Source organism: Hylobates moloch, unplaced genomic scaffold (genome assembly GCF_009828535.3).
Source record: "Hylobates moloch isolate HMO894 unplaced genomic scaffold, HMol_V3 SCAFFOLD_9, whole genome shotgun sequence".
NCBI classification, from domain to species: Eukaryota; Metazoa; Chordata; class Mammalia; order Primates; family Hylobatidae; genus Hylobates; species Hylobates moloch.
The window spans coordinates 26180730-26251895 of NW_026652284.1; the positions used below are offsets into that span (position 1 = coordinate 26180730).

The following is a 71166-nucleotide window of genomic DNA, read 5'->3' on the forward strand; positions in this document are numbered from 1 at the left end:
AGAGCTGTCCTCAGAGTATGGGCAGAATAGGATAGGGGTTCAGAATCCCCATCCTGCCACTTACTATGTAACCAGAAGCAAGTGACTTAAGTCTCTCTATGCCCCAGTTTTCTAGTCTTTTTTTTTTTTTTTTTTTTTTTTTTTGAGACAGAGTCTTGCTCTGTCACCCAGGCTGGAGTGCAATGGCGCGATCTCGGCTCACTGCAACCTCCGCCTCCCAGGTTCAAGCAATCTCTGCCTCAGCCTCCCAAGTACCTGGGATTACAGGTGCCCGCTACTACGCCCAGCTAATTTTTTGTATTTTTAGTAGCGACAGAGTTTCACCATCTTGACCAGGCTGGTCTTGAACTCCTGACCTCATGATCCACCCTCCTCAGCCTCCCGAAGTGCTGGGATTACAGGTGTGAGCCACCGTGCCTGGCCTTTCTAGTCTTAAAATGGGATTATTAGTATTCCTAACCTCATAGAGTTAATAGAGGTAAAGCACTTAGAGTCGTGTCTGGCTTATTACTAAATGTTAGCAATCTTTCTTATTTAGCACTTTTCCATGGCAGGCACTGCAATAGCTACCTTATGCACTATAACTCATTGAATCTTCTCCAGGTCATGCAAGGCAAGTGGTATTACCCCATTTGCAGATTGGGACACTGAGACTCAGAGTGGTCAAGGCATTGTTTTGCTCAAGTTTCCACAACCAAGAAGTAGCTGACCTGGGATTTAAACCTGGGAAGGTGACGCTGAATATTTCCCCCTCCTTCCTCCACATTATTCTGCCTCCCCCCGAGACGAGTTTCACGCCTCCTTTCCCCAGCCTCTCTTGGTCTTGGGTGAATTCATCCTCCTTCCAAGACATATTTTGCCAGTCAAGCCCTCGTAGGTCCTTTCAGGTCCATGAAGCTGATTGCTTTTAATTGTAGACCCCTTAGGAGATGACCTCATCTCAATCTTCCGATCCTCTCATTTTATATATAGAGAGAAACTTAGTCTCACCATCTTTTATGATTTTTTACAGAAATTAAAGTTTCTCTTCTGAATTATAAAGTCATGATAAAACGTATCTTCCAAAGGACATAGAAATTGATCTGAAATTTCATCAAAAGTTTATCTCAAACGTTAAATCATGATCATTCTGGGGCACTTCCACATTCCAGATCTACAAGTGTCAAAGCGAAGGGAACTGAACGAAATATATAGAACTGTATATCTCAGAAAAGAGAAGTAGCAGCAGTTGACAGGAAAAGCAACATCCTCAATTTTCAAGATATTTTCAAAGTTTGTGTGTGTTTTTCTCTTCCTAAGTTCCCACTTCAAAGCAAATCATTCCTCCCCAGTTCCAATAAACTCTTGCTGACCAGCACGACCTGTCCACCTTTGCTATTAAAGGGACAAAAAGTAAGTCAACTATGAGGCACCTTGTATATTAGTAAAAACTAAAAATAATTATAACAGTCAGTGCTGGCAAGGATATGACAAAACCAGTATTTACATAATTTGCTGGTGGTGGTGCAACTGTCACAACCCTTCAAAAAGAACTTTGGCAATATATTTCACCGGGTGGTAATGCCTTTCCCAGAACTTTATTATAACTAAATTATAATCGGGGGAAACAAAGTAGCAAAAACCTGGAAATGACTTGTATGTCACAAGTGTTTTGAGCGCTTACTTTGTAGCAGTTTCTATGTTATATATACACTCAACACAAATAATCTCATTTAATCCTCAAAACAATTCTAGGAGGGATATGCTATTTTACTCCTTGTATTCTGAATGGGGAAACTGGAACTAGGAATAAAGTAACTTTCCCATGGCTCAACAGCTGTAGGGCAAGGGAGGGTTTAAATCATTGAGGAACAATGAAGATACAGAATTCTTCTTCCTTCTACAGTAGCGTATGGAGAAGGGGCATGGACGGCCACTTCTCAAGCCTCTACAATGTGCTAGTTACTGTAGATTGGTTGTCTCATTAAAGCCTCTCATCTTCAAGATAGGGGATCAATAGACTCTTTGACAAGTGTGGAAACTGATACTAAGAAAGGGGAAGTGGTCAACTCAAAGTCAGACAACAAGTGATCACTGACCCAGAATTCTAGCCCAACATGTCTGATTGTAGAGTCCATGCTCTTTCCCCAGGCTGTCTCTTTAAGAAAGATTCAAAATATAGTAACTGAAGTCAGTTCAGGCATGGGGAATGTTGGGCTGGTGGAGATGGGGAGGATGTTTGACTGCTGAGCCTAGAGGACACTGACCTAGCTCCAGAGGCACTTTCTAGGAAATCAGACAGGCCTAGGTTTGGGATCCAAGGAGAGGGAACATGGTAGAGCCTTAGCAGGTCTTTAACCAAGGCAGCTAAAAGGCAGGTAATATACAAAGTCTGAGGCTATGTTCAGTCACAACTGGAGAACTAAATAGGAAAACTGAGGCAGAATCTCAGTCAAGGACCATAGTAGCATGGGAGAAGAAGAAGGCGGCAGCATTGTGATTTGTGGGTTTCCAGAAGTACCCTCCAACACTCCATGGCCTTTGCCTTTTTTTTTTTTAATTCAACTTTAAGTTCTTGGGTACATGTGCAGGATGTGCAGGTTTGTTACACAGGTAAACATGTGCCATGGTGGTTTGCTGCATAGATCAAGCCATCACCTAGGTATGAAGCGCCCCCTCCATTAGCTATTCTTCCTGATGCTCTCCCTCCCTGCTCCATGGCCTTTTCTGTGTCCACAACTGCTTTCCCCACAGGAGAAAAGGGGCAAGATCACAGACCATGACAATATCTGGCCCCTTTCTAGGGATCACCCTTCTGTCCTCCAGACCAGAAGCAAATGGATACAGAAGGCAAAACTGGTCCTGGGGCTGGGCGCAGTGGCCCACGCCTGTAATCCCAGCACTTTGGGAGGCCGAGGCGGGCAGATCACGAGGTCAGGAATTCAAGACCAGCCTGACCAACATGGTGAAACCCCGTCTCTACTAAAAATACAAAAAAAAATTAGCTGGGTGTGGTGGCATGTGCCTGTAATCCCAGCTACTCGGGAGGCTGAGGCGGAAGAATCGCTTGAACCCGGGAGGCGGAGGTTGCAGTGAGCTGAGATCGCACCACTGCACTCCAGCCTGGGCGACAGAGTGAGACTCCATCTCAAAAAAAAAAAAAAAAAAAAGGTCCTGAAATCTCCCACCCCATCTAACCACACCCACGCCCTTGCTGGGCTTGGTCCAGGATATAAACTGGGTGGGCTGACAGGAGAGATCGCGAAGGAAGGGGCTGGGAAGGCTGAGAAAGCAGGCCCAGGGGAAGAAAATTCCTCATCACGGACTTGTTCTCTGCCCTGGGATGTTAGCACATGAAACAAGAGGCTCCATCCACATCTCCAAGACTCTTGCCCTCTGTTCCCTTAAGCCCATAACACACCTTTCCTTCCTTCCTGTGTAGATCACAAGGGGACCAGGGAAGGGATTGCACAGCAGGATACAAATGAGGAAAACTGGGCTCAGGCTTCTGTTCCACCCACAAGGGTCGCTGTGCCCTGAGTCATGTTCCCAGCAACGAGAAAACCTAGAGTGCATCCAGGGGTGAAATCCTCCTGGGGAAAGGCACTCAGGATGGATGATTCACTCTCCTGAGTGCAGAATGAGGTGTCAAGGTGTGTGGTTCTAAGAACCTTGTCAAACAGATCACACTCACCTTCGAAAGACGGTGCCTCCACCCCACAGACACCATCTCCCACACTCAGCCCCAGCCCAGCCAAGGTGGGTGAAGATGACCAGATTCTGGGGACCAGAGGGCAAGAAGAATGGGAAGCATGAAAATACCCAGTACCAGCTGGGCGCGTTGGCTCACACCTGTAATCCTAGAACTTTGGGAGGCCGAGGCGGGCAGATCACCTGGGTCAGGAGTTCGAGACCAGCCTGGCCAACATGGCAAACCCCGTCTCTACAAAAAATACAAAAATTAGCCAGACGTGGTAGCAGATGCCTGTAATCCCAGCTACTTGGGAGGCTGAGGCAGCATAATCCCTTGAACCCAGGAGGCAGAGGTTGCGGTGAGCTGAGATCGAGCCACTGCACTCCAGCCTGGGCAACAAGAGTGAAACTCCATTTCAAAAAAGAAAGGAAAAGAAAATGCCCAGTACCTACAGTGGTGTCAAGGGCTGTACTCATCTCATGTAACCCTCCCTGCCCCTCTAAGAACTTGAGATTCTTCACTTTCACCATTTCATAGGTGAAGAAAGGTATGAGTTCAGACTCTTTGAATTGGAATAAACAATTCTGTGAAGTGAGCTGTACCCAAAACATGGGGGAAAAGGGGTGTTAATTTTTTAAATCAGTGTAGCCTGGAATCCAGAGACATAGATAATAATAACAGATAATGTGGCTGGGCTCGTTGGCTCATGCCTGTAATCCCAGTACTTGGGAGGCCAAGGCGGGGGATCATTTGAGGTCAGGAGTTCAAGACCAGCCTGGCCAACATGGTGAAATCCCGTCTCTACTAAAAATACAAAAATCAGCTGGGCGTGATGGCGCATGCCTGTAATCCCAGCTACTCAGGAGGCTGAGGCAGGAGAATCGCTTGAACCCGAGGGGCAGAGGTTGCAGTGAGCCAAGATCCTGCTACTGCACTCCAGCCTAGGTGACAGAGCCAGACTCCATCTCACCAAAAAAAAAAAAAAAAAAAAAAAAGATGTGTACTTAGTACTCACGGTGTATCAGGTAGTACTCTATGCCTTTTACTTAATCCTTATGGCAACCCCATGAAGTAGATGATAACTTTACAGATGAGAACCAGGTCACAGAGAAGTTCAGTGACTCACCCAGGGTCACACAGCTACTAAGTGGCAAAGCCAGAATTTGAACCAAGGTAGTCTGGAGCCAGAGACTGTGCCCGTAACCATTTCACCAGTGATTACGTAGCTACATGTCTAGCTGTCTGAGAGGTGGCTGGGCCTAAGGAATAACCTGGAATGGGGGTTTTATCCTTCTCTCTTGCTGCATATCAGCACTCCGCGGCAGAAAATGGTCATAGGCAGCTCCTGAGTTCCTATCTCCTCTATTTAAGACTGAGCCTGGAATTCCAGATTCCCAGGAAAGGGACTCTGATGGGCCAATGCGAGTCAGATCCATACCCCTAATCCAATCCGTCGGGCAGGGTTGAGGGACACAGATTCACATGGTTATAGAAGCCCCATCGTATCAATCATGTGATGATGGCAGGGACGATTACCAGAAAGATGGGAAAGATGCACTGAAAAGTCACCGCAAAAGGTTTCCACTGTCAGAAACTGAGGCTCAGGGAGGTTGAACAGTTTGCTCAAGATCACCCAGAGCAAACGAAGCCCAGATTCTAACTCATTTTGTTTTTTTTCTCCAAATCTAGGTTCTTTCCTCCATACCACACAGCCTCCCCACAAAAAGGGAGATACCTTGGTTAGATGCCTAAGGTAAGTTCACAAGTTAATTTTCATTTAACCAGTGTTCTTTAAGCACCTGTTATGTATCAGGCACTGAGGTTACATAAACAGATAAAATCTTGTCTGAAATAAAGGCAAGGACAACAGAGAATGAAGGCCCCAGCTCTCACGGAGCTGACATTCTACTGAATCCCTTGAGTGAGGACAGACGCCTCTCCTCAAGAACTGCTCCTTCAGCTGGGTCCCAGGTGGTATAAAACATGGAGAGAACTTGGGTTTTGATGTCTGTTGTAGACACTGGCTCCTTTTATTGGCACGAACTATTCCCTTGTAGATTGCACAAGTGGCACCGATTCTTCACCTTTCTCTGTATCCACACCCTTTGTCACAAAACTTTGCCGTGCTCCATCACCCTGATTCTGGGCTTAGTCATGTGACTTGCAGTGGCTCATGCCTGTAATCCCAATACTTTAGAAGGCTGAGGTGGGAGAATCATTTCAGCCCAGGAGTTCAAGATCAACCTGAGCAACAAAATGAGACCCAGTCTCTACATATAATAAAGTTTAAAAAAAAATTAGCTGAGCCCGGCGCAGTGGCTCACGCCTGTAATCCCAGCACTTTGGGAGGCCAAGGCGGGCGGATCACGAGGTCAGGAGATCAAGACCATCCTGGCTAACACGGTGAAACCCTGACTCTACTAAAAATACCAAAAATTAGCCGGGTATGGTGGTGGGCGCCTGTAGTCCCAGCTACTCAAGAGGCTGAGGCAGGAGAATGGCGTGAACCGGGGAGGCGGAGGTTGCAGTGAGCCGAAATCGCGCCACTGCTCTCCAGCCTGGGCGACAGAGCGAGACTCCGTCTCAAAAAAAAAAAAAAAATTAGCTGAGCATGGTGGTGCATACCTGTAATCCTAGATACTTGGGAGGCTTTGCCAGGGATGATACCAGTGGGCTAAGGGAGGTCCCCAAATGTCAGTGGGACCTCTACCCCGGCCAGTGTCCAGGTTCTTGACCCCATCACAAGAAGGAATTCAAGGATGAATCAAAAAACAGTGAAAGCAGGCCAGACGTGGTGGCTCATGCCTGTAATCCCAGCACTTTGGGAGGCTGAGGTGGGCGGATCACTTGAGGCCAGGAGTTCAAGACCAGCCTGGGCCAGATGGCGAAACCTTGTCTCTACTAAAAATACAAAAATTAGTTGGGTGTGGTAGTGCACGCCTGTGGTCCCAGCTACTCAGGAGGCTGAGGTGGGAGAATTGCTTGAACACAGAAGGCGGAAATTGCAGTGAGCCAAGATAGCCCCACTGCCCTCCAGCCTGGGCAACCGAGGGAGACCCTATCTTAAAAAAACAGTGAGAGTAGGGCGATTTATTGTAAAGTGAAAAGTACACACCCAGGAGAGGGGAGTATGGGTGGACTCAAGAGAAAGTGCCACACAGTGGAGTTTGAGGTTTCTACCTTTATGGGTTTCTTTAACCAAGAGGTTGAATATTTATTAAGATTCCTGGAAAAAGGTAAAGATTTCTTGGAACTGTGGTGCCACTCATTTTTACACCAAATATGGGTGTTCTCAGAACTGTCACAGCGCTGGTGGGTGTGTAATTTGTATGTTAATAAGCATACAATGAGGTCCTGGGAGAAACCTAGGTCAAATCCAGTTTCACGTTGGGTCCAGTTGGTCTCAGCCAGCTTGGCCAACACCCTGGTTTTTCAGGGTCTTATCCCCTAGCTTCTGCAGCTATTTCAACAGTTTCATTTTGCTAGTCATGTGAAACTGCTGCCTGGAGTTTTCTATTCTCCTGTGACCACCGTGTATTATTCCTGTCTCAGGAGGATTGCTTGAGCCTGGGAGGTCAAGATTGCAGTGAGCTGCAATCGCACCACTGCACTCCAGTCTGGGCGACAGAGCAAGCAAGACCCTGTCTCAAAAAAAAAAAAAAGGCATGCAGTTCATGTAGCATTTTTATTTAGCAGCCTCCACCTAGTGAAACCATCTTCGCAAAAATTGTAACAGTGAAAGTGATCTGATCTCACCAATCCTCCCATCTTGCCTTTAACCTCCAAACTGCCCTTGGTCATTCCTGGACTTCGGCCAAGCTAACTTTGGGAGAAATTTAGTTTATACCTTAAATGATAATAGCCCTTCTCCCAGACAAAATCATCTCGGTAAAACTAATGAAAGAGCACCAGGTTAGGAGGATGAGAGAAGCCTGAATTCTGCTAAGATGTAGGCATAAATGATTACCAGCCATTACTCCAGAGGTCACAAGATTTGCAACTTCCTCAATTACTCCCACAGATAACATCATTATCGTAGAACCTAAGATTGGCTTTGAGTTGTCTTTTCAGGCCTTTGCATTTCTTTTCTCTCTCTCTCTCTTTTTTTTTTTTTTTTTTTGTTGTTGTTGAAACAGGGTCTTGCTCTGTTGTCCAGGCTGGAGTGCAGTGGCATGATCATAGTTCACAACAGCCTCAACCTCCTGGACTCAAAGGATCCTTCTGCCTTAGCCTCCCCAGCTGGGACTATAGGCATGCATCACCACACTCTGCTAACTTTTTTTTTATTTTTAGTAAATATAGGGTCTCACTATGTTGCCCAGGTATGTCTTGAACTTCTGAGCCCAAGCGATCCTCCCACCTTGACCTCCCGAAGTGCTGGGATTACAGGCATGAGCCACTGCATCCAGCTGGCTTTTGCATTCCTGATGACCCGATGGCCCCACTAGCCCCACGGACTGGACTTTGGCCCCCACCCAGAAGCAGACTCAGCATGCGAGGACCATTTTCCACACCTCTATAATTGCATCCCAGCCAATCAGCAGCACCCATTCCCTAGCCACCCACCTCCATGCCAAAGGTTATCTCTGAAAAACCTTAGCCTCCAATTTTTCAAGGATACTGCTTTGAGTAATGATAAAACTCTGGTGTCCTGTTTAGCCAGTTCTACATGTGTAAAACTCTTCCTCTATTGCAATTCCCCTATCTCGATAAATCAGCTCTATCTGGGCAGTGGGCAAGAAGAAACCACTGGGCAGTTAAACTAGCAACCTCCATTTAACCCAAAACAAAGGGCCTCCATCCCCCGCACAGTCTGCGTTCCAAGGGATGGGCCAGGGGTTTCGATGTCCTTCATAGATCAGGAGAGAATCTCTGGCTTGGCCACTCCCAGATCCCTCTTGGATCATAGGGTAATTCACAGGGTATGCTTATGTTATGACTGTCAGGTGTGTCTGCCATACAACCCTTCTCATGCCTCTGCCATCACCCATGAGAACATGCCAGACTTCCTACTGAAGGAACAGATCCAGATGCCCTTGTCTTCCCAGCCAAGGTCGGACTAAATCAATCAACAGCCAGCCAACCTCCAGATGTGTAGCATGTCCAAAGCAGATCAGCAGAGCTGTCTAGCTGATCACCAGATGTATGAGTGATCTGTGATGAGTGATGAATGTTTAAATGCTTCCAAAGTATGCGATTATTTGCTATTTACCACTGTTGTGGAAATATATAACTGAAATAACCTCCTCTATCCCAATAATGTATTAACTTCCTTTGTAGCCTTGATTGAAAAGTAACTCCAGATGACCCATTTCGTTAAATAATCCATGGAGGACTGGGCCAGAGTTGATTCCATCAGACACCCTCTCCTGAGAATCTGAATTTTGAAACAGTGCGGGCAGGACAGGAGCTCTTGTTGGGAGTCATTCATCATGGTGGTAGTGGCAGCACTCAGGTGAAAATGTGCCTGCAACCTGATCCTAGGCCCTTCCAACTCTCCTTTGGTTCCTGTGTATCCCCAAGCTTGCTTCTCCAGCTACCTACAACTTATTTGAGCCCCACCCACATCCTTCCAATAAATTCTATTTTGCTAAAAATAGGCAGAGGCAATGTCTGTTGCTTGCAACCAAGTATCCTAACTGCTACTCCACCATATAGACACTAATTCAAGTCCCAGGCCTGCTATTATACTTAGCAGCTGATCATTATCCAGGAATTGTACCCCGCCATTATCATGGGCCCAGGTTCCTTCTATCACTGTTCTACTATTGTGGCCCATAGCTTTCACCTTCAAAGTCACTTCAAGGCGTAAGATGGCTGCAGGAGCACCAAATTTCAGGCAAGGAAAAAAAAAGGAGGGAAGAGCAGAAGGGGATTATAGTGAGTAAGCTTCTTTGAAGCACTATTTCCAGATGACCTATCAACTCTTTCACTTTTAGGAGACCAGAATATTCTACCTCCCCACCTCCAAATGTGCCTCTTTTGCATAAGGACTATTTTGAGCTGAAAGCAATTGAGAAGAAGCAGATACAACTAAAGGTCTCTACCCTCCCCCATTAGCCTAAAAGCAGCACATAAGTTTACAAAGGTAAAGATGTCCTTCCTCCCCTCCCAACCACGAGAAACAGAAGTTGATCTCTGAAGACAACTTTAGACCCTCATTTGCCAGAAGAAGACGCCAAAGGAATCTATGTGACAACTTTACTAACTAGCCTTTACCTACTATTTATTTGCCTTCCCCAAATTTGCTTCCCCAGGGGACCCAAAAGTCCTTTTCTAGCCAGGCAGGATGGCTCACACCTGTAATCCCAGCACTTTGGGAGGCCGAGGTAGGTGGATCACCTGAGGTCAGGAGTTCGAGAGCAGCCTGGCCAACATGGCAAAACCTCGTCTCTATTAGAAATACAAAAAATTAGCCAGGCGTGGTGGCGGGTGCCTGTAATCCCAACTACTCAGGAAGCTGAGGCAGGAGAATCACTTGAACTCGGGAGGCGTAGGTTGCAGTGAACCAAGATTGCGCCACTGCACTCCGGCCTGGGCAACAAGAGCGAAACTCCGTCTCAAAAAAAAAAAAAAAAGTCCTTTTCCTTTGCCTTGTCACTTTTCCAAAACTTTACTGTTCTTTGTTGAAAATTCTCCATAAGCCTGAATTCAAAGCCACCTCTTTGAGACTTACTCAACTTGAAAACATGAGGAATACATGTTAATAGACGTGTGTGTGTTTTTCTTGTCTTCTGTTACCAGGATGTGTCCTAGCTAAGAACGATGAAGGATAAAGAGGAAGTTCTTTTTTCTCTCCTACAACTTACATCTCATTGACCGTAACTTAGTCACAGGGCTACGCCTAGCTATAAGGAATGTAATCTTTCCGTTAGGTGCATTGCCAGCACCTAGATTAAAAACAGGGTTCTTCTATTTAGGAAGAGGGAGACAATAGATATTAGGCAACACGCCTTCTTGCTGCAGCTAATTGCTCATGTTCGATGGTATGTGTAATAATCCTTAACAGATTATAAAATGATTTCCTCTCCATTACCTTCCCAAGTTGGGTGGTGGCTTGTGCCTGTAAATCCCAGCTACCCAGGAGGCTGAGGCAGGAGGATCATTTGAGGCCAGGAGTTTGAGTCCATTACCTCCCCAGAGCCTCCTAACATATCCGTGCAGTAGTTGCCATTATCTTCATTTTTACAACTGGGGAAACTGAGGTTCAGAGATAGACAATCAGTTACCTAAGGCCAAACAACTACTGACATCAGAACTAGGAGACAAATCCAGCTCTAACCCCAAGGTCCACGGTCTTCCCCATTGCCCCTCGTGCCCTCCTGACCTTCTTTCGGCTGCTGCTGTAGTTAAAGGTCGTTTATTGTGAAACATCCTTAATGTTAGGAGCCATTAACAGGCCACACATAAGATCAAGTGTAGGCCGGGCGCAGTGGCTCACGCTTGTAATCCCAGCACTTTGGGAGGCTGAGGCGGGCGGATCACGAGGTCAGGAGATCGAGACCAAGGCGAAACCCCGTCTCTACTAAAAATACAAAAAATTAGCCGGGCGTGGTGGCGGGCGCCTGTAGTCCCAGCTACTCGGAGAGTAGGCATGCTTCCTACCTATGCCTCCATTTTTTTTTTTTTTTTTTTTTTTGAGACAGAGTCTTGCTCTGTCGCCCAAGCTGGAGTGCAGTGGCACGATCTCGACTCAAGTGATTCTCCTGCCTCAGCTTCTCTAGTAGATGGGATTACAGGTGCCTGACACCACACCTGGCTAATTTTTGTATTTTTAGTAAAGACAGGGTTTTGTCATATTGGCCAGGCTGGCCTCGAACTCCAAACTTCAGGTGGTCCACCCATCTCGGCCTCCCAAAGTGCTGGGATTAAAGGTGTGAGCCACTGTGCCAGGCCCCAAGCCTACATTTTTAAGTGAGGTAGTCAAGCAGGCCTCACCGAGAAGGGGATATTTGAGCAAAGCCTTGAAGGAAGCAAGGGAGTGAGCCGTGTTGCTAACCTGGAAGAAAGCAACTCAGGCAGAGGGAAGAGGCAGTTCTACCCATAGGTGTTTGGGAGGACTAAATGACGTAAAGTTCCCCTTGCAGTAAGTGGTCAGCAAATATTGAGTGGCCACTTCTGTCCCTCCCCTTACAGAGCTGTCAGGATCCAGGTGACGTCTAAGAGCACCTTCTAGCTCCAGTGACAATGACCACTGTGGCTTCTGAGGGTCTCTGGAACACGGCCATCCACCCTCAGGAGTACCCTCCCTAGCTGTGCAGAGCAGCCTGAGCCCAGGGAACAGTCATTGCTGCTGGGGCTTCAACACGCATGGGGAGCACAGAGGCCTCAAAAACGAAGCCAGAAATTGCAAGGCAGAGGCCCTCACCTTCCACTGGAGTCCTCTTGTGTCATTCCCCCAAGACAGCCCTGTCCCAGTGCTTAAGAGACTGTGCCCAGAGAGAGGGGCTTGGGCAAGGGTACAGCCACATGGCGGAGTGGGAGGAGAGAAGGAAAGGGGTCCATGCTTACTAAGGCAGATCTGGCTTTGAATATTACTATGCCACTTAGTAGCTCTTTTACCTTTATAAATCTCTGAACTCTTCTGAGCCTCGATTTCCCTGTCTGTAAAATGGGCATGAAATGTTCTATTCTGTGAGGTGGTTGTGAGGACTCAATGACATAAGATAGGTGAAAGTGGCAAGCAAATAGCTGGGTCCCCCTTCCTTCTGTACCAGGTACCTGAGAGGCAGCCACTGTGTCTTATTCAGTCAGCTTGAGTCCTTATTTATTTTATTCATCTCTTTTTTTTCCTTCTTTTTTAAGGGGCTTTCTGGAAAAAACTGAAAAGCCTGCTAGACAAATTCTAAAAGAGCTGTAACACTTGTTTTATTCATTTCTGTCGGATAAAACCACCCATGTTTCAGGGAGAGTATGAGGTTTCAGTGAGATAAGAGATCAAAATTGTGCTTAGCATAGTTACTGGACCAAAATAGGCACTCCATAGGTGTTTGTTGGGTACCTAAAGGGATGGAGGGATGGAGGGATGGATGGATGGTTGGATGGATGGTTAGAGGGACAGATAGATGGATAGAGGGATGGTGGGATGGAGGGATGGATAGGTGGATAGACAGATGGGTATGTGGGAGGATGGCTTGCTGGCAGGATATCAAAGGGAATAGGATTTTTTATACAGAAATACCAAGTCCGCACAAAAAACAGGTGCTTTACAAGAAGGTCTTTGTGGTCTTAGGTCTTGAGCACAGATATAACACAGATGAGTAAAAACAGGCATAAACGTATCCAGGTCTAGTCAACTGTGACCTCCACTTACCACTCGGGTCTATGACTCATCTCAGCGAGGCCACATCTTACATAAGCCAGCATTCTCCAACTGAGATCACTGGGGGTTCCCTGAGGCGAAAGCTGAGATCAGGGGCAAATGCAAGGTGAGGCTTTCCTGATACACAGGATGCCTTGGAAATTCTAATCAGTGATGTTTCATCAAAAGAATTACAACTCAGCTTCTTCATAATTCCTGTCACCGTTGCAAGAATGGAGAGATGCAGGTGAACAGCCAGCCCTGCATCCGCCGCAGCCTCCACGCTGTGTAACTTCTGCAGTCACTTAGCCCCTCTGAGCCCCACGATCTCCTCAGTAAGATGAAGGGGTTGAACCTTCCCAGCTCCAAGATGTTCTGATTCTCTGAAAACTCCCTACATCTTCCTTTAAAATATGGACCTAGAACTTTGGAAGAACATGTATTACATTTCTTTTCTATCTATCTCTATAGGGTCTTCTCAAAACCTTTCAAAATATTTGCATGTATATGTCAACATGTCTGTTTATGCTAAAGCCTGGGGAAGCTTCCTGCCCCCCAGGATAGGAAAGACAGGCATTGAAATGAATTAATTTCAATGGTCACAGTAATTAAGGTATAAAAATGTTGGACCCTCCGAGTCCCAAAATGCTGCCTGGAGGAATTCAGAAGGCTACCTGTTGGAGTATTCTGGGATATGTCAAAAAGAAGAGGGGAGCTGCGGCGGCTCAGGCTGGTCGTCCTGGCCCTCAGGGAGGCGAGGCTACACGTTTGAGGCCAAGCCTGGTCAACATTGACAAAAAAAAAAATTGGCCGGGTGGCGAAACCCCGTCTCTACTAAAAATACAAAAAAAATTAGCCGGGCGTGGTGACGGGCCTGTAATCTTGGCTACTCAGGAGGCTGAGGCAGGAGAATGGCATGAACCTGGGAGGCGGAGCTTGCAGTGAGCCAAGATCGCGTCACTGCACTCCAGTCTGGGCGACGGATCGAGACTCCATCTCAAAAAACAATAATAATAAAACAAAATAAAATAAAAAAGAAGAGAAGGGCTGGGCACAGTGACCCACTCCCGTAGTCCCTGCTACTGGGGAGGCTGAGGTAGGAGGATCACTTGAAGCCAGAAGTTCGATCCCGTAGTGTGCAATAGGCATGCCGGTAAATAGCCATTGCATGCCAGCCTGGGCAATATAGCAAGACCCCACCTCCAGGAAAAAAAGTTTAGAAAAAAAGAGAAAAGACAGAGGATACAGGAGGAGTAAAGGTGGCTGTACTGGGGTGGTGAGGAGATCAACAAGGCTGGAGCATGGGTTACAACCTAATATACTCCTCCCACCCCCCGATCCCCATGAGTGCATGGTTGGGGCAACATCCTGGGAGAAGGAAGGAGGTAATCACAAGTCACTGTCTGAGAACTGTCAGTTACTCTTGTTTTTTTTCCAATTAGAGACAGGGTCTCGCTATGTTGCCCAGGCTGGTCTCAAACTCCTGAGCTCAAGCAATCCTCCTGCCTTGGCCTCTCAAAGTGCTGGGATTTCAGGCATGGACCCAGAGTTATTCTTTATTGAGACCCTGTGCACTTCATACCCATCAAAGCAGAGCTTCCTGAAGTCACTGAGCCATGCCAAGTGACTTTAGACACAACACAGAAAAACTTTTTTTTTTTTTTTTTGAGACGGTCTTGTTCCATCACCCAGGTCAGAATGCAGTGTGGCATGATGATCACAACTCACTGCAACCTCAGCCTCCTGGCTCAAGCAATCCTCCCACTTCAGCCTCCCACAAGTAGCTGGAACTACAGACACACACCACCATGCCTGGCTAATTTTTTTAATTTTTAAATTTTTTATTATTATTATTTTTTTAGACAGAGTCTCACTTTGTCACCCAGGCTGGAGTGCAGTGGTGCGATCTCGGCTCACCGCAACCTCTGACTCCCGGGTTCAAGCGATTGCGATTCTCCTGCCTCAGCCTCCCAAGTAGCTGGGAAGCTGGGATTACAGGCACCCACCATCACGACCGGCTAATTTTGTATTTTTAGTAGAGATGGGGTTTTGCCATGTTGACCAGACTGGTCTTGAACATCTGACCTCAGGTAATCTGCCCTCCTTGGCCTCCCAAAGTGCTGGGATTACAGGTGTGAGCCACCACACCCACAAATTTTTTGTAGAGGCAGTATTTTGCCATGTTTCTCACGCTGGTGTCGAATTCCTGGGCTCAAGCAATCCACCCTCCTCAGCCTCCCAAAATGTTGGGATTACAGGTATGAGCCACTGCACCCAGGCGAGAAACATTTTTATAGTTACGGTTTTATGTTTATGTCTACTTTCTATTTGTGGCAGGTAGTATTAGTTTTCATTTACAATTAAGTTATAATGTTTTCTTTCAAATAAATGTAAGTTTTTAAAAGTGACTTAATTTAAAGAAAACTTCTTTATTAAGTAAACAGACAGTTGGTACACGGATATTGCAAAAATTTCAAGGCAGGTACACGAATGACTGAAATTCAGGAGACGCGGGGAGTTAGCACAGAAGCACTTCCCTCATTCAGAGCTCTTTTGGCTGCGAGAAACAGACACCCAATCAAATCAGCTTTGGCAAAATGAGAGAATGTATCCTGACACGGGACGCTCACAGGGCCCACAGGAAAGAGTGCTGGGCCCCTGGAGGACTGAGGGAAGCCAGCAGGTCCCTGGAGGCGGTGCCCGGCTGCTCTCCAGGCGCCTGTGATTCCTCTGGTCCCTGCCTTGCTATGCGGCTGCTCTCCAGGCGCCTGTGATTCCTCTGGTCCCTGCCTTGCTATGCGGCTGCTCTCCAGGCGCCTGTGATTCCTCTGGTCCCTGCCTTGCTATGCGTATCTTCCCTCTGAGCAGAGCCATTTTCTCTAACACATTCATGCAGGTGCCCATCCCCCGCAACACACACAGACAAACACACACACACGGACACAGTGACAACTCCAGGGTTTATATGTGTTCAGGTAAGGGACCTGCAAAGCCTGAACAGCCTCCCTGAATCTAGATGCCCACTTCTCATCCTTTCAGCTCCCAACAGACGACCAAGGGGCCCAAATTGGCAGAAAAGGGGAGGGTCTAAGATGAACAGTCACCCTGACCAAGAGGTGTCTGCCTCAACATTAGCGGCATATAACAGTCCCATGAGGTAGCTTTAACCTCATAGGTAACAACCCTAAGAGGTAGGAAATTCAGTGCCTGGTCCCTCGGCAGGAAATGACACAGCCAAGACTTGAGCCAGGCCTGTGTGATGCTGCACTAGCCAGCGGCTCATCCCATCAGCCAAGTCCAGCCCATTGCTACCATCCCAGACTCCAGCAGGCTACTGGTCCATCGAGAGGCATTCCTCAAAATCAGCAATCCGGTGTTTGCCCGGTACACAGGAAATGAGTATCCCAGCTTCACAGGGACACGGACTGGAAGGAAGGAAGTCTTCTCTGAAGGAGCACAGAACTCTAGAAACCAGAGAAATTTCCTCTGAGCCCCTTGGGTCTGAGGCTGCCAGGTTCACACTGCAGATACTTGTCTCAGGGCAGGAGAGGAGGCTCATTTGCATATACTTGCCAAAAATCACAAGCAGACGTCGAGAGTTCCTCAGGAGAAGCTGACACCTGCTGACAGTAACTGCTCCTCCCACCGCCTGGAAGCTATGTTAGGAGGAGCCTCCCAGAGGGCAAGGGAGGAGAGAACTGACAGACCCTCCCACCCAGGGGCTTCATGCACTTCCCAGCCCCTGCGCCTGTTCGTGTGGAAGCCCCGGACATCGAGGTGTCCTGGCCTGGACAGCTCCAATTTTGCTTTTTTTTTTTTTTTTTTGAGACAGAGTCTCGCTGTGTCGCCCAGGCTGGAGAGCAGTGGCGCGATCTCGGCTCACTGCAAGCTCCGCCTCCTCCCAGTAGCTACAGCCTATGGGACTACAGGCATGCGCCACCACGCCGGGCTAATTTTTTGTATTTTTAGTAGAGACGGGGTTTTACCATATTGGTCAGGCTGGTCTCGAACTCCTAACTTCAACTGATCGGCCCACTTCAGCCTCCCAAAGTACTGGGATTACAGGCATGAGCCATAATTTTCATATTCTTAGTGGAGATGGGGTTTCACCATGTTGACCAGGCTGGTCTCAAACTCCGGACCTCAGGTGATCCGCCTGCCTCGACCTCCCAAAGTGCTGGGATTATAGGCATGAGCCACTGCGCCCAGCCCCAATTTTGCTTTCAAGGGGCCTTTGCCCATCCTCAGTGGGTGGCTGCCCCACAGAAGGTACTTAATTAGGGACTGTTGTTGAGACAGAAAGAGGAGGTGGGCATCTCCTTCCCACTCCCCCAGAGCTGACTGGGCTAGAGGCAAGGTCTTTGCCGACAGACACGTCTGTCTTGGGAAGCAAGCTCTTGTCCTAGCTTTTGGTCTGTTCATGTTTTATCTTCTTTGGTCACCATTAGGGACAGGTTGCCAGATGAGTCAGAGAAGGTTCCATCAAGCCACTTCCCCTGAGAAAGGTCACAAAGACCTTGGGCTGGAGGGTGGAGAGAGGATGGCACCATCCTAGCTCAAAAGTCTGCCCCAAGGTAGTGCCACACAGTGAGGGCAGTGTCCCTTTCCCAACCCATTCTGCCTCTATCACTTGAGAGTATTTGCCCAAAGCTTTTTTTTTTTTTTTTTTTGAGACGGAATCTCGCTCTGTTGCCAGGCTAGAGTGCAATGGTGCAATCTAGGTTCACTGCAACCTCTGCCTCCCAGGTTCAAGCGATTCTCCTGCCTCAGCCTCCCGAGTAGCTGGGACTACAGGCGCCCGCCACCACACCCAGCTAATTTTTGTATTTTTTAGTAGAGATGGGGTTTTACAATGTTGGCCAGGATGGTCTCGATCTCTTGACCCATGATCTGCCCACCTCGGCCTCCCAAAGTGCTGGGATTACAGGTGTGAGCCGCTGCGCCCACCCCCCGAAAGCTTTAGACCGATGCCCCATCGGGGAGAACTAGGTGGTTTAAAATCTTCCCCCAAGGTCTGCACCTGGCCCTGACATTCCTTCCAGCCCCATAAGATTAAGGGACTCAGGATAAAGTCATCAGTCACAGTTACTGTAGTATGAGCCCACAGGCAGATGAAGGGGCTCATTTGAGTTCTGGATTTTCCAACAGTCTGGCTCTGCCATCATCCCTGCCCGGGTGAGGTAGCCTCCAAATCTAATGGCCCACCAGTGCCCACGGAGGTGGTGCCCAGACCACAGTAGATATCCCTTCTTCCCCCAGCTCAGTCCATGATGTCCATGGAGGAGAAGACTTCAGGCCTGGCCCCAACAAGCAGGGACTAGTTTTTGAGGGAATTGCCAGGGATCTGGTTGAACGGCACGACCACTTCAGTGACCGTATCCGTGGTGGCCCGGGAGCATTTCCGGCTACTGCGCATGCTGTAGAACTTTTCAGTGAGGTGCTTGCGGAACTTTTTGGTGAGGAAACAGTAGATAACAGGGTCTAAGACACAGTTGGTGCTAAGGAGGCAGAGGGTGACCTGATGTGCATCGTTAATGGCCTGGTGGAATTCGCTGGCCTGGAAACCCAGCTCAGCAAGGGTCCAGGGCAGCTGCACCACGTGGTGGGGCACGAAGCAGATGATGAACACCGCCAAGACCGTGCACACCATCCACAGCGCCCGGCGCTTGACTTCGGCGTTGCGCTGCTGCTGTACCGGCTGCGTGAGCAAGGTACGGATGATGACCAGGTTGCAGAAGAGGATGATGAGGAAGACCAGGAAGAAGCTGAACACGATGAAGATGTGGATGATGAGGACTGGCACGCTGCCCTTCTCGTAATGCTCAAAGCAGCGAGTGACGTTGCCTGAGCCAGCACTGTTGGGCACTGTGTTGGTGGAGTCCAGGATGAGGAAGTAGGATGCAGCTCCCACAATGGCCACCCAGATGACCAGGGACAAAGAGATGCCACGCTTGCGGGTGTTGGCCTGAGCAGTCTTGATGGGCCGAGTTACTGCCTGGAAGCGGTTATAAGTGATGACACCCAGGAAGGCCACCGAGCAGTAGGTGTTGATGAAGAAAAGGCAGCCAGCCACATTGCACAGGAATCTGGGGAGGATCCAGTTGCCCTGGTTTTGGTAGTAGACAATCCACAGCGGCAGCGTGATCAAGAAGAGCATGTCGGCCATGGTGAGGTTCACCATGAAGATCTTTATCTCATTGAATTTCTTGGAAGGGTACAGGCGGGCAAAGACCCACAGCACGTAGCCATTAGCAACGACTCCAAGCACAAAGATGATGCTGTAAACAATCGGGAAGAGAGTGTATCGGAACTCAGAGTCTATGTGGGAGGAGTCACGTGGCTCCATTGCTGTGGGCTGGAATGATCAGCTGGTCCTGATGGCACCTGGAAGACCACACAAAAATTCTGGTTAATAAAGGGACAAGAAGGGACTGTTCCATTTCATCAGTTCCAAGACTCCTTGCCATGGTTAGAATGATGATGTCCCCTCGGAAGTTCATGTTGAATTTTTTTTTTTTTTTTTTCAGATGGAGTTTCACTCTTGCTGCCCAGGCTGGAGTGCAGTGGCGTGATCTCAGCTCACCGCAACCTCCACCTCCCGGGTTCAAGCGATTCTCCTGCCTCAGCCTCCCAAGTAGCTGGGATTACAGGCATGCACCACCATGCCTGGCTAGTTTTGTATTTTTAGTGGAGATGGAGTTTCTCCATGTTGTTCAGGCTGGTCTCGAACTCCCGACCTCAGGTGCTCCGCCCACCTCGGCCTCCCAAAGTGCTGGGATTACAGGCATGAGTCACTGTGCCCGGCCTCTTGATGAATCTTAATCCCCAGTGCAGAGGTGTGGCCTATGGAAGGTGATGAAGTCAGAGGGTTGAATGGGATTAGCACTCTTAGAAAAGGGCTCCAGTTTGCCCAGGGAGGTCAAGGCTGAAGCGAGCTGTGATTGTGCCACTGCATTCCTTCCTGGGTGACAAAGTGAGACTCTGTCTCACACACACAAAAATAATAATAATTCTTTTAAAAGGGGCTCAAGGTTGAAGAAAGCACTTAATCTTGCCCTTTTTGTCTTTCCATCCCTTTTGCCATGTGAGGTCACAGCTTTCAAGGTGCCATCTTGGAAGCAGATAAACCAGGCCTCAGACACTAAACCTGCTGGTGCCTTGATGGTGGAACATCCTCTAGAACTGTGAGAAATACATTTCTTTTCCTTTTTTCTCTTCTTTTCTTTGTTTTTTGTTTTTTATAGACAAGGTCTTGCTCTGTCGCCCAGGCTAGAGTGCAGTGGTGCGATCACAGCTCACTGCAGCCTCAACCTCTTGGGCTCAAGCAATCTTCCCACCTCAGCCTCCTGAGTAGCTGGGACTACAGGTATGTGTGTGACACCACACCTAGCTAATTTTTTTTTTTTTTTTTTTTTTGAGACAGAGTCTTGCTCTGTCACCCAGGCTGGAGTGCAGTGGCGCAATCTCGGCTCACTGCAAGCTCCACCTCCCGGGTTCACGCCATTCTCCTGCCTCAGCCTCCCGAGTAGCTGGGACTATAGGCGCCTGCCACCACGCCTGGCTAATTTTTTGTATTTTTAGTAGAGACGGGGTTTCACTGTGTTAGCCAGGATGGTCTCGATCTCCTGACCTCATGATCTGCCCACCTCAGCCTCCCAAAGTGCTGGGATTACAGGCGTGAGCCACCGCGCCCGGCCCACGCCTAGGTAATTTTTGTATTTTTTGCAAGGAAGGGGTTTTGCTATGTTGCCCAGGCTGGTCTCGAACTCTTGAGCTCAAGCAATCTGCCAGCCTCGGCCTCCCAAAGTGCTGGGATTACAGGTGAGAGCCACCACGCCTGACCATGCAGTGTTTTTTTCTACATAAAGTAATGGTGTGTTTTTACAATAAATAGCACCTAATAGTCAATACGATCAATGGCAGTTCTGTTTCTCTTCATTTATTCCATTTTAAAATATAACTGTCTGGCTAGGCGTGATGGCTCACGCCTGTAATCCCAACACTTTGGGAGGCCGAGGCAGATAGATAGATGCTTGAGTCCAGGAGTTTGAGACCAGGCTGGGCAACATGGTGAAACCCTGTCTCTACAAAAAAAAAAAAAAAAAAAAAAATACAGGCTAGGCATGGTGGCTCACATCTGTAATCCCAGCACTTTGGGAGGCCGAGGCAGGCAGATCACAAGGTCAGGAGTTCGAGACCCGCCTGGTCAATATGGTGAAACCCCGTCTCTACTAAAAATACAAAAGTTATCTAGGCGTGGTGGTGGGTGCCTGTAGTCCCAGCCACTCTGGAGGCTGAGGCAGGAGAATCGCTTAAACCTGGGAGGCAGAGATCGCAGTGAGCCGAGATTGCGCCACTGCACTCCAGACTGGTGACAGAGCGAGACTCCATCTCAAAAAAAAAAAAAAATGAGCAAGGTGTGGTGGTGCTTGCCTGTATTCCTAGCTACTTGGGAGGCTGAAGTGGGAGGATCGCTTGAGCCTGGGAGGCAGAGGTTGCAGTGAGCAGAGATTGTGCCACTGACATTCCAGCCTGGATGATGGAGTGAGACCTTGTCTCAGAAAAAAAAAAAAAAAAAAGGTAGTGAGACATAAGGAAGGCAACACTTGGAGGACCTTCTTTGGAGCCAGGTACCCTGCTAGGTGCTTCCACGTGTACTGCCTCATTTGAATCTCACACAAACACTTTGCCATAGGGAGTAAGATCTCAGGCTACAGAATAGGAAACTGACTACAGGGTGGTTATATGACTTGTGCAAGGTCACACAGCTATTAAGGAATGGTGCCAGGATTTCGGATCCAGCTCTGTTCTTTCAAACATCCATCCAACAAACATTTCTGAGCACCAACTGCATGTAAGGCACACGGCTAAGCACAGGAGCCATGGGGCGAACACCCAGCAAGGGGGCCCTGACCTCAGAGAACTTACATCTCTTGGGGTAGACAGACAAAAGCAATGTAAACAAACACCGTTGTTATACAAATAAACACGAGTGCTGATTGGGCCGGCCATGGGGGCTCACGCCTGTAATCCTAGCACTTTGGGAGGCCAAGGCGGGTGGATTGCCTGAGCTCAGGAGTTCAAGACCAACCTGGGCAACACAGCGAAACCCCATCTCTACTAAAATACAAAAAATTAGCCGGGCATGGTGGTGGGCACCTGTAATCCCAGCTACTTGGGAGGCTGAGACAGGAGAATCACTTGAACTTGAGAGGCAGAGGTTGCAGTGAGCCCAGATCGTGCCTTTGCACTCCAGCCTGGGTGACAGAGCAAGACTCTGTCTCAAAAAAAAAAAAAAAAAAAAAAAAAAAAGGCGGGGAGGGGTGGGTAGTGCGGATATTGAGAACAAAAAGAGATCTACTTAGAAAGGAGGTGACATTTCAGTTGAGGCCTGAAGGAGGAACAAGGGCAGAACATTCCAGGCAGAGAACTCTGCATGGGTCCAAAACTGTAGCAAGAGCTTGGTGGTTTCCAGGAACGGAAATAAGCTCACCAGATGGCCCTTGCCCTGACCTCCAGCTGCCACTCCACCCTCACCTCGTGCCACCTTAGCATCAGGCTCTGGCCAGAACGGACTTCCCAGGCAGACCTTCAAACCTGTCCAGACATTTCCTGCCTAGAAGCCCCCACAATACCCATCCTGCTGCTTTGAATGCTCTTCCCTACCCACTCCTCACTCTCCACTTTCCTTTTTTTTTTTTTTGTTGAGACGGAGTCTCGCTCTGTCACCCAGGCTGGAGCGCAGTGGTGCGATCTCAGCTCACTGCAACCTCCGCCTCCCAGGTTCAAGTGATTCTCTTGCCTCAGCCTCCTGAGTAGCTGGGATTACAGGTGTGTGCCATCACACCCGGCTAATTTTTGTATTTTTAGTAGAGATGGTGTTTCACCATGTTGGTCAGGCTGATCTCGAACTCCTGACCTCATGATCCGCCCGCCTCGGCCTCCCAAAGTGCTGGGATTACAGGCGTGAGCCATCTCACCTGGCTCCACTCCCCACTTTCACCTGGCCAACTGCAACTCATGCTTCAGACCTCAGCTGAATTTCACTGCTTTAGGGAGGTCTTCAATGGACTTGGCTCACGGCTGTAATCTCAACACTCTGGGAGGCCAAGGCAGGCAGATTGCTGGAGCCCGGGGGTTTGAGACCAGCCTGGTCAACATGGCAAAATCCCCTCTCTACCAAAGAAAAAATTTAAGGCCGGGCGCGGTGGCTCACGCTTGTAATCCCAGCACTTTGGGAGGCCGAGGCGGGCGGATCACGAGGTCAGGAGATCGAGACCACGGTGAAACCCCGTCTCTACTAAAAATACAAAAAATTAGCCGGGCGTGGTGGCGGGCGCCTGTAGTCCCAGCTACTCGGAGAGGCTGAGGCAGGAGAATGGCCTGAACCCAGGAGGCAGAGCTTGCAGTGAGCCGAGATCGCGCCACTGCACTCCAGCCTGGGTCAGAGCGAGACGCACCCTCGTCCTATAAAAAAAAAAAAAAAAAAAAAAGAAAAAATTTAAATTAGCCAGGTGTGGTGGTGCACTCCTGTAGTCCCAGCTACTCAGGAGGCCGAGGTGGAAGGATCAATTGAGCCTGGAAGGTCAAGGCTGCAGAGAGCTGTGACTTCACCACTGCACTCCAGCCTGGGCAGCACAGCAAGACCCTGTCTCAAAAGTAAAACAACGAAAAAGTCCATTGATATGATTTAGGTTCTACATCACAACGAACCTTTAAGAAACTACTATATGCGGGGCTTTGATATCATATCAAAGAAGCGTATCAGCCAGGCGTGGTGGCTCATGCCTGTAATACCAGCACTTTGGGAGGCCGAGACGGATCACCTGAGGTCAGGAGTTCGAGACCAGCCTGGCCAACATGGTAAAACTCCACCACTACTAAAAATACAAAAAATTAGCCGGGTGTGGTGGTGGGCACCTATAATCCCAGCTACTTGGGATGCTAAGGCAGGAGAATCGCTTGAACCCAGTAGGCGGAGGTTGCAGTGAGCCGAGATCGTGCCATTGCATTCCAGCAGCCTGAGGAACAAGAACAAAACTCCAAAAAAAAAAAAAGAAGAGTATCACCAATTATCTGAAAAAGCCCTTAAAAGATCCCTCCCTTTATAAGTACGTATCTGTGTGAAGGCAGATTGTCTTCAACCAAAACAACATATCACAACAGCCTAAGTGCAAAAGCAGATATGAGAATCCAACTGTCTTCTACTCAGCCCAACGTTAAAGAGATGTGTAAAAAATGTAAATCAATCCACTTCTCTCCCTCAATTGTTTATGTTTTAGAAAATCTAGTTATTTTTACAAAAATGTGTTATTTATATTAACATGGAAAGAGTTTATTATTGGGTGTTTTTATTTAAAAATGAAAATTTTTAGAAAGTCTAAGTTTTCATTTTTAATACAATAAATATTGCTGGAGATAACTTATGTAAACAAAGGCTCTTTGGCACCCTCAATAATCTTTAAGGATATAAAGGGACTCTGAGACCAGAAGATTTGAATACTGCTGCTCCACAATCTCAGCACCCCTGCCCTTCCTTTGAGCCCAAGATGCCCAGTTCATCCAGGACCGGCCTTGTTTCTCTCTCAGGCTATACTGGTTATACCTTCTTGCCTTGGGGGTCCTGTTTCCAGGGCATGAGGGCATATTTGGCGTGTGTGGTGGCTGGGGGCAGCCCACAGCGGGGCAGGGCATGGTGCTCATTCTGGGTCTTGGGGGAAGTCAGGTCCGTACCTCCCTGCCACCCCCGCCCCCTTGTCCATCACAAAATGCCTTCCTCTTCTTGGGTTCCTGCACCCCACCTGCCCACGCCTGTTGAGAAAGCCTTTCCGCCAGGGCCAGGACTAGAGTGAAACATGTGAGACATTCACTGGTTGCAAAATTTAAGGAGACACCAAACCTCAGCAATCAAGATAAATAATATTTTATTTTGTTTATTTATTTTTGAGACAGGGCTTGGCTCTGTCACCCAGACTGGAGTACAGTGGCGCAATCTTGGCTTACTGCAACCTCCACCTCCTGGGCTCAAGCCAACCTCCTACCTCAGCCTCCCAAGTAGCTAGGATTACAGGCACACGCTACCACACTGGCTAATTTTTGTAATTTTTGGTAGAGATAAGGCATGCCCACCACGCCAGCTAATTTTTATAATTTTTAGTTAGCCAGGCTGGTCTCGAACTCCTGACCTCAAGTGATCCGCCCACCCTGGCCTCCTAAATTGCTGGGATTACAGGTGTGAGCCACTGTGCCTGGCCAATAAATAATATTTTAATGCAATATTTTCTTAAATCAAAAGGAGTATTACTGATTCTTCCTCTTGCCTCAGGCTCTAATATAACTCTGCCTGGCACTATTATGATACTGTCTTCATCTAACATTTTGGTAGTTTATCATAATTTTTTTTGCATTAATTTTGATTTTTTTTTTTTTTTTTTTTTGAGATGGAGTCTCTCTCTGTCGCCCAGGCTGGAGTGCAGTGGCGCGATCTCAGCTCACTGCAAGCTCCGCCTCCTGGATTCACGCCATTCTCCTGCCTCAGCCTCCCGAGTGGCTGGGACTACAGGCGCCTGCCATGACGCCCAGCTAATTTTTTTGTATTTTTGGTAGAGACGGGGTTTCACCGTGTTAGCCAGGATGGTCTTGATCTCCTGACCTTGTGATCCGCCCGCCTCGGCCTCCCAAAGTGCTGGGATTATAGGCGTGAGCCACCACGCCCGGCAATTTTAATTTTTTAAAAAAAACCTTCTCACCATGTGAACAGAACACATACACAGACTAGCCCAATTCACTCATTCAGTTGCTCATTCATGCATTCATTGGACAAACACTCACAGCTCCAGGAGCTGAGCAGTGCACTGAGGCCTCAGAGAACAGACCCAGCCCTTGAGCAGCTCACAGGCCATTTTGCAAGAGAGAGATTCAGAAAGAGATAAGCGGGCGGTGCTATGATGATGGATGTATCAGGTGTAACGTGGTTTCAGAGAAGCTGCCCCTACCCAGACTTGAGGGTGAGGAGAGGCCTCCTGCCTATGCTGAAGGAGTTAATTTGATAGTGCGAGGAGCGAGGAATAACAGGCACAGGGGACTGCGGGACAGAGGCCTGGAAGAATAGGCAGAGGCATACCTTGTTCTAAAGGAACGTGAGACATTTGGTTTGGCCAAAACTTTAAGGAGTTGAGAAGAGATAGGGCTTAAAAAACAAGAGTCAGGGCCAGGCGCGGTGGCTCACGCCTGTAATCCCAGCACTTTGGGAGGCCGAAGCGGGCGGATCATCAGGTCAGGAGTTTGAGACCAGCCTGACTAACATGGTGAAACCCTGTCTCTACTAAAAATACAAAAATCAGCCGGGTGTGGTGGCATGCATCTGTAATTCCAGCTACTTGGGAGGCTGAGGCAGGAGAATCGCTTGAACCCAGTAGGTGGAGGTTGCAGTGAGCTAAGATCGTGCCACTGCACTCCAGCCTGGGCAACAGAGTGAGACTCCATCTAAAAAAGAAAAAGCATCAGTCAACTCAAGATGGGTCCTAGAGGTCAGTCTAAGGAGCCTGGACTTTATTCTGCAGACAATGGGAGTTATTGAAGGATCTTGAGCTTGGAACGGACAAGACTGGGTCTGGATTTGGGGAAGATGGCTTTGACCACTGTGCACAGAATGAACTGGAGGTGATCAGATCAGAGTCAGGGAGAAGCGAAGAGACACGTGCAATCGTCTGGAGGGCCTCGAGAGGACTGCGCCAGGGCAGAGCCGATGGAGGGAAATGGACGGTTGTGAGAGTTATTTGGGAAATCAGATGGACAGAACTTGGTAACGGATGGGATATTGGTTGAGAGAAAAGGAGGAATCAAAGAGAACCGCCAGGTTTCTGGGCCAGATGATTGAGGACGTGGTGGTGTCTGTCTTCATGGAGAAGACACCAAGGAGGAACAGCATGAGGGCAGGGAGGATGAATTCATATGAGGACATATCCCATTTGGGATGCCTGTGAAACACCCAAGAGGGCCAGGGTTAAACCCTGAAGAGCCCAACATCAAGGAAGAAGTCAGAGGAGGACAGACCTATGGAGGCAGAGACAGGACAGTCAGAGACAAGGAGGCTTCCATGCTTGAGGCCTAAGGGAAGAAAGTTTCAAGAGCTTGGGAAGACATGGGCAACAGTGTGAAAAGCCACAGGGAGATGAATGACAATGCAGACAGAAGAGCAAACACTGGATGTGGAAACGTGGAAATCAATCTCATGTGATCAGAGGGAGAGCAGCTGCCCAGGCATGGCTTGAGGGGTGAGTGATAGGAGAGAAAGGGGAATGTCAAGTCCTCATTCAAGAAGTTCGATTGAGCCGGGTACAGTGGCTCACTCCTGTAATCCCAGCACTTTGGGAGGCCGAGGCAGGACGATCACTTGAGGTCAGGAGTTCCAGACCAGCCTGGCCAATATGGTGAAATCCCATCTCTACTAAAAATACAAAAATTAGCCAGACGTCTATAATCCCAGCTACTGGGGAGGCTGAGGCAGGAGAATCGCTTGAACCAGGGAGGTAGAGGTTGCAGTCAGCCCAGATAGCACCACTGCACTCCAGCCTGGACAACAAGAGCGAGACTTCGTATCAAAAAAAAAAAAAGAAGTTTGATTGAGCAACAAAATGCTGTGTGTGGACCTTGTCTGGATCCTGATTCAAATAAACCAACTGTAAAAAATATTTTCCAGACAATTGGGCTGGCTGTGGTGGCCATGCCTGGTGCCAGCACTTTGGGGAGGCCCAGGCACAACAATTGCTTGAGCTCAGGAGTTTGAGATCAGCCTGGGCAATATAGCAAGACCTCGTCACTCCTAAAAATTTTTAAAAATTAGCTGGGTGTGGTGGTGCACACCTCTAGTCCCAGTTACTCAGGAAGCTGAGGCAGGAGGATTGCTTGAGCCCAGGAGTTCAAGGCTGCAGTGAGCTGCGATTATGCCACTGCACTCCACCCTGGGCAACAAACAGAGCCTCGAGACCCTGTCACACACACACAGAAAAGAATTTAAAAAAAAAAAAAAAAGACATTTGGGAAAACTCAAACACAGATGGTATTAAAAAAATAATATTTATTTATTTAGGTAGGATAATGATATGGTGGTCGTATTGTTAAATTCCTTAGCTATTAGATGTGCACTCCAACCTAGGCAACAGAGCAAGGCTTCATCTCAAAAAAAAAAAAAAAAAAACCAGGAAGACCAGGTGTGGCGGCTCATGCCTGTAATACCAGCACTTTGGGGAAACTGAGGAAGGAGGATGGGTCAGGAATTCAAGACCAGCCTGGGCAACATAGCAAGACCTCATCTCTACACCCGTCCCCACCTTGCCTCCCCCCCGCCACCCCACACACACACATGAGAATAAAATATTCCAGGAAAATTGTGCCTGCATGCTAATCTCTATTTCAAAGTTGGCTTCCCAGGAACCCAACCTAGAAGATTGTATACTTGGGTCTATCTGACTTCAGCGCCTCCCCAGTCCACACAGCCCCCACAGGAGCCCCAGCAAGAACAGGCCTCCTCCTTCCAGATGCAGGACCAGAATCAGTGAGGGGAATCCTGGTGGAGCCCCTGCTTGACTCAAAGCCGTTGGTGCCGCCAGTACCTGTCATCCTGGCTCTTCCTACTTCTGCTGCCTTCTGTTCAATCCCAGGCTCCTGGCCCCCATGTGACTCCCACTCCCTCGGCCCCAACCCAAACTCAGTGCCTATCACTGTATCTCTGCATGAGTAGAACCCTTGAAATCACCCAAAATGTAACCAGCTGATTCTCCTCTGGGCCTGAGAGCTTGTACTTTCAGTACTTTATTCATGCTGTTTCCTCTGCCAAGAAATCCTTCCTTCCTTGTCATTGTCTGGATGTTTACTAGAACATTCTTTAAGATTGCTCAGACCTCATTTCCTCCGAGAAGCTCTTTCTAAGCCTCCTGGCCTCCCGCACATCCGGCTCCACCCATGGTCTGGTCAAGTGCTCATTCTTCGGACTTCCATAGCTCATGGCTCTTTATCCCACTGAAACTGCCTCTATATGACCTCTCTGCCATCCAGAGGCAGGGACAATGTCCGTTCATTCACCTCACAGTGATTGACATCCTTCTGGGTGTCAATGCTGGGGAGACTGCAGACACAAAACAAAGTTCCGCCCTCGAGGAGCTTACATTCTAGTTGGGGGAAACAGTCAAAAATAAGTGGAACAACAAATAAGATAATTTCAAATTGTGATGAATTTAATAAAGGAAATAAAAATAGTAACATGAAGATAGGGTAGATGGCTTTTTTTTAATTTTTATTTTTTAATAAATAGAGACAAGGTCTCACTATGTTGCCCAGGCTGGTCTTGAACTCCTGAGCTCAAGTGATCTGCCTGATTTGGTCTCCCGAAGTGCTAGGATTACAGGCATGAGCCACTGCACCCAGCTGGTGGCTGTTTTAAGTAGAATGACCAGGGAAGGCTTCTTGGAGGAGGTGACATATAAACAAAACCAGAGACAGCTTTACCATGAAGTCAATGAAGCTTAAGCTTTAAGGCCCTCTCCTAGGCCCTGTATCTAATTGTATATTAGTCATTTGGTATCTTCAAAGGGGGGCCATTCAAACTGTATAAGCTTTAGTAACCTATAAAATCTGTGTCTACCCCTGGCTGAACTCTAAAAAAGAAAAAAGGAACAAGTAAGAGGACGATCTGGATTATTCCAGCCAGAGTATCATGTGCAAAGGGCCTGTAATGGGAATAATTTCATCATGTTCTGAAGTAGGAACAAGAAACTAAAAGGTTGGTGTGACCCTAGGGGAGTGAGAAACGGGAAGAGTGGGATGTGAGCAGAGGACACCAGGCTCCAGATCACTACTGAGCCATGGTAAGCAGTTGGGATTTTATTCCGTGAGCCTCGGAGAGCTGCTTCAGTGTCGTGAAGCAGGCAAGTAGCATGATCGGACTCGCTCTAGCTGCCAGGTAGAGAGTAGATGGTAGGGAGCACGCGTGGAAACAGCAAGAGCATTTTGGAGGTCAGAGATGGTGGTGGCATGGACCAGAAAGTGGCCTTTTCAATTCCTCTCCCCGTCCCCTGTACTCAGGGAGCTTGGCTGGGGCAAATGTTCGGTAAACATTTGTCGGGTGAACAAACACCCAGCAACCGACAGGATTGCCTGCTCCCCAGACAGAGCAGCTGCCACACAAGGCAGAGCGAGCATTCTACAAACTCAGGACTCAAACTAGGGTCCTTGGGCCAGCAGCACTGGCACCGCCTGCAAGCTTGTTAGAAATGCAGAATCTTGGGCCCCACCCCAGATCTCCTGTATCAGAATCTGTATGTTGGCCCGGCGTGGTGGCTCACGCCTGTCATCCCAGCAGTTTGGGAGGCTGAGGCACGTGGATCGCTTGAGGTCCAGAGTTCGAGACCAGCCTGACCAACATAATGAAACCCCCTCTCTACTAAAAATACAAAAATCAGCCAGGCATGGTGGTGGGCGCCTGTAATCCCAGCTACTCTGGAGGCTGAGGCAGAAGAATAATTGCTTGAACCCAGGAGACAGCGGTTGCAGTGAGCTGAGATCACACCACTGCACTCCAGCCTGGGCGACAGAGCGAGACTTTGTCTCCAAAAAAAAAAGACTCTGTATGTTAGTAAGATTCCCAGGTGATTTGTGCATGCACCGAAATCTGAGACATGTTGTACCCCAACAACTGCCAGCCACACACTTGCCTGGGCTAACATCTTCCGTGGCTCCCCTGGCCCCGGATCAAGTCTAAGCTCCTTCCCCATCTTATTTTCCACAATTCGCCGCTACTCATTTTCTACTCTAGCTGCACTGAATTTCTCGCTGCTTCCCTAAAAACTCCATTTTTCCTCACATCTCTTTGCCTTTCCAGCAGCCCGCTTTTGCCCATTGCTTTACTTAGAAAAATCTTACCCATCTTAAAACCTAATCTGAAAAAGTGCGTCCCTCTGGGATGCCTTCCCCGATTGCCACAGGCAAAATGAGTTGCCTTCTTCTCTGGGTCCCCATGCACTGGGCGCATTCCTCAGTCTAGCACCTGACACAGTATGTTTTAAGTATTAATTTCTGTGGCTGTTTCCTTGTCATACTGGGCACTTCTTGAGGGCAGGGACTAGATCTTTTTCATCTCTTCAATCCCAGTGTTGGGCATGGAGGAATGAATGGATGAGTGACCATGCCCTGATGATGGCTCCGAAATCCCCGACAAAGGAAGTGTGCACGGTCTCCCCAGGGGAGCTGTACTGGGGTGGAGCGGGTTAGGGAGAACAAGGTCTCTGGAGTCAGAAAAGTCTACAGGTTCATACCTGGCTTACCATTTACTTGCTGTATGACCTGGGGCAAGTGACCTCACTTCTCTAAACTTCAATGTCTTCATTTGCAAAATCGTACAGTCCTAACAATGGTTTCAAAGATAAGCATGCAGAGTGGCTGGAACAGGACCTGAGCCACAAATGACCAAGCCTCCCTCTCCCCACTGGCCCAGCTGCTTGGAGCCAGGGAAGGGGACTGTGGGCTTTGACCTACACACTGGCTTTCCTGCCAGATCCAGATAGAGACTAGAGCTAATGCCAGCAAAGCTTTCAACAGCTCAGGAAGATGAACATTTGGAAAGAAAATAAGAGGCTCAGACCACTCAGTTTAACACATGGGCACAGTTCCCTGATGGATCAAGGCTGGGCAGCTGGCCCAGGCACAGCCTTCAGCTGGGGGTGGGGTAGAGAGGCCATAAATATTCATGAGACAGAAGAATTCTGCTGTTTGGATCTGGTACCCTTTTCCCTGCACAGCATTCGGCCCCCATCCCTGCTGGAAACATTCCCAGTCCCTAGGGAACCTAGAGAAGGGGTTCTCATCCATAGCTGGACAGCCAGAGAGGAGGGACCATCAGGAGATGGACAGAAGGAGGTATGTGCTGATTGATTTCCCAGGCCAGATTGTGGGTTAGGAAGTTGGGTTCAACAGTCCTGCTAGCTCCTAACATTTGTGGGGCCAGTTGAGGTCAAAAGTACAAAATTCTAAATATTTATAAGCTATAAATAAGATATATCCAAGTTCATCCACAGCTCCTGCACCAGCAGTTCCTTGCAGCCCCGCAGGCCTGAGGGTGCATTCGCCAACAGGGCAAGGTCTAGAAGTGGTCAAGGCGGGGGAACACCACATTCCAAGTGGGCACACTGTCTTGGATCCAAGTACTCCTTGCTCTGTGGGGAGCATGAGGCTGGAGCCCCCCTAATTTCAAGGCACTGGGCACCATTTACTGGTATACGGTACATCTTGCCTATGATCCTATTTCCTCCTCAGATCGTCTTTGTGAGGCTGGTTTTACAAGATACCCAATTTTCTAGGGGTAAAAAGTGAGACTAGAGAAGAAAATAGATTTCTCCACAGTCACACAGCAGGGAAGTGGCAGACTTGGAATTTTGCACTCCAGGGTTCATTCTGACTCCTTAGAACAAGCTGTGTCCCCTGCTAGAAGCAAACTGCTCCTCGGCCAACTTGTCCACTCACAGGCCTGTCTTACAGCCTGAGAATGGGAGCTCCAGATGCTGTGAGGCCCCAGGAAGAGATGCCTTTGACCTGAGGCCCTGCTTTTACCTTTGCTCCTCAAAGCTGGGAAGGGAATGGGACAAAGGGATGGCATGACCGGCTCTGTATCCATCTGACTCCCGCCTGGTAGGGCGAGAGCTGGGTCAGATCCTGGTTCAACCACTAAGCTCATCCTGTGGTTCTGAGTCTGTTTCCTCATTTGTAAAATCAAGATTTTTATATGGACTAAGACAAAAGGATATTAAGGAAACAATCTCATTTACAACAGTATTCAAAAAAATAAAATACTTAGAAATAAACTTAACCAGCCAGGCACAATGGCTCATGCCTATAATCCCAGCACTCTGGGAGGCTGAGGCAGGCAGATCGCTTGAGCTCAGGAGTTTGAGACCAGCCTGGCTAAATGGTGAAACCCCATCTCTACTAAAAATACAAAAATTAGCTGGGCATGGTGGTACATGCCTGTAGTCCCAGCTACTCGGGAGGCTGAGCCAGGAGAATCACTTGAACCGGGAGGCAGAGGCTGCAGTGAGCCAAGACCATGCCACTGCACTCCAGCCTGGGCAACAGAGCAAGACTCTGTCTCAAAACAAAAAAAGAAAGAAAGAAAGAAAAAAAAGAAATAAACTTAACCAAGGAGGCAAAAGATTTGTGCATTGAAAACTACAAAACATTGCTGTCGGGCGCAGTGGCTCACACCTGTAATCCCAGCACTTTGGGAGGCCAAGGCAGGCAGATTGCTTGAGGTCAGGAGTTCGAGACCAGCCTAGCCAACATGGTGAAACCCCATCTCTACTAAAAATACAAAAATTAACCAGGCATGGTGGTGCATGCCTGTAATCCCAGCTACTCGGGAGGCGGAGGCAGGGGAATCACTTGAACCCAGGAGGCAGAGGTTGCAGTGAGCCAAGATGACGCCATTGCACTGCAGTCTGGGCGACAGAGCGAGACTCCATCTCAAAAAAAAAAAGAAAAAAGAAAAAAGAAGATGCCTGGTCTGGTCTATAGTGAGAGCTCATTGAATGTTGGCTATTGTTACTCTTACTTCCCTACCCCAGACAGAGTTGGAAATTCCACCTCAAGTTCCCGTAACAATATATCACATTGCATTATCATAGCTGTTGATTTCTCTCTCCTTTTGGACTGGGAACTCCCCAGGGCATATCACCAATACCCATCACAGGGCCTCCTACACAGCAAACACATGAGAAATACTGACTAAATAGACAGGTGAGCCTCCGTACACACACAGTCACAGTGTCCCTCACTCTTCGCTTCCAAACCCTCACACCCCAGCTCTAGCCACTCCCAGCGCTTAGATTCGCTGGGGCCAGTCCCACTTTCCTCATCTATAAAATGGGAATAGCATCAACACTGAAGCTGGAGAGGTGGCCCCACATCTATAATCCCAGCACTTCGAGAGGCTGAGGTAAGAGAATTGCTTGAGGTCAGGAGTTTAAGACCAGCCTGAGCAACATAACCAAATTTTGTCTCTACAAAATTAAAAATTAAAAAAAAAAATTAGCCAGGCATGGTGGCACATGCCTGCAGTCCTAGCTACTATGGAGGCTGAGGCTGCAGGATCACTTGGGTCCATTACAGTGAGCTATGATCATACCACTGCACTCCAGCCTGGGCAACAGAGCAAGACCCTATCTCTTAAAAATAAAAATTAGGGCCGGGCGCGGTGGCTCACGCCTGTAATCCCAGCACTTTGGGAGGCTGAGGCGGGCGGATCACAAGGTCAGGAGATCGAGACCATCCTGGCTAACACAGTAAAACCCCCGTCTCTACTAAAAATACAAAATATTAGCCGGGCGAGGTGGTGGGCACCTGTAGTCCCAGCTACTCGGGAGGCTGAGGCAGGAGAATGGTGTGAAGCCGGGGCAGGGCGGAGCCTGCAGTGAGCCAAGATCGCGCCACTGCACTCCAGCCTGGGCGACGGTGAGACTCTGTCTCAAAATAATAATAATAATAATAAATTAATTAATTAATACAAATTAGGCTGAGTGGGGTGGCTCACACCTGTAATCCCAGCACTCTGGGAGGCCGAGGCAGGCAGATCACCTGAGGTCAGGAGTTCAAGACCAGCCTGGCCAACATGACGAAACCCCATATCTACTAAAAATACAAAAATTAGCTGGGCGTGGTGGCACACATCTATAATCCCAGCTACATGGGAGGCTGAGGCAGGAGAACCACTTGAACCCGGGAGGGGGAAGTTTCAGTGAGCTGAGATTATGCCACTGCACTCCAGCCTGGGTGACAGACCGAGACTCCATCTCAAAAAAAAAAAATTGACCTCAGGCCGGGCGCGGTGGCTCAAGCCTGTAATCCCAGCACTTTGGGAGGGTGAGGCGGGCGGATCACAAGGTCAGGAGATCAAGATCATCCTGGCTAACACGGTGAAACCCCGTCTCTACTAAAAATACAAAAAATTAGCCGGGCGTGTTGGCGGGCGCCTGTAGTCCCAGCTACTCGGGAGGCCGAGGCAGGGGAATGGCGTGAACCCAGGAGGCAGAGCTTGCAGTGAGCCGAGATCGCGCCACTGCACTCCAGCCTAGGGGACAGAGAAAGACTCCGTCTCAAAAAAAAAAAAAAAAACTGACCTCACAGGATAGCCCTGATGTTGCAGACAGACAGCCTCTACAGTGCTAGGCATATAGAAGGTGCTCAACACATGAGTTACTTCCTGTTCTGACATGCCCTGTTGCTTGATATTTGTGCCCTGACCTGGCCGTGCCGGCCACACCCTCTAATGTTACCTCTCACAGAGTGGTTTCAATACCATTTCTCCAAGATGCAGAAGGATTTCAGGGACGAATTAAGGGAGCAGAAATCCTGACTTCTGGGGAATTCTGTGCCAGGCTCCCTACAATTCCCAGTGCGAGGGACCATGCACATTTATTGGCTGATGAATGGAGCACCATGTCTGGGAGAGGTTACGGACAGGGTCTAGGGCACGAGGGATGAGGATGATCTGGGTACCAGTCAGAGTTACCCAGTGTTCCTTCTCATTGGGGACCTCACCCTGGCCCCAGATATGTATATGACATTAAGGAGACTCAGCCTCTGCTCAGTTGGCCTAGGAAACCCCACGTCTGGCCTGGGTCTCTCCTCCTGGCTCCCAGATACCCAGGTGGTATCTGTCTGTGAGTTACCCTACCCAATTTTTTTTTTTTTTTTTTTTGAGACGGAGTCTTTCTCTGTCCCCCAGGCTGGAGTGCAGTGGCGCGATCTCGGCTCACCGCAACCTCCACCTCCTGGGTTCACGCCATTCTCCTGCCTCAGCCTCCCGAGTAGCTGGGAATACAGGCGCCCGCCAACACGCCCGGCTAATTTTTTGTGTTTTTAGTAGAGACGGGGTTTCACCGTGTTAGCCAGGATGGTCTCGATCTCCTGACCTCGTGATCCGCCCGCCTCAGCCTCCCAAAGTGCTGGGATTACAGGCTTGAGCCACCGCGCCCGGCTTTACCCTACCCAATTTTGCTTCCAGGACAGGGCCAGGAAGAGGGAGGGAGGAACCACCTCCTCTGGGCTGCCCCAGCACCGGACACATCATGCCTCTGTTATGCCTCTGGTTTGTGTATGTGTGTTGCGGTGGGGCGGGGGGATTGAGACTGAGTCTCACTCTGTCACCTAGGCTGGAGTGCAATGATGCAATCTCAGCTTACTGCAACCTCCGCCTCCCAGGTTCAAGCGATCCTCGTGTGTCAGCCTTCCAAGTAGCTGGGATTACAAGCACATGCCACCATGCCTGGCTAATTTTTATATCTTTAGTAGAGACAGGGTTTCACCATGTTGGCCAGGCTGGTCTCAAACTCCTGACCTCAGGTGATCCACCCACCTCGACATCCCAAAGTGCTGGGATTACAGGCATGAGCCACCGCACCCGGCCATGCCTCCGTTATACCAGGAATCACGCTGACTTCTTCCCAGCCTGGGAGTTCCTGAGTCCTGCCGGTGTCCTCATGGCCAGTCCAGGACCCCATCCAGGGAAAAAAGCAGGGCTGGGCACAGGCCCTGGTGTCACACAGACCTGAGTCTGCACCTGGGTCTGCTTCTTCCTTGCTGCGTGATCCTTGGCTCTCCCAGCCTCCCTTTCTTCATCTGCAAAATGATGGTAATAAAACCTTCCTCACAGGGTGGTTGTGAGAGCTGAGTGAAGCAATTTACTCAATAACTGTGAACTCCCTCCCCTGCTGTCCTCAGAAAATGTTTGTTGAATAAGTGAATAAAGAAGCAACCGAATTGGCCATGCACTAAGCCAGCTACGCATTCTCTCCTAGAAGTAACCGGGGTTAGCCGGAGAGAAAGCACAGGAACCGAAACCAGGGAGGGGATGGGGCCTCTGGCCTCAGCTGCGCCACTCACCCACATATCTTGACTGAGCCTTATTCCAGCTCTGAGCCTTGGGGTTTTTATCTGCAAAATGCGGTGCCCGTGCCTCGCTTATCTCAAAGCATTGTTGTAAAAAAAAAAAAAGGAAGTGAGATTATTGGTGGTGACAGTTTTTGGTAAACAGTAAAGCACTTGGTACATTGAAATGGACTTTATGAACTGTAAAAGGTAGCGCAGGCTGGGTGCAGTGGCTCACGCCTGTAATCCCAGCACTTTGGGAAGCCAAGGGGGGAGATGGCTTGAGGCCAGAAGTTCAAGACCAGCCTAGGAAACATAGGAAGATCCCGTTTCCACAAAAAAAAAAAAAAAAAAAAAAAAAAAAAGTTTTTTAAATTAGCCAGGCGTGGTGGCATGTGCCTGTAGTCCTGGCTACTCGGGTGGCTAAAGCAGGAGGATAGCTTGAGACCAGGAGTTCAAGGCTGCAGTGAGTCACGATCATTCCACTGCTCTTCAGCCTGGGTGACAGAGCAAGACTGTGTCTCTTGGGGGAGCTGTTGGCTGGCGCAGGCCACGTGCAGCCTGAACATGCTCCCGGCCCATCATTCCAGATACATGTAGACATAGCCAGAGCCAGCTCCCTCCTGTCCACCCCACATAACCACAGACACGCATGCACACGCACAGACACGCCAGAGGCTTCTCCCGGCTCTCATCACGCCCAAGAGGGGCTGGTCAGAGAGGGGGCTGCAGCAGAGTCCCAGTACTTGCCCTTTGGGAACTGGCTCCACTCCCGACCCAGACACACACCCCTAGGCCCATCAAGGGGTGCTGCGGCTCCTGCTCCACTGTTGCCCTCTCTGAGGCCCAAGCCTCCACCCATCCAGGGGATCGGAACAGGAAAGTGGGGGATGCCGCTAAGAAAGAGAATGCCGCCCTCTTCAACAAGGCCTCCTTCACAGGCCTGGGGTGGGAAGTGGGGAATCTCTGCTCCCTGCAAAAGGACAACAAGATCCCAGCCTCTCCTCATACCTGCTTCCCACCACCAATCAGAGAAAACTCAGTGCTATAGGCACATTTTGTCACGGATAACATAAACTGTGAATTCCTTACTCCTTCAATGGCCAGATGGGGAAACTGAGGCCCAGAGATGAGAAGGGATTTTCCCAAGGTGAACACAGTGTCGGGGGCAGAGCTGGGACCAGATACTGGGCCTCTGGCTCACTGTCCAGTCCCTTCCAACTGCAAAAGCCGCTTCATCATTCATCTGTCTTGTGCATATTCTAAGCATATGCTATGTTGCAAACCCTGTGCTAAGGATAAAGGATACAACAGTGAACAAAACAAGTTCGTCATCCCTAAGGCGTTTACAGCAGGAATCACAGAGTCAGCATTAGAGGGAATTCATCGGTCCCCTTTGCGCAGCATTTTCCAATTGACAAAGCACTTCCCCATCCCAACTCTTACTTCATCCTCCCCGCAAACTCACAGGTCAGTGGTTTGTTTTTGTTTTGTTTTGTTTTTTGAGATGGAGTCTCGCTCTGTTGCCCAGGCTGGAGTGCAGCGGTGCCATCTCAGCTCACTGCAACCTCCGCCTCCCAGATTCAAGTAATTCTTCTGCCTCAGCCTCCTGAGTAGCTGGGACTACAGGCACCCGCCACCAGGCCCAGCTAATTTTTGTATTTTTAGTAGAGATGGGGTTTCACCATGTTCGCCAGGATGGTCTCCATCTCTTGACCTCGTGATCTTCCCGCCTCGGCCTCCTAAAGTGCTGGGATTACAGGCGTGAGCCACTATGCCCGGCCCACAGAGGTCAGTATTTTAACCTGCAATCTGCAAAGGAGGAAAGTGGAACTTCCGAACGACTCAAGGCCCCGGCTTGTCAGCAGGAGCTGAGATCGAAACCCCGGATGCCCACCTCAGGTCCAGGACCCAGTCATCTAAGGGGCTGACCTCTTTCTCCGGCTGGTTTGTCAGGACCTAAAGATCGTGGTGTCTCTTTTGCTTCCGTAGCACTCCCCAACACACCTCCCACCCCTACTGCCTCCCCCAACACACACAGCACCCCAAACACCTGGAACACAGCTGGGTATTCAGTCAGAGCTAAAGGAGAGCAGCCAGAGATGTAGGGAGAGAGCCTGCTGGTTCTGTCATATTTCACAAGTGAGCGAGTGCACAGCCCCACGTCTGGACCTCCTGCCAGCGGAGGACGGCGGGTGCCAGCCTGGGCCCTGTCCCCAGCACCTGGGACCTGACAGGGGCCATTGGTTGTGGGCTTGGCCCTGTGTATAAGAACCTGGTTATTTTCAGCACCCCCTTCCCCACCCTGCAAACCTAGCGTTTAGTGAATTCCTCAGTGCCCCGCCCTGTACCAGATCCTTTATATGGCCTGACAATTCTGTGGAGGAGATGGGATTATCCTTATTTGACAATTTAGAAAAGTGCACAGAGATGGAGTGTAACTTGGCCAAGACCACACAGCTAGTCAAGTAGATGTCATTTAGCTTCCTGAGATCCAAGCTGCCGCCATCACCACCATCACCACCTCCCAGTGGGGTCTCTGGGGTCAGCACTGTCCCCATCACCACCATCACCACCTCCCAGAGGGATCTCTGGGGTCAGCACTGCCCCAGCATCAGAAAAGCCAAACTTGGGTGTTGGGTTCTCCAGGAATGTTTGGACACTAGAAGTTGTTTCTAAACACGAGACTCTGGGCCTGAGAAAGGTGCCAGAATAATCCCTTAAAAAACAGAAGCAGCCTAGCACAGACTTTGGGAGGCCGAGGCAGGCTGATTGCTTGAGCCCAGGAGTTGGAGACCAGTCTGGGCAACAAGGCAAGACCTCGTCTCCACAAAAATTACAAAAATTAGCCAGGCGTGGTAGAGCACGCCTCTAGTCCCAGACACTCGGGAGGCTGAAGTGGGAGGATCACCTGAGCCTGGCAGGTCCGGGCTGCAGCGAGCCATGATCGCCCCACTGCACTTCCGCCTGGGCAGCAAAGTGAGAGACCCTGTCTCAAAAAAAAAAGAAAGAAAGAAAGAAAGAAAAGCACCCATCTGCTTAGGTGCAGCCTGGGGGCATGACCTTGGTTTGCCTCCTGAGGACATTTTTATACGCCTCCCCCTTGCCCAGCAGGGGCCAGGATTCCCCCTTACCTGTAGCAGGGGCAGCGGCTTCAGCTGCAGTGACCGTGTGTCTCTGTCTGGGTTCCAGCCCCAGCCTCAGCCTCTGTGCTGTCTGGCAATTGCAGAAGTGAGGAAACAGAGCGTATCACTACCAAGTCACCCCTGGGAGGAAATGCTGTGGCCCTAGGGCCTCCCGAGGGGTGCCACAGGAACTTCCAAGCTGGGCCGCCACGACCTGGGCACTGCACAGAGGCTTCTCAAAGAGCGAGGGATGGCGTGGGGTGTAGACAGCGCCCGAGGCCAGGAGCCGAGGTGAGAAAGAGGAAAAGCAAGAGAGAGAAAGCAAGTGCATGTACTCAAGGAGCGAGAAAGGGAGCATGAGAGTGAGGAAGAGGACGGAGGAGAGATGAGGGACCAGGAAAATCAAAGGAGAGAGAGAGGAGGCGGGAGCGAGTCGGGGGGAAAAAAAAAATTAGAGGGCGGAGGGATGGATGGAGGGAGCCAGGCTCAGGCAAAAAGACAGATGTAAACACCGGGAGAGATGAGAGGAACAAGGAGATTCAGGGACAAAGACAAGGGAAGATCCAAGACAAAAGACGAGAAGAGGAGACACAGACAGCAAGCATGTGCCTGTGCACATTTGGATCTGTGTGTCTCTGGATGGGAGTGAGAGAGAAAATAAAAGAAAGGGAGTGGACGAAAGAGAATGCCCGCTGGGATATAAAGTGGAGGGAGAAGAGAGGAGCTCGGAAGAGCCACCGTGTCAGCGGCATGACAGGGCAGGGCATCCCTGGAGACCAAGAAGCATTGAGCCCAGAAACCCCATGGGAGCAGATCTGTGGGGGTGGAGGTGGAAGCTCCCTGAGACCTTGTTTTGTAGAGACAGGGTCTCCCTGTTTTGCCCAGGTTGGTCTCAAACTCCTGGGCTCGAGGGATCCTTCCGCCTCAGCTTCCCAAAGTGTTGGAATTACAGGCATGAGCCACGGGGCCTGGCCCTGTGTCTGTTTTTGTGTTCATGCGGTTGATTTCTGGAGAGAACTGGCTCCGTTGTCCAGTAGAATGTTCTATATTCTGGAATTGGTTGATTCCTTGTGAGGTCCTTTAATTTATTCCTCTGTCCCCTGTATTTTCTGAAAACAGGTTAGACCTAAAGCCTTGATTAGATTCAAATTTGGACATTATTTTCTTTTTTTTTCACCCAGGCTGGCATGGGTTGGCAGCGTGTGAGTTCATGGGAGCGTGCGGGTGAAGAGGGGCGGGCAATCAAGGGTGAATGCACATGAATGTGTGAGTGTGGGGGTATGTGTGAAAGTGAGCAGGTGGGGGCATCCCGTGTGCATAAGTGAGAGGTGAGCCAGAGTCTCTGCCTCAGTTTCCAGTCCATTTACCCACTCATTCCTTCAACCAACCAACAAGCACCATCTGAGCACCCCCAGGCACCAGGCACTGGGGTGGACCCTGTCTAAAGAAGCAAGTCCCTCAGATACATCAGCCAACCCAACAACCTCCTACACAGAGAGGGAAACTGAGGTCCTAACAGGACCAGGGTCCCACAGCAAGGCAGGTGTAAGGAGAGTCGGGGGCCTGTATCGGCAGCTCCGCTCTGGGTATCTGGGCCAGGCCTCCCCTCCTAATGTCCCTTATCAAAGCCAAAAATGGCTCTCAAAGGACAAAACACTTTTTTTTTTTTTTTTTTTGAGACAGAGTCTCACTCTGTCCCCCAGGCTGGAGTGCAGTGATGCAATCTCAGCTCACTGCAACCTCTGCCTCCCAGTTTCAAGCGATTCTCCTGCCTCAGCCTCTGGAGTAGCTGGGATTACAGGCAAATACTGCCATGCCCGGCTAATTTTTGTCTTTTTAGTAGAGACGGGGTTTCACCATGTTAGCCAGGCTGGTTTTGAACTCCTGACCTCCAGTGATCTGCCCGCCTCAGCCTCCCAAAGTGCTGGGATTACAGGCATGACCCACCGCGCCTGGCCAGGACAAACCACTTTTAACATTTGCCTCAGTCATGTAGAACTAGAGCCAAGCGTCTGCTCCTCCTCCACCTCCAGCCCCACATCACACACAGGCAGACACACTCAGACCACATAACACTTGCACACTCGCATACACTCAGTGCCTACTCTCATGCAAAGATGCCCACTCACACTGTGTTCCTCCACTCACCTGCACACTCACGCCCAGTCTCCCCTCACTCACACCTGCCAGGCTCATCTCCTTCCTCAAGTTCATGCGTCCATACTGCTCCACGCTCACCCACCACACGCACTGTCCCAATCCCCATGTCCTGCCAGGGACATGGAAACAGGCTGAGGCCAAGCACTTTGGGAGACCAAGGCAGGAGGATTGCTTGAGCCCAGGAGTTCAAGACCAGCCTGGGCAATATAGTGAGACCCCATACTTATATTTAAAACCAAAAAAAAAGAAAAGAAACAGCCTCAGTTTGATCATTTCTTCTTGTCTCCCTTACGGGCTCTTTGAGCCTCGAGTGCCCTGAAATATGAGGACATGGTCTGTACATGAACTTAGCCTTCATGCAAACTGCTCACCTAAAAGGCAAGGCCTCAACTCTGCTCCCCAGCCCAGATCCTTGGTTCCAAAACAGTTTCACCTCAGCCCTCCTCCAGCCACCACCCTCCAGGAGGGACAGCAAGCCTCGGAGGGACCTCCAAGATCAACCAGCCTCCATTGCCCAGAGTCTCCAGGACGCCTGGCTCAAGGTCCGGGACTGTCGGCTCGGCCTGCCTTCCAGTATAGTCCCTTCATGCGCACATGTGGCAGCTGCAGATCAGCACCTCTTTTGAGATTATCAATAAGCAGGGTAGGTAGGTAGATATTACTATCAATATTTTACAAATGAGGGAACTGAGTTCAACTCTTTCTCTCACACCCGACATCCATTCTGTTAGCAAATTATGTTGGCTCCACTTGAAAATATGTCTAAATTTGGCCAGGCCCAGTGACTCACGCCTGTAATCCCAGCGGCCTTTGGGAGGCTGAGGCGGGCAGATCACTTGAGGTCAGGAATTTGAGAGCAGCCTGGCCAACACGGTGAAACCTTGTCTCTACTAAAAATAATAATAATAATAATAAAAAGAGCCAGGCATGGTGGCACACACCTGCTGATTACCACTGGTAATCCCAGCGGCTTGGGAGGTTGAAGCATGAGAATTACTTGAACCCAGGAGGCGGAGGTTGCAGTGAGCCGAGATGGTGCCACTGCACTCCAGCCTGGGTGAAAAAAAAAAAAGAAAATATGTCCAAATTTGAATCTAATCAAGCCTTTAGGTCTAACCTCAGTTTTCAGAAAATACAGGGGACAGAAGAATAAATTAAAGGACCTCACAAGGAATCAACCAATTCCAAAATATAGAACATTCTACTGGACAACGGAGCCAGTTCTCTCCAGAAATCAACCGCATGAACACAAAAACAAACACAGGGCCAGGCTCCGTGGCTCATGCCTGTAATTCCAACACTTTGGGAAGCTGAGGCGGAAGGATCCCTTGAGCCCAGGAGTTTGAGACCAACCTGGGCAAAACAGGGAGACCCTGTCTCTACAAAACAAAAGGTTAAAAATGAAATGAAATAAAAGCACACAAGAAACAGGGAGGAGATTGTTCCAGATTAAAAGAGATTTAAGAGGACAGTCATGGTGGCTTACGCCTGTAATCCCAGCACTTTGGGAGGCCGAGGCGGGCAGATCACTTGAGGTCAGGAGTTCAAGACCAGCCTGGCCAACGTGGTGAAACCCTGTCTCTACTAAAAATACAAAAAATCAGCCGGGCGTGGTGGCACACGCCTGTAATCCCAGCTACCCGGGAGGCTGAGAAGACTTGCTTGAACCCGGGAGGCAGAGGTTGCAGTGAGCCAAGATCAAGCCACTGCTCTCCAGCCTAGGCGACAGAGCAAGACTCTGTCTTAAATAAAAATATTAAAAAAAGAAGTTGCAGCTGATCCTGCAACTGGCAGGGAGGGAACCAGGAAATAAATACTCAAACCTTTCTCTTCTCCCATCCTCTGACGTCTTATCAGCACCGCCAGTTGGCTGAGCCCAACCAGAAACAAAGGAACCCTTAATGTGGTCCATACAGGGCAGCCTCCGGGGCAAGAGGTGGGTGAAGAAGGGTGGAGTGTACTCTGGGCATGCACCACCATTCCCACAGTGGGTCTGGAGGAGAAAACAGAAGATATCCAGGACAGACATATCCGAGAAAATCACAGAAACTGGTATATGGACAGGATTTTAGATAATTCTAAGGAATTCTTGATAATAGTATTAAGAGATAATTGTGTTGCAGTTATCAACAAAATGTCCATATATGTGGAATTTGCTTCAAAATATTACAGCAAAATAAGAAGAAAGGAAGGACAAAGAGAGAAAGAAAAACAAAGAGAAGAAATAAAGAAGGATGGATACAGAGTATGAAGAAAAAAGGAAAAGGAATGAAGGGAGAGAGGGGAGAAATAGAGAATGTGGCAAAATATTTATTTTATTGATTGATTGATTTTTATTTATTATTTTTAGATGGAGTCTCACTCTGTCTCCCAAGTTGGAGTGCAGTGGCATGATCTCAGTCTCACTGTGTTGTCAGGCTGATCTCAAACTCCTGACCTCAAGCAATCTGCCCTCCTCCGCCTTCCAAAGTGCTGGGATTACAGGTGTGAGTCACCACGCCCGGTCGTGTGTTATTTGAAACCACTAAGTTTGTGGTAACTTCTTATAGCAGCCACAGGAAACTACCACAAGGATTTCTTGTACTCTTCCTTCTCTTTTTGTGTATGTTTGAAAACTGTTCTATTGAAGTTGTGTTTGAGCACGCATAATTCGCAATACCACCTATAAAACAGTCTTGCCAAGAAAGCCGAAACAGAATCAGCAAGTTTAACCACCAGTTTGCTCCTGTTACAGAAGGAAACAGATCACAGGGATGCACTCAACAAACGTACATGATAAGAAACATACAGAACACACAACCTGCTTTCTTCAATAAATAAATTCTAGCTGGGCACGGTGGCTCATGCCTGTAATCCCAGTACTTTGGGAGGCTGAGGTGGGCGGATCACCTGAGGTCAGGAGTTCGAGACTAGCCTCAACATGGAGAAACCCTGTCTCTATTAAAAATACAAAATTAGCCGGGCATAGTGGTGCATGTCTGTAATCTCAGCTACTCGGGAGGCTGAGGCAAGAGAATTGCTTGAACCTGGGAGGTGGAGGTTGCGGTGAGCCGAGATTGCACCATTGCACTCCAGCCTGGGCAACAAGAGCAAAACTCCATCTCAAAAAAATGAAAATAATAAAATAATAAATTATAAACAAGAAAAAAAGATACAGGGAGAAACTATTGATTAAAAGAGAATTAAGAGGTCAAGCGTAGGAGCTGATGCCTATAATCCCAGCACCTTGAGAGGCCGAGCTGAGAGGATCACTTGACACAGGAGTTTGAGACCAGCCTGGGCAACACAGTGAGAACCCACCTCTAAATAAATTAACTACTGAAATAAAGAGAATTAAGAGACATAGCAACCAATTGCTACATGAATCTTCTCGGATCCTGATTCAAACAAAAGGGAAAAAAAAAAAGAAAGAAATTGGGCCGGGCGCAGTGGCTCATGCCTGTAATCCCAGCACTTTGGGAGGCCCAGGCGGGTGGATCACTTGAAGTCAGTAGTTCGAGACCAGCCTGGCCAACATGGTGAAACCCCGTCTCTACTAAAAATACTAAAATTAGCTTGGCATAGTGGCACATGCCTGTAATTCCAATTACTCAGGAGGGTGAGGCAGGAGAATCGCTTGAACCCGGGAGGCAGAGATTTCAGTGAGCCAAGATTGCACCACTGCACTCCAGTCTGGGTGACAGAGTGAGACTGTCAAAAAAAGAAAGAAAGAGAGAGAGAGAAGGAAGGAAGGGAGGGAGGGAAGGAGGGAAATTGAGGATTGCCAGGCATGGTGGCTTATACCTATAATCCCAGCACTTTGGCGGGTCCAGGTGGTCCTCACCTGAGGACAGGAGTTTGAGACCAGCCTGGACAACATAGCCAGACTCCATCTTTACAAAAGCTTTTTAAAATTCACTGCAGTGAGCCATGATCATCCCACTGCACTCCAGCCTACATGGCAGAGTGAGACCCTGTCTCTTAAAAAAAAATAAAAAGTGTGCTGATAATTGTTGAAGCTGGCTAAGGGTACATGAGGTTCCATTATACCTTTAAATGTACTGCTGCACATGTTTTCTTTTCTTTTTGAGACGAAGTCTCACTTTTGTCACCCAGGCTGGAGTGCAACGGCACGATCTCGGCTCCCTGCAACCTCTGCCTCCTGCTTTCAAGTGAGTCTCCTGCCTCAACGTCCCAAGTAGCTGGGATTACAGGCACCTGCTACCACGCCTGGCTAATTTTTGTATTTTTAGTAGAGATGGGGTTTCACCATGTTGGCCAGGCTAGTCTCAAACTCCTGACCTCAAGTGATCCACCCCCCTCAGCCTCCCAAAGTGCTGGGATTACAGGCGCGAGCCACCAGGCCCAGCGGTTTTCAATTTTTTATAATTAAGAAAGGGTTTTTTGCTGTTTGTTTTTTAAAGAAATTCAATTTTGTGTTTGTTTTTTAAAGCAATACTTGTTGAGCTTTTGAGATCAGAACAGCAGTGAAAAAGAAAACTGTCCCAATGTTATGTAGTGGATAATTGTGTCTTGGGATGTAATTTTCCTGTGATAGCATCTTATTGGGATGTTAAGTGCTGTATCTCATTCAACGGAGACGGAAGTGAAAATTATGCAGCCTAGAAAGCTCTGTTAAATGACAGAAAAGGGGCTCCAACAACAACGAAGATGCTGGCGTAAAAGATGCTTATACATTTGTTTCATGAAATTTGAGTGCAAAAAAGAAATATTTATAAAATAACGAGCTATTGCCCACAATATTTAAGTATATAAGTAATTAAAAGAATAAATTAAATATCATAAGTAAGGCTGGGCACAGTGTCTCACGCCTGTAAAACCACGTCTCTACAAGAAATACAGAAAAAATTAGCTGGACATGGCGGTGCACGCCTGTAGTCCTAGCTACTCGGGAGGCTGAGGTGGGAGGATCACTTGAGCCCAGCAGGTTGAGGCTGCAGTGAGCCGTGACTACACCACCGCCACTCCAGCCTGGGTGACAGAGTGAGCTCTTGTCTTCAAAATATGTGTGTGTGTAATAGGTAGGAATTTTACTATATCAGTGGTTCTCAACCAGGGGCTCTTTTGCCCTCTAGTGAAACCCTGTCTCTACTAAAAACACAAAAATTAGCCAGGCGTGGTGGCACGTGCCTGTTAATCCCAGCTACTCAAGAGGCAAAGGCAGGAGAATCACTTGAACCCAGGAGGCTGAGGTTGCAGTGAGCTAAGATCACCCCACTGCACTCCACTCCAGCCTGGGCAACAGAGCAAGACTCCGTCTCAAAAAAAAAAAAAAAACTTTAAATGATGGAAGGATGGATAGATAGAAAAATGACAGATCCAAAATCTTGCCACTTCTCACCACCTCCACTGCTACAGCCCTGGTCCAAATCCCTCCACCTCCCCGCTGGATTGCAGCCTCCTCCCCCGTCTCCCTGCTTCCATACTCACGTCCCCATTAGTCTGTTTTTTTTTTTTTTTCTGAGATGGAGTCTCACTCTGTCACCCAGGCTGGAGTGCAGTAGCACGATCTCAGCTCACTCCAACCTTCGCCTCCCAGGTTCAAGCAATTCTCCTGCATCAGCCTCCCAAGTAGCTGCAATTACAGGTGTGCACCATCACGCCAAGCTGATTTTTGTATTTTTAGTAGAGACGGGTTTTCACCATGTTGGCCAGGCTGGGCCTGAACACCTGACCTCATGTGATCCGCCCACCTCGGCCTCCCAAAGTGCTGGGATTACAGGCATGACCCACCGTACCCGGCCTAGTCTGTTCTTAATACAGCAACGCGGTTAAACTATTTAACGTCAGTCACATCACATCACTCCTCTGCTCAAAGCCCCCGGGGCCTTCCATCTCACTTAACGGGAGAAGTCAAAGTCCTTTAAAGCACCTGCAAGACCCTGTAAGACCTCACCTCATCCCCTACATCTCGCTCCCTCCACTGTAGTGGTTCTAGTCTTCCTGCCCTTCCTCAATACACTCTCACCTCACCCTTTTGTTTTTCTTTTTGTTTTGTTTGTTTGTTTGTTTTTGAGACAGAGTCTCCCTCTGTCGCCCAGGCTGGAGTTCAGCAGTGCAATCTCAGCTCACCGCAACCTCCTCTTCCTGAGTTCCAGCGATTTTCCTTCCTCAGCCTCTCAAGTAGCTAGCATTACAGGCGTGCACCACCACACCTAGCTAATTTTTGTATTTTTAGTAGAGATGGGGTTTCACCATGTTGGCCAGGCTGGTCTCGAACCCTGACCTCAAGTGACCCACCCACCTCGGCCTTTCAAAGTGCTGAGATTACAGGCGTGAGCCACCACACCCGGCCTCACCTCACCCTTTTGCACCTGCTGTTCTCTCTGCCTGGACCACCCTTCCTCAGACACTCAAAGTTAGGTCTTTCCTCAAATGCCACTTTCTCAGTGGGGCCTTTCCTGACCACCCTAATAAGTTGCAGCCATCCCCCCACATTCCCAGGCTCTCATCCTGCTTTCCTTTTCTCCACAGCACGTATCACATCTAATACATGTATTTTATTTATTTATTTACTTTGCTCATTATCTTCTCCCCAGCTAAACTGTAATCTCCTTGAGTTTATTGCCAAGATCTGGAACATTGCCTGGCACATTGCAGGTGCTGGATAAAGCTTAATGAACGAATGAATGACATTGGAGAGAGGATGTGATTTATCCAAGTAACATAGCTGGTAGGTAACAGAGCTGGAATTAGGATCCAGATACACTAAACTAGGGCAGTCCTGCACAACTCTTATAAAGGGGTTGTTCAGTTCTTTCTGCTCTCAAAACTTGTCCTTTGCCAAGAGTGTTGTGGACACTTCCTTGCTGTGAGTATCGCTTTTCTCATCAGCAAATGGAGGATAACGTGGTTGAAAGAATACCACAGGGAAAAGGGCACGGGTTTTAGAATCAAAGAGACTTGAGTTCAAATCTTGATGCCATCTGCTTTCTGTGTGAACTTGAAAAAGCCAAATTACCTCTTCAAGCCTGTTTTCTAGTTTGCAAATGGGAATAATCATATAGGAATAATCACGACCTAATTCTATTGTGAAGACTATCAGACCAAAGGAAAAAAAGATTACGAAGATTGGGAAGGAAAAGCAAAACTGTCATCTTCACAGACAGTATGGCTATTTACATAGAAAAATTGCAGCAATTCCATAGAAAAATTATTAGAACCAAAACAGCACTTAAACAAGATTTCTGGATATAAAACCAACGTGTAAAAAGCAATCATGCCCCTATAAACAAGCAATTCAACAGAAAATGACATTTTAAGAAGACATAACTTAAAACAGCAAGAAAACCATTTTGGCTGATTTTTATTTTTTCTTTTTTTGGCCAAAGATATGCAAGATCTTTGAGATGGAGTCTTATCCTGTCACCCAGGCTGGAGTGCAGTGGCGCCATCTCAGCTCACTGCAACCTCCGCCTCCTGGGTTCAAGCAGTTCTCCCACCCCAGCCTCCCCAGCAGCTGGGATTACAGGTGCACACCACCATCCCTGGCTAATTTTTTTTTTTTTTTGTAGAGACAGGGTTTCACCATGTTGGTCAGGCTGGTCTCGAACTCCTGACCTCAGGTGATCCACCCGTGTTTTTATTATGAGTGTGCTCTAAGTCCTAGGGCCATAGGAGGCAGCACTGAGACAGCTGAGAGTGCTAGCCTCTCCTGTCATGCTCTTTAGTGTGGCTGGGACCCCTGGCTCAGCTCTGCCCTTCTTGCTCCGCTGTGCGGCCTGGCTGCCAGTGCGTGAGCTCGGGAGGGTGAGAAGTGGGGTTGGGATTACTGACCTACTGACTGAACAGTAGGGCGGGGGCATCTAGGGGAAGGGGAGTTCTGTGATATGTACAGATGGTTGCATTGCTGTGTGTGTGTGTGTAGGGAAGATATTTGTGAGACCTTGCGGAGTAGGTTTGTTTGCAGTGAGTGGGTGGATGGTCTTCCGGGTTGGGGTGTGGGTCTGTTGGTGCGGTTGTGCATGTTGTGTGTCTGTAAGGATGTTTTCCCTTGGGTTAGGATCTGCATCACGTGAGGCAATATTGTCCGTTGGTGCCCGTTCGTGTATGTGTATAGGGAGGGTCATGGGCTGTATCTGTGGATGACGAGGGTCTGTTGTGTGTTGTGAAGGGGTTCTGTGGGTGACGAGGATGTGTTTTGTGTGGTGTGTGTGGAATGCTGCGTCTGTTGCTGAGTGTGTGTGAATGGCCCTGAGGGGTGAGAGGATTGTGCTGTGTCTGTGGGCAACAAAGGCGGGCCGTGTGTCCTTGAGGGGGTGCCTACAGGAGGGAAATCAGACATCGCCTAGCTCTGTGGACCCTTCCAGAATCTGAGCAGCCTTGGGGATTCTGCAGGGCAGCTAGACAAAGCGGCCGAAACTTAGCCCTTCCCTCAGGCCACCAGCCTCTTACCTGACAAAGAGCAGGGACAGTGGTCCAGGCAGTGACAAAGAGGCTGAGGCAGACGGGGGGCCCCTGAGAGCATGTTTCCTGGCGGCTTCTCATGGAGCTCAGGAAGCAGGTAATGAGTGGAGAGGAGGCAGAGGACGGGCCCAGGCACAGGTGTGTGACTCACTCTGCTCTACCTTCCAATGAGCAGCAGCAGGATGAAGGATTAGGAAAGGCCTGCCCCCGGGCTCTGCTGGGTGGGCAGGGCAGCTGAGGCCAGGAAGCCAGCTCCTGGGGCGGGGCCCCAACACCAAGATCACGGGGAATACCCACATCCAGCCAGGCACACCAGCTCATCCCACAATACTGGGCTGGGCCCCTCCGATGCTGCGCCCCTCTGGGAGGAAGGGCTGGGCTTGGGTTGGCAGGGGAGAGAGGAACTGGGTCCTTTGACTGAGGGGGAGATGAGCCCTGACCTAGACAAGGTTTTAGCCCTGTCCTCAGGAGCCCCCAGCCTGGGGGAGATGGAGATACAGCCCTGCCTCAGGAGCCCAGGCTTCAATGGGTACAGCCCCAAATCCAGTGAGCCCCAAGTTGATGAAAAAGACCCAAAGCTGCTTCCAGAAGGCACCCTGTATAAGAGGACACACAGCCAGTTTGCCCACAGGAGGCCAGTACAATGGGTGTGACAAAGCCCCGCCCACAGGTGCCCCCAACAGAAGGGGAGACAGACCTGCCTTCAGAAATGCCCAGCCTCTGGGAAAGAGAAGATTCTGCCGTCTGAGGCCATATCTGGCTGAGAGGGAGACAAAGCCATCCCTGTCCCCATAGCCACCAGGCTGAGGGAGAAGACAAACCCTTGCACTGAGGAGTCCCTTGTCTGATCAAGGCAAAGGACCAGATTTCTGGCAAAAGCCTGGGACTGCATCCAGTGCTCCCGCTTTGCACGTTCTGCACTGAAAGTTACTCTATTTCTGTTAATACCTCTCCCCACCAGCCCCTACCACAACCAAAATATCGGGCTTAGCAGGGAGCAGAGGTGTCAGGCCACAGAGGAAAGCAAACTGGGCCATGGCATAGGTGGACATTCTCAAATGCCAGCTCTAAGAATCTGCCAGATAAGGGTTTAACCGCCGCTTCTGGTCCTCAGCTTGAGACCTGCAGTGAATGTTCTCTGAGCCAATTTTCTGAGTCTGAAACAGCTACACATACTCCCTACCTCACACTCAGCATGATGACTGGCACGTATCAGGAATTCAGTAAATGAAAATCACTTTATTTGCCCAAGCTCCTCTTGAGTGTCCCAGGGTTTAAAAAATAAAATAAATTAATTAAATAAAGGTTTGAGCCAGGCGTAGTGGTGTATGTCTGTAATCTCATCATTGTGGGAGGCTGCGGCAGAGGATCACTTGAGACCAGGAGTTTGAGACCAGCCTGGGCAACAAATCCAGACCCCATCTCTACCAAGAAAAAGAAAATTAGCCAGGTATGGTGGTTCGCACCTGCAGTCCCAGCTATTTGGGAGACAGGTAGGAGGATCGCTCAGGCCCAGGAGATTGAGGCGGCAGCGAGCCATGATTGCACAACTGCACTCCAGCCTGGGTGACAAAGCAAGACCCCATTTCCAAAAAAAAGATTCTGATATAGCAGTGCTGGTGATGGGGCCAGGAAGAGTGAAATTTTAACAAGCACCCAGGCGATTCCAAGGTAGCAGCCCATGGAGCAATACAGGCTTGGAAGGACTCCGGAGGAAGCCAAGGAGAGGAGAGTTCAATCCTTCAGAGGCTGTTTCTAGCTATGCTTTCCTGTCTCCCACCAGGGGAATGGCAGCCCCGCTAAGCCACAGGTATGTGGTTAGGATAATGGCATCACTGACAGAACCCTAAGCTCCACCCACCCCCCCACATCTTGGAGGACTGGCTGTCCCTGCCTGATGGCTCCAGCCCTGGCTGGGTTAGGTTGGGAGCTTGTTAAAGATCCAGCTGTCTGTCTCCCTACCACACACACACACACACATACTCCACCCTGAATCAGAATCTTCAGGGAGATCAGAAAATGTCCTTGTAGGCCAGGTGCGGTGGCTTATGCCTATAATCCTAGCACTGTAGGAGGTTGAGGTGGGAGGAGTGCTTGAGCTCAGGAGTTCGAGACCAGCCTGAGCATAGTGAGGCAGGATAGTTTGAGCCCGGGAGGTTGAGGCAGCAGTGAGCCATGATCATTGTGCCACTGCACTGCAGCCTGGGCAACAAAGACCCTGTCTCAAAAAAAAAAAAAGGAAATGTCTGTTTAACAAGCTTCCCAGGTGTCCTCAATCCTCAGCTCTTTCATCCCTTTATTAAAGCAGGGAACGACCAGCAGGAGTGGGACACGGAAGAACGGCCACTGTGCACCCCACCGTGCTGGGCACCTGGCTTCCCTGACTTCCTCAACCCTCACAGTAACACACACAGTAGAGTCAGGATTCAAACTCCAGTCTGTCTGATGCCAAATGCAGGCATATTGTCTCCATTTGGACGGTTTGCCTCTATTTGCTTTTTATAATGAACAGAATCTCACTAATTTGCAAAACAGGAATGGAGAAGGTGTTTTTACCCTCATTTTACCTGAGGAGGCAGCTAAAGTCCAGAGAGGGGAAATGATTTGCCAGAGTCACAATGCTAATGAGTGGCAGAGCAGGAAACTCAAGGAGGTGGGTGACTTCACGCCCCTTTTGCACTCATTCCACAGTGCCCTTGTCCAGCTCTGAGCCCCCAGTTCTAATGGTGAGAAGCACTGATAACCTCCAGCAAGGGGCAGATGATCCAGATGTGCTAGGTTGAGGTTGGGAAGAGTGGGAAGGAAATGGAGAGGGGCAAATCCTGTTTCCTTGAGTCCCACCCATAGGGCAGGCCCAGACCCATCCACAACCTCCCACACATTTCCTCCTACTTCCACTGGGGCCCCAGGGAAGCGGGAGGGGCCAGAAAGTGAAGCTGGCTGTGGCTGCTCCAGGAAGCAGCTGAGAAGCCACAGCCATAGGGTGTGGGGGTTCAGGTGACTGGAATGCCAAAGGCAACAACAGCTGATGCTTTCTTTCAGTGGTTACAATTTTTTTTTTTTTTTTTTTTTGAGACGGAGTCTCGCTCTGTCACCCAGGCTGGAGTGCAGTGGCACAAGATCTTTGCTCACTGCGTGCAACCTCCACCTCCCGGGTTCAAGTGATTCTCCTGCCTCAGCTTCCCAAGTAGCTGGGACACAGGCACGTACCACCATGCCTGCGCCACCGTGCCCAGCCAATTTTTATATTTTTAGTAGAGACGGGGTTTCACTTTGTTGGCCAGGGTGGTCTCAAACTCCTGACCTCTAGTGATCTGCCTGCCTCGGCCTCTCAAAGTGCTCGGATTACAGGCGTGAACCACCACGCCCAGCTTACATTTCATTTTAAAGGTGCAATTCCCACTTTACATACTAGGATGCTGAGGCTCAGAGTTGATGTTACCGGCCCATATGCCGGGTTTCTACCCATACCTGGCTGGCTCCTTCCACCTCACCTCTGCCCACAAAGGTCCTCTGCCAGCAGTTGGCTCCACAGCTGGGGAGCCTATCTGCTCCATTATTTACAGAAAACAAGAAAAGTGGTTCATCCAGCCTTCCATCTTTCTCTGGGCCCTGACACTCCTCCAGCAAGCCTTCCCTACCCAGAGAGCTCCCCTTAACCTATTCATGGATGAAGGGGTGGGAGAGGATGGTACTGCCATAGCCACAGCCCCGCCCTGGAGGCCAGTCTTGACTGTACTGCCTCAAGTCAATGCCCAGCACACACCCCTCTCCCCAGCCAGGTCATCACAGAGATTGCTCCAAGCAGGGTTATGAGAATGGGCTGGGACCACTGCTGATCTTCCCAGTGGGTCTGTCACTAAAATGCGCCAGAAAGGAAGTGGGCAGACTTCGGTCCATCTAGGAAAATGGGATGTCCTGACTGAAACCCAAATTCCTCGATCTGCCATTAGGATCTCCCTGGTCTCATCTCACCTCACGTCTGTGCTCTAGGCATAACAAATGTTGCTCAGTCCCATGAATGGGCTATTCTCTTACCCTTTGGGCCTTTGCACATGCCATTCCCTCTGACTGAAACACCTTTCCCTCAAGTCCCACCCCTTCTGTGCCAGACACTGTTCACTGTTTCTAGCAGGCATTCTTTTTTTTTTTTTTTTGAGATGAGTTTCACTGTCGCTCAGGATGGAGTGCAGTGGCACGGTCTAGGCTCACTGCAAGCTCTGCATCCCGAGTTCACGCCATTCTCCTGCCTCAGCCTCCTGAGTAGCTGGGACTACAGGTGCCTGCTACCACGTCCGGCTAATTTTTTGTATTTTTAGTAGAGACAGGGTGTCACCATGTTGGCCAGGATGGCCTCGATCTCCTGACCTTGTGATCCGCCTGCCTTGACTTCTCAAAGTGCTGGGATTACAGGCTTGAGCCACCACGCCCGGCCTTTTCAGCAGGCATTCTTTCACCTTGCCAACTTTATTTTATTGGAAACAGGTGCCCAATCCCAAGGAGTAAGACTTGGTGTATTGCCCGTCTGTTCTTCGCAGCTCTCCCAGCCAAACTTACCAAGAGGTGTCCATGTGACCCATTTTCTAATCAGTGACATCTTCTGGGAAAAATTTTCCTTCCTGGACGACTTATTTCTGTTTGGTAGTTGTTATACGATGTGATGCTAGGACTTTCTTGCAACTGTGAGATGCCAAATCCTCCAGAGAGGACGGAGAAGCATAGTAAGAGCCTGTTTTCTTGGAGCTATTACTGAATGAATGATTCCACCGTGAACAATACCTGAAACCACCGGTCTCCACTTACGGAAGTAAAATATTCCTCTAATTCTTTTTGCCAGTTATTCTTTGCAGCCAAAACACTCCTAACTGATGCATCAGCCCCTGGGTTCCAGTTTTTAAAAGGGCCACTTTCTTCAGGAAACATTCCCTGGCTGCTAAAAATGAGATCAAGGGCCCCCTTCTTGGAGCAGTGGACACAGTCTTCTTGCCCGTGTGCCCCAGCTGTGAGGCAGGCAACAGGGATCCTGCAGTGTTCACCATTTTATTTCTAAACCAGCATATTTGTTCAATGAATAAACACACCTGATATGATTTGGATTTGTGTCCCCGCCCAAATTTCATGCCCAATTGCAATCCCCCATGTTGGAGGAGGGACCTGGTAAGAGGTGTTTGGATCATAGGGGCCGCCCCCTTTGCTGTTCTTGTGATAGTAAGTTCTTATCTATCACTATCCAGATGGTGAGATCTGGTTGTTTAAGTGTATAGCACCTCTCCCTGCGCTCTCTTCCTCCTGCTCCCGCCGTGTAAGACGTGCCTCCTTCCTCTTCACCTTCTGCCACAATTGTTAAGTTTCCTGAGGCCTCCCCAGCCATATGCTTCCTGTACAGCCTGCGAAACCATGAGTCAATTAAACCTCTTTTTTTAATAAATTACCCAGTCTCAGGTAGTTCTTCACAGCAGCGTGAGAACACCCATAGCTAATTGCTGGCACAGCCTCCTTGAGGGCAAAGGTAAGTTTGCAGATAGCTGAACTGAACCACCACCACTTAACCTCTAAGGAAGCGGTGTGTGCACCCACATCCTGGAGTGAAATGGGGTTGCTTTGCTTTGCTTGGCTAGAAAAGATAATCACTGCCCCCCTAGTCAGGACTGCATTACCTCAAGGCATGTATCACTTTTGCAGGGCAACTAAACATTTTCTCCCCCTGCCTTGGTCCAGTTTTAGCCAGAGGCGCACCCACCCACTCACCGCTGTGCTCTACTTCATGTGTGGTTTGGATGTGCTCGGTGGTACTTGGAAGGACAGTAAGACACCCAAGCCTCTGTCCTCTCCCACAGAGAAATGAAAGTTGCACTTCTCATGATACTAAAAGACATGGTGCCTTTCGTAGTCATTGTGCCTGTTTACTTGTCTACAAGACATTGCAAAAAGCAAAACTCTAGTTTTGAGTCACCTAGTTTCCTGTATCTTCACATTTCAAGTGTCACCTTTCCACTTCTCACTTTAGGCCCCTCCTGAGGGCTGATTCTGTCCCTGAAAGTAAGCAGGACATTTGAGCATAGACTATGAGCTGGACGCTTTCATATATTCCTTCATTTAATCCTCAAAACAATCAGCATCTTCATTTTACACAGAAATAATAGGATATTGGCAATACCCAAGGAGCACTATGGTAGCTACCTTGTGTATGTCGTGGTAAATCCGCCCTAAAAGCTGCTGCAGTCATTTATATTCCCATTTTGTAGATGAAGAAACTAAGGTTCAGCCAGATCTGTCCAACCCCAAAGCATTTTGGGGTTTGGCCAAGCCAGACAAGGGACTCACAAGGGAGAGTACAAGGAAGCGCACATCAATGGCTTGGGTATAAAAATTTATTATACATAAAGAATATTACCACTAACAAATGCAGACAGGCTAGGACATGGTACTGGGTGGAGGACGGCTAGCTCTTTGGAAAGTGAAAGGTTTGGGTGGCGTGGGCCTCATGCCACACTGATTGGTCAGTAGACGGGGGGCACATGCCAAACACCACAGGGCACCAGATGCCGCTCTGTGTGCCCACAAGTGTTCCCTGTCTCATCTGGGCCTTCGAAGGGAGCACACCCAGAAGCAAGCAACTGAAGCGAAGGGGCTTCCTAAGGTTCCCCAGGCTGGTCTCTGAAGTCACAGCAACACCATTTTAAGCAATGTGTTTAATCGGATGATTTCCACAAACTATCGATGAAGTTTCTAACCATCGCAATTCAGTGAAGTACAAAACATCGAGTTACAGGCTGTGGGAAGAGAAGGCAGCACCAATGGTGGCACCTTCCAATCCTGGTTGTTCTAGGGGCAGGGAGAGGGCAAGGTCTTTTTTTAAACCAAGCCCCTCATTTCAATGTACAAAAGAATTACTCTGATCAATATTAAATTGTATTGAAAACAAAATGGACTAAAAAGCAAATACTACTCTATGTTGGGGTGGAAGTGGGAGGAAAGAATGAGTCCTTTGAAGCAGGAAGGGACATAGCAGGGGGAAGGTTCTGTGCCTGTGACCCCGGGTGGTCACTCACGTTGCTCCATTTTTACTTTCGGTGGTCTCAGGAAGGTCCGATTTTTCTTCTCTTTCTTCCCCTTTGTATTGGCTTGGAAGTTTCGCCAGCTGTCCACACGACCATCTCGACTTTCCTAAGCACAAAAGAAGTTTGAGGTGAGGAGACCAGTTAATGAGTGGAAAGGCCTAAACCTGCTCTGCCATCCACCCACCCTCCTGTAGCCCAGCCCAGTTCAGTCCTCTGGAATAACCCAAGAGTAGAATAGAGCTGGCCAGGCACAGTGGCTCATACCTATAATCCCAGCACTTCAGGAGGCCAAGGTGGGCAGATCACCTGAGGTCAGGAGTTCAAGACCAGCCTGGCCAACATGGTGAAACCCTGTCTCTAATAAAAATACAAAAATTAGCCAGGCATGGTGGCAGGTGCCTGTAATCCCAGCTACTCGGGAGGCTGAGGCAGGAGAATTGCTTGAGCCTGGGAGGCAGAGGTTGCAGTGAGCCCAGACCATGCCACTGCACTCCAGCCTGGACAACAAGAGCGAGACTTCGTATCAAAAAAAAAGGAAAAAAGAAAAAAGAGTAGAATAGGCCAGGCATGGTGGCTCACACAGCAGGTGGAGTTCCCAAACCTGAGGTTGGGAGTTCGAGACCAGCCTGACCAACATGGAGAAACCCCGTCTCTACTAAAAATATAAAAAGTCAGCCGGGCGTGGTGGTGCATGCCTGTAATCCCAGCTACTCAGGAGGCTGAGGCAGGAGAATCCCTTGAACCTGGGAGGCAGAGGTTGCAGTGAGCCGAGATCACGCCATTGCACTCCAGCCTGAGCAACAAGGGCAAAACTCCGTCTCAAAAAAAAGAGTAACATAGAGCTTTCTTCCCACTCCCAAGGGCCCAAGAAAGTGTCACAGCACCCCTAGAAAGCAGGATGAGCTGCAGGTTGCAAGAGGAGGACGAAATCAGTACTCATCATCACAACACCGAGGCCCCACTTGTTGGGGACCTCAAGGCGAGACATTTAGCGTATGGTCTTTTTTTGTGTGTGTGTGTGAGATGCAATCTCGCTCTGTCGCCCAGGCTGGAGTGCAGTGGTGTGATCTCAGCTCACTACAACCTCTGCCTCCCGGGTTCACATCATTCTCCTGCCTCAGCCTCCTGAATAGCTGGGACTAAGGGCATCCGCCACCACGCCCGGCTAATTTTTTGTATTTTTAGTAGAGACACGGTTTCACTGTGTTAGCCAGGATGGTTTCAATCTCCTGACCTCATGATCCGCCTGCCTTGGCCTCTCAAAGTGCTGGGATTACAGGCATGAGCCACCGCACCCAGCCTTTTTTTTTCTTTTAAGACAGCTCTGTCGCCCAGGCTGGAGTGCAGTGGCACAATCTCGGCTCACTGCAAGCTCCGCCTCCTGGGTTCACGCCATTCTCCTGCCTCAGCCTCCCGAGTAGCTGAGACTACAGGCGCCAGCCACCACACCTGGCTAATTTTTTGTATTTTTTTTAGTAGAGATGAGGTTTCATCATGTTAGCCAGGATGGTCTCGATCTCCTGACCTCATGATCTGCCCGCCTTGGCCTCCTAAAGTGCTGGGATTACAGGCTTGAGCCACCGCGCCCAGCCAGCATATGATATTTCTAATCTTCACCAAAAGCCGACTACGGTGTGTACTGCTACCAGTGCTTCACAAATAACATCGAGGCTCAAAAAGGTTAAATGACTTTCTAAGAGCCATACAGCTAGCTAGCAGTACAGCTACTCTTTCCACCACACCTTTCTGCTGCCCCCCAAACTTGGATGGCTGCTCCAGAGCCAGTGCAACGCCTAGCCAGTTGTGTAGGGGTGGCCACTAGGACCTCTACCTCATTATCATTTTTTCTCTTTCCATACATGAAGTGGAACAGAAACACAGTCATCAACTCTGATTAGCCAGCCCCTAACCATGAGTCCTAAATCCGACAGAAGACAAGGCCGAATGTTGCCACAATCCTTCTGGCCCAACCACCTGAAGCATATAACCAGGGTGTCAAAGAAGAGTCAAGTTCACAAGTTCTAACTCTGCAGGCAGGACACTGGGGGCACAAGAACTTCAGCATTCACTAACAGATCTCTATGGAGGGCAATACTCTATGTTTACCCCCTAAATTAAAAGTGCAATCCATTTTTTTTTTTTTTTTTTTTTTGAGACGGAGTCTCGTTCTGTCGCCCAGGCTGGAGTGCAGTGGCGCAATCTCGGCTCACTGCAAGCTCCGCCTCCCGGGTTCACGCCATTGTCCTGCCTCAGCCTCTCCGAGTAGCTGGGACTACAGGCGCCCGCCACCACGCCCAGCTAATTTTTTTGTATTTTTAGTAGAGACGGGGTTTCACCGTGGTCTCGATCTCCTGACCTCGTGATCCGCCCGCCTCAGCCTCCCAAAGTGCTGGGATTACAAGCGTGAGCCACCGTGCCCGGCTGCAATCCATTTTTCTTGAGCCCACTGGGCAGCTGTGCCTACTACAATCTAAAAAATCATTCAAGGTGAAACTGTTAGTGTGCTGTGAAAAGAAATTAAACAATAATTTTAAAAAATAATTTTTTAAAAAGCCATTCAGGGATCCTCATTGTTCTTGCCAAGGCTACAGAGCTTACAGGAGGCTGAGCCAGGACCAGCCTCATTCTTCACCGCTCCCACTCTTCCCCACATATCCCACTCCCCTCTGACTGCCCCACTCAGTCCTGGGAGCACCACAGGAACCAAGTTGCCTTATTCTGGAATTAGAATCGCTGGCCACCTTGGAAATTTACCTCAAAGTTTTTCTGCCACTCTCTTTCCCGTTTGGCTTTTTCTTGAGCTTCAATCTCTTCTTCCCTTTGTCGTTTCCTAAGAGGAAAACCAGATCATAGTATTTATATGATACTTACAGACTGAATTAACCATACAAGGCAGCATCTCCCCACAGAAGCAAGCATATATAGTAAATCAATTCCCTAGCAGTCTACAAAGATGGCTGTCTGGAAAGGGCTCACAGCATTTTCATGAATGTCTCATTCTAAAACACACAGATCAGACTGTGGGCATGGCTGTGGGGAAAGATATAAATATCCCTGTTACACAGATAAAGTAACTAAAGCCTGGCCAAGAGCAATTTGAGGTTTTGGGCTCTTTCGGTGACAAAGCTATGTCGAGAACACAGGCCACCTTATTTCAGCAGAATGACCATTATAAAGCCAAAGTTCTTAAGATCTCTGGACAAAACCCCATCTGAAAACAAAGATATTTCACACAACCTCAACTAGCAAATTTCAGTTACTGGTACATACCAAGCAACAATATAAAATACATACAGAAACAAAACTCAGCCGGCCGGGCGCGGTGGCTCACGCTTGTAATCCCAGCACTTTGGGAGGCCGAAGCGGGCGGATCCCGAGGTCAGGAGATCGAGACCATCCTGGCTAACACAGTGAAACCCCGTCTCTACTAAAAATAAAAAAAATTAGCCGGGCGCGGTGGCGGGCGCCTGTAGTCCCAGCTACTCGGAGAGGCTGAGGCAGGAGAATGGCGTGAACCCGGGAGGCGGAGCTTGCAGTGAGCCGAGATCGCGCCACCGCACTCCAGCCTGGGTGACAGAGCGAGACTCCGTCTCAAAAAAAAAAAAACTCAGCCGGATGTAGTGGCTCATGCCTGTAACCCCAGCACTTTGGGAGGCTGGGTCAGGTGGATCACATGAGGTCAGGAGTTCGAGACCAGCCTGACCAACATGGCGAAACCCCATCTCTACTAAAAATGCAAAAATTAGCCGGGCAGGAGAATTCAGGCAGGAGAACCACCTGAACCCGGGGAGGTGGAGGTTGCAGTGAGCCAAGATAGCGCCATTGCACTCCAGCCTGGGCAACAAAAGCGAAATTCTAACATTTCTGATGTTCAAGAGAAATCATATTTTAGAACATTAAACATTTTGTTACTGATGACACTACAGTACTATACACTCACCAAAGCTGTAGCCACTAGTCCCACAAAAGGTTCTGGCCTCAGTAACAATGGCCTTAATAACTGCTTATTTCACTCCAGGACGTCAGGAAGAACACACACAAGGCTCTTGATTATAAATAAACTCCCTGGCAGTGCACGGTGGCTCATGCCTGTAATCCTAACACTTTGGGAGGCCAAGGCAGGCGGATCACGAGGTCAGGAGATCGAGACCATCCTGGCCAACATGGTGAAACCCTGTCTCTACTAAAATACAAAAAATTAGCCGGGCATGGTGGTGTACACCTGTAGTCCCAGCTACTCAGGAGGCTGAGGCAGGGGAACTGCTAGAACCTGGGAGGTGGAGGTTGCAGTGAGCCGAGATCGCGCCACTGCATTCCAGCCTGGCCACAGAGCAAGACTCTGTCTCAAAAAAATAAATAAAAAATACACTCTCTAAGGACAGAGCTATTCAATAATTCTCAAAAGTCAAAGAAAAAAACTTCTTACCCTGGTGATTCAAAAGCTTGACTGTTTATAGGTAACTATTTCTATAGTCTCTTAAATGGTATACTATATAATTCCCTCATTAGGAAAATCACCAAAGACCAATGTTAGTTAATCTAGGTATTTAAATATGGTTTAAATGAATATACTGATATGTACCTTTCATGCATCTCTTTGGCTTCTCTCTCTTTCCTTTTAATTTCCAGCTCAGCAAAGAGTTTCATTGTCTGTTTATATACAGCTTGTTTGAACTACAAGAAAATCAAGAACAAAAGAAAATCAGAGTAAATATTTTTACCAGCAACTTGAACCACATACTTTCACTTGGAGCCCAAGATAAAGCAGATTAAAACCTGGCACGGGCTGTGCACAGTGGCTCACATCTGTAATTCCAACACTTTGGGAGGCCAAGGCAGGAGAATCGTTTGAGGCTAAGAGCTTGACTGGCCTGGCAACATAGTGAAACTATTGCTACAAAAAAAAATTTTTTTAAACTAGTGTGCAGGCCAGGCGTGGTAGCTCACACCTGTAATCCCAGCACTTTGGAAGGCCAAGGTGGGCAGATCACCTGAGGTCAGGAGTTCAAGACCAGCCTGGCCAACATGGTGAAACTCCGTCTCTATTAAAAATACAAAAATTAGCCAGGCGTGGTGGTGCATGACTGTAATCCCAGCTACTCGGGAGGCTGAGGCAGGAGAATCACTTGAACCCAGGAGACTGAGGTTGCAGGGAGGCGAGATCATGCCATTACACTCCAGCCTGGGCAACAAGAGGGAAACTCCGTCTCAAAACCAAACAAACAAAAATTAGCAGGGCATGGTGGTGCACACCTGTAGATCCAGCGTTTCAAGAGGCTGAGACAGGAGGATCACTTAAGCCCTGGAGTTTGAGACCACCCTGAGCAACATAGTGAGATCCCATCTCTACAAAATATTAAGAATAAAACATTAACCAGGTGTGGTGGCGCACACTTGTAGCCCCAGCTACTCAGGAGGCTGAGGTGGGAGGACTGCTTGAGCCCAGGAGGTCAAGGCTGCAGTGAGCCATGACTGTGCCACTGCACTCCAGCCTGGACAACAGAGCAAGACTCTATCTCTTTTCTAAAAGAGTATACTATATGATAGATAGTCTTACAATGATAGGAACAGAAGCTATTATTATTTATTATTATTGTTTTTGAAACAGGGTCTCAATCTGTCACCCAGGCTAGAGTGCAGTGGTGTGATCATAGCTCACTGCAGCCTCAACTCCTAAGCTGAAAAGATCCTCCCACTTCAGCCCCCAAAGCACTTGGATTGTAGGTAAGAGCCACCAGAGGTTATTATTAGAATGTATAATATCCACTAAGGTGGGAAGATCACTTGAGCCCAGGAGGTCAAGGCTGCAGTGAGTTAAGATCATGCCACTATATTCCAGCCGGGGTGACAAAGGGAAACCCTATCTCTAAAAAGAATTACAAAAAAATAAGTGAAGGTAAGTGACCCAGCCCCTGTCACACTAACTTAATGAAATCACAATGCCTTCCCTACCAGTTTTTAATTCTTTATTTTCAAGAGTTCTTAAGAACACAGCTTATGTTATTCTACCTTTAAATATTTTTCTCCAGATATAAAGTATTTTAAATAGACATGGAAGTACAAAAGCAATCTGTCATGCATATTTAATAGTGCCTAAATTCTAAAATCAGACACTGGAGCAAAGAGTGATATATGGAGAGAAAGGAAAACAAAGAAGTCCCTCAATCTCTGCGACTTCTCTTTTATCCTGTTACCTGCTAGACACTGCCCACTAAAAGCAATGCTTCAACCCCAGTCCCTAATAAAGACAAACATCAAAGGGATAAAGGAGTCTGTAATGAATAGTTCAGTATCTTTAAAGGCTCCAAACACGGGATAGAGAGACACTGGGATTTTATATTTTTTATATCTCTCTGCTTTTTCCAAATTTTCTATCATTAGCATGTGTTCTTTTATAATCAGAAAAAAAAAAAAACAACTGAAAAAAGTTGGGCCAGGTGCGGTGGTCCACGCCTGTAATCCCAGTACTTCAGGAGGCCGAGGCGGGCGGATCACTTGAGGTCAGGAGTTTGAGATCAGCCTGACCAACATGATGACATCCTGTCTCTACTAAAAATACAAAAATTAGCCAGGCTTGATGGCGGGCATCTGTAATCCCAGCTACTCAGGAGGCTAAGGCAGGAGAATCACTTGAACCTGGGAGGCAGAGGTTGCAGTGAGCTGAGATCACCCCACTGCTCTCTAGCCTGGGCAACAGAGTAAGACCCTGTCTCAAACAAATACACAAATAAATGTATAAGTTTTAAGTTCAAATAAAATGTTTGTCGTTGTTGTTTTGAGACGGAGTCTTGCTATGTCACGAGGCTGAGGTACAATGGCGCGATCTTGGCTCACTGCAACCTCCACCTCCCGTGTTCAAGCGATTCTCCTGCCTCAGCCTCCCGAGTGGCTGGGATTACAGGCACGTGCCACCACGCCCAGATAATTTCTGTATTTTTAGTAGAGACGGGGTTTCACCATGTTGGCCCGGATGGTCTCGAACTCCTGATCTCGTGATCCGCCCGCCTCGGCCTCCCAAATTTCTGGGATTACAGGCGTGAGCCACTGCGCCCAGCTAAATAAAATGTCTTTTTTTGAAAATAAAAATTAGGCCACGCACGGTGGCTCATGCCTGTAATCCCAACATGTTGGGAGGCCTAGGCGGTGGATCACCTGAGGTCAGAAGTTCAAGATCAGCCTAGTCAACATGATGAAACCCCGTCTCCAGTAAAAATACAAAAAAATTAGCCGGAGGCCAGGCGGGGTGGCTCATGCCTGTAGCCTGCAATCCCAGGACTTTGGGAGGCTGAGGCAGGGGAATCATCTGAGGTCGGGAGTTCAAGACCAGACTGCCAAACATGGAGAAACCCCGTCTCTACTAAAAATACAAAATTAACCGGGCATGGTGGTACATGCCGGTAATCCCAGCTTGGAAGGCTGAGGCAGAAGAATCGCTTGAACCCAGGAGGCAGAGGTTGCAGTGAGCCGAGATCACGCCATTGCCCTCCAGCCTGGGCAACAAGAGTGAAACTCAGTCTCAAAAATAATAAATAAATGAATAAATAAATAAATAAATAAATGTGAAATAGCATATATTCATCCTTCTTTTGGCTTCTGTCTCTGTAACCCACCAATTCGTAGACTCAATCACACAAGATACAGTGGCTTCTCCTGTATTTAACTCACCAGCTCAGGATCATCCTCCTCCACAATTGTAGGTTTTCCTTCCTTCTTTAATTGTTTTTTTCGCTCTTTCACCTAAAAAGAATTTTTTTTCATCAAAAGACAAGCATCTGTGCTTTGAGAATATCCACTGGGCTGTACACATACAATATATTCAACTTTCTGTAGGCACGGGTACAGCAAAAAGTTTCCATTAAAAAAAAAAAAGAGCCCCTCCCCTCCCTCCTCAAAAGAACAACGGAATCAAGGAAAATTAGGAACCACAAGTCCTTTTTCTAATCTCATCTAAAATCCAATCTACCAGGAAGAATGAAAGATGAAAGGGGACCAACGGGAGGTTGTCCCCAACTCATCAGATCCAAAAAGTCTTTGAAACAGACTACTCATTTACCCTTCTTGGCTTGTGGTTATGTGTTTAGAGCAAAGCAAACATACTTGTCAAGTTTTAGAAGAAGCTACAGAATTTGTGGCATTATGTCCAAGTAGTTTTTCTGGCATTTCTATAATTGCATTCTTGATCATTTTCACCGTGGAACCTCCTTAAACCACATATCATATTAACTGATACTTTCATCACTTTGGCCACTACTGAGATTTAAAAAAAAAAAATTAAATATACCCATTCATACAAGAATGACATTACTCCATGAACTAACCAGTCTATTATACCAGCAAAGGCCAAGTACCCTCTAAGCTCAGAAAGGCCCTACTGCCACCCTGTGGTCAGGAAGCCTAAGGATGACTTTCTTACAGGTGAAAGACATAGGAAGCCACAATGATTTAAGGAGAAACTGTCAGGCACTTTCCCTATTTCTACCAGGAGAGGGCCTACAAGTGCCATTTCCAACACATGACCCGCAGGACATAGTCATGGGCCCTTTGTCTCCTCTTCTTATCCATTTTCCTCACCGAAACTGGATTCATTATTATGGTTATAAAGCTCTGTCTCAGATTTCAAAGCTCTTCATGTGAAAAGTCACATCCAATCACAACTGAAACAGCTCTTACAAATGGCCTCAAGATTCTTGCCCCAGCAAGTAAAAAGTTAAAAGACCTTTCTTACCTCAGGAAAGCCATACTGCTATTTCCCACCACATGGGAGGCTTATCTATGCCCTCAAGAGCAAACAAAAATAACACCAGCTACAACTCAAATTTCCTTCAACTGAGTTCTTCCCAACTCTGTTATTAAGATGGATATAAATCTCCTCCTATTTTAAAAAAAGTTTACACCTATCCTCCTGCTAGCCTTTGCCAAGCCTTGGTCCAAACCCTTCACAGGGACAAGAATAAAAATCAAGAGCCAAGAGTCACAGGCTGCTCCACGTTTCCACTCTAAGAATGGGGTAAGTGGCAATACGTGATGAGAGGGAGAGAACAACCCTTTCTCCTCAACACAGGACTGGTAGGGAAAGAGGTAGGAGCAGTGTACCGGCTACTCCTCATCTGAGTTCTTCTCTTAGGGGTGAATTATCACTTCAGGCACACACTATTCATGACCACCACAGCAAAGTGGTGGAGAGCACATAAGTAGCCACAGGTTGTGCCAGTAGGCATTACTATGTTAATAGGTACCCTCCTACAAGGTGCCCAAGGCTTGCTGATACTTCCTGTAAACACAGCAGCACTATAAATACTTACAGTGTGTTCCACGTATTCTTTTCCTGCCTGAATTACATCCAGGGCCCTCTTCTTTTGCTCCTGATCCAGTAGCAACTTGTAAGCTTTGTCCACAGCTAATGCAAAACATTGAAATTAACTGTTTCTGCAAACACCCTCTGAAAGTCTGAACTATACTCAGGCAGTGTAAATGGACTTGTGCTGTCTAAAGCATTCCCTACTTTAATTATTTACTGTCGTTAAACTAATTTAAAAAAAAACATTCAACTATAGCAATGACTTTCCTTGAGAGCCTTGGAAAAAATTAAATATATACTCAAGGCTAAATACACCACATCTGGATTTAATTCAGTGACAAAGTTCTTTATGTTCAGAGAAAAAAATGGTCCTGTGCAATAACAGTCTTTGTTGGCATATCGAAGTTTTAACAAAGCAAAGTTAAGGTCTACTTCGTAAACGACAACATTCGGCTTTGAAATGGCAACTGCTCTACTGAAAACCACAGCTTCTTGGTGACCAGAAAACAAAACTATAACAGTCTTTGCTTGATCTAGGACAAGGAATAGTTAGGCCCTGCCATTCACAATCTAATACTCAGAAGAAGGTAAATTTACAAATACCTTCAAAAGCCTTTTGTGCTCTGTCAGCATCATCTTGATTTTTGTCAGGATGCACCAAGATGGATAACTACAATAAGAGAAAATTTGGGGTTGTCAATAAGAGAAACATTTACTCACTTCCAGCCTACCCTGTCTCGTTACAACCAAAAGCTCACAGGTCCTACGGCAAAAAGAGACTCTTAGCAAAAAGCATTTAACAAATTAACAAATCTCTTTAAATGCCCAGAAACATTGATCTTTAACAAAATTCAAGCACCAAAAGGTAAAGGCAGAACCAGGAAACATTTCAGGTTTTAATCACAAAGCTGAGAACAAACGTGCCAGGCACAGAGCCTCACGCCTGTCATCCCACCACTTTGGGAGGCTGAGGTAAGAGGATTACTTAAGCCCAGGACTTCGAGACCAGCCTGAGCAACATAGCAAGACCCTGTCTCTACAAAAAAAAAATATTTAATTACCCAGACATGGTGGTGGTCGCCTGTGGTCCAAGCTATTTAGGAAGCTAACGTGGGAGAATCACTTGAGCCTGGGAGGTTGAGATTGTGCCACTGCACTCCAGCCTGGGCAACAAAAGTGAGACCCTGTCTCCAGGAAAAAACAAAAACAAACCCAAAAACAAATGGAAGCCTAGCACTATGAAGATGTTGTAATAATTTGGGGGAGGAGGGAGACTGAAAAGTGTCAAGTTCCTATTATGTTCCTTATGCAGGCTGAGCACCCAAAATCCAAAAGGCTCCAAAATCTGAAACTTTCTGAGTGCTGACATGATGCTCAAAGGAAACGCTCATTGGAACATTTTGAATTTTCAGATTAGGGATGCTCGACCATTATGCATTCTGGGAATATTCCAAAATCTGAAAAAATCTGAAATCTGAAATACTTCTAGTCTCAAGCATTTCAGATAAGGGATACTCAACCTATACTGAGCACTAAGGTGGCTAAAGCAGGTATGAGACATCATCTCTCTCCTAAAAGAACTTCGAATCTAAAGCAGTTTCTCATTCTGCCTGTGCTCCAACCCTGTGAAGCTTCTGAAAAAGACAGCATTCTAATTTCCACCCTCAGACCTTCCGAGTCAGTCTTTGGCATCTGCATTTTGTAAACCTCTACTAGACTGGGTTTCAGATGATCGTAGGGAATTAGCCCTTATTTTGTTAGGTGGTTTAAGTGATTATGCAAGAAAATGTCCTTTATTTGGGAAGGGTACAAGCTGAAGTATTCAGGGGTAAAGCATCATGGTTGATTGCAATTTACAATGATTCAGCCAAAAATATATAGTTAAATATATAGTCAATGTCTGCCAGGAGCAGTGGCTCCTGCCTGTAATCCCAGCACTTTGGAAGGCTGAGGCTGGCAGATCACTTGAGGTCAGGAGTTCGAGACCAGCCCGGCCAACATGGTGAAACCCCGTCTCTACTAAAAATACAAAAATTTGGCAGGCATAGTGGCACACATCTATAATACCAGCTACTCGGGAGGCTGAGGCAAGAGAATCACTTGAACTCAGGAGGTGGAGGCTGCAGTGAGCCGAGATCACAACACTGTACTGCAACCTGGGTGACAGAGCCGGACTCCATCTCAATAAATATATATATATATATGAAATTAACTGTTCAATATAGATGGTGGATACATTAATATTCATTGTTCTATTCTTTTTTTTTTTTTTTTGAGACAGAGTCTTGCTCTATCATCCAGGCTGGAGTGCAATGGTGCTATCCCAGCTCACTGCAGCCTCAATCTCCTGGACTCAAGTGATCCTCCCACCTCAGCCTTCCGAGTAGCTGGGACTATAGGCACAGCTAATTTTTGGCTTTTGTTGTTGTTGTTGTTGTTGTTCCTCGTTTTTTTGTAGAGACGGGGTTTCACCATGTTGCCCAGGCTGGTCACGAACTCCTGAGCTCAAGCAATCTGCCCACCTCAATGTCCCAAAATGCTAGGATTACAGGCATGAGCCACTGTGCTTGTCCATTCTTTCTTCTATATAAAATTTTTATAATAAACCAGCTAAAAAAAAGAACTTTCATAGGTAATTCAGATAACTCACAGTTAAAAACCATGACGTACTGTCATTGACAGAAACCAACTAGTTGGAACCCAGGGAACTATGTCGGGGAATGAGAACAAATGGGAATCTAACGCTGCCTTCAGCATTACTGGAACCATTATGCTGGGTTCTAATTCCAACTTCACTCACCTACTAGCTATGAGACCTCGAGCAAATCACTTAACCTATCTCCACCTCAGCTTCCTGCTCTGCAAAGGAGATAATACTATGTACCTACATCTAATTGGGCTGATATAAGAATGAAACAAACAATGCAAGTAAAGAAATTAGCAGACTAACACATGCTGACAATAGTTAGCACATAGTGAGGATATATTATGTGCCAAGACTTACTCTAAATGCCTTCTGTGTAATACATCATTTAAATTCTTACAACAAACTCATGGGATAGACACCATTATTACATTTTACAAACGGGGTAACAGACACGGAAAGGTTAAATGTAACTTTCTCAAGTTTACACTGCTTGTTAAGTGGTATAGTCAAGATTTAAACTAGTTATACAGCTCCAATATGCACACTGTTAACTATCAGTCCATATTAATGATTTATTAAGAATTCTTAACTCTTATTATTTATGTAGCTACATAAAAAGTTGTCTTGACTATGAACTTAAATGCTTATTAATATGGGGATGATTAGTAATGCGTATTAGAAAATTTGAAATTTTAGAAAAAGGAAAAAAGCTAAATATGAGTATAGAGTAGAGCTTAGGAAGGAAAAAAAAGCTATAAAGTGATATAATGGGATATGATTACGTAGACCAAGATAAAAAACATCTTGGCTTAACTGTAGATCAGAAAATGACTATGAGTCAGCAATATGGGGAAAATTACTGTACTGCAGAAACAAGCACACCACTGGATATTAACAAGTATCTCATGCAGAAGCTGAAAATTACATTCAGCACTGGTCAGACCCTATTAAAATATGAAGTACATAAGAATGTAAACAAGCTAAGGGAAGTTTTTTTAAAAGACACAGAATATATAGAAAATCCAATTTGCAAAGGCAAATTATAGGGACTATGATTATTCAACTCAGAAAAAAAGGCAGCCAGGCGCGGTGGCTCATGCCTGTAATCACGGCACTTTGAGAGGCCGAGGCTAGCAGATCGCTTGAGCCCAGAATTGAGACCAGCCTGGGCAACATGGCAAAACTCTGTCTCTACAAAAAATACAAAAATTATCTGGGCATGAATCCATTCTATTCATAGGTAAGCTATGGTCATTAAATTACTTAAGATTTTATATATTATTATGAGCTTTTTTTTACAAAACAGTTACGCAGCCTTAAAAAAAAAAAGTTAAATTTTGGCCCAACTTGCTATATCAAGTCAATAATAGCAAGTGGTAAAAGAATCATGTGCTTCATACATTTTCAAAAAGTTCAAACAGGGAAATAGTACTGTACCTGCCGAAACCTCTTTTTTATTTCTTCATCTGTAACTTCAGGATCTATCTGAAGAACCTGGAAGTATCAAAGTCAAAACCATAAAAAAGATGAAAATAAATTACATGTATATTTAAGAGTTGCTCAGTAATTATATATATTATAA

At 48.0% G+C, this 71166-nt stretch overlaps 2 protein-coding genes and 1 non-coding gene across 3 annotated transcripts in view; all 3 read right to left on the reverse strand.

Annotated features, from left to right (window-relative positions):
* Nucleotides 1–12476: 12476 nt before the first annotated feature.
* LOC116813974 (U7 small nuclear RNA) lies at nt 12477–12538 on the reverse strand. Its single transcript, XR_004371086.1, has one exon. It is a non-coding gene; the product is annotated as a U7 small nuclear RNA (small nuclear RNA).
* Nucleotides 12539–17678: 5140 nt separating this feature from the next.
* PTAFR (platelet activating factor receptor) lies at nt 17679–40095 on the reverse strand. The gene is made up of 2 exons (XM_032759496.2): nt 40022–40095; nt 17679–19358 (listed from the first exon to the last, which is right to left on the reverse strand). Exon 2 carries the CDS (start codon nt 19318–19320, stop codon nt 18292–18294), a length of 1029 nt encoding a protein of 342 aa, XP_032615387.1. The 5' UTR covers nt 19321–19358; nt 40022–40095; the 3' UTR covers nt 17679–18291.
* A 17160-nt stretch (nt 40096–57255) lies between these two features.
* DNAJC8 (DnaJ heat shock protein family (Hsp40) member C8) overlaps nt 57256–71166 on the reverse strand; it is a 28883-nt gene continuing 14972 nt past the window's right edge. Inside the window, exons 3-9 of the mRNA XM_032759497.2 lie at nt 71022–71078; nt 67541–67607; nt 66942–67036; nt 65305–65376; nt 62222–62313; nt 60394–60469; nt 57256–57745 (exon numbers count right to left, since the gene is read on the reverse strand). Of these exons, the coding sequence (XP_032615388.1) occupies nt 57623–57745; nt 60394–60469; nt 62222–62313; nt 65305–65376; nt 66942–67036; nt 67541–67607; nt 71022–71078 (582 nt within the window). The 3' untranslated portion in view covers nt 57256–57622. The remainder of the gene's footprint in view (nt 57746–60393; nt 60470–62221; nt 62314–65304; nt 65377–66941; nt 67037–67540; nt 67608–71021; nt 71079–71166) is intronic.

What these genes read in the sequence shown, in the direction of transcription:
- PTAFR (XM_032759496.2), bottom strand. Translation starts at nt 19,320, where the DNA reads ATGGAGCCACGTGACTCCTCCCACATAGACTCTGAGTTCCGATACACT.